At 42.7% G+C, this 69,872-nt stretch overlaps 5 protein-coding genes across 13 annotated transcripts in view; 4 read left to right on the top strand and 1 right to left on the bottom strand.

The window, feature by feature from the left end:
- bace2 (beta-secretase 2) overlaps positions 1 to 7,004 on the top strand; it is a 12,644-nt gene extending 5,640 nt beyond the window's left edge. Inside the window, exons 5-10 of one of the 3 annotated variants that reach the window (XR_003743187.1) lie at positions 558 to 692; positions 1,563 to 1,664; positions 2,092 to 2,241; positions 2,974 to 3,142; positions 4,103 to 5,407; positions 6,753 to 7,004. Coding sequence is in view for 1 of the 3 variants with exons in the window: in XM_028961774.1 (XP_028817607.1) it covers positions 558 to 692; positions 1,563 to 1,664; positions 2,092 to 2,241; positions 2,974 to 3,142; positions 4,103 to 4,350 (804 nt within the window). In the remaining 2 variants the exon portion in view is untranslated. Of the gene's footprint in view, positions 1 to 557; positions 693 to 1,562; positions 1,665 to 2,091; positions 2,242 to 2,973; positions 3,143 to 4,102; positions 6,196 to 6,357; positions 6,509 to 6,752 lie in introns of those variants that run through there. The other 2 variants (XR_003743188.1, XM_028961774.1) reach the window with 2 other exon arrangements.
- A 1,813-nt stretch (positions 7,005 to 8,817) lies between these two features.
- On the top strand, positions 8,818 to 26,560 carry LOC114769300 (beta-galactosidase-1-like protein 2). 3 transcript variants are annotated; one of them, XM_028962189.1, is made up of 22 exons: positions 8,818 to 9,984; positions 10,077 to 10,127; positions 10,216 to 10,269; positions 10,893 to 10,974; positions 16,995 to 17,171; positions 18,336 to 18,404; positions 18,560 to 18,655; positions 18,778 to 18,886; positions 19,006 to 19,098; positions 19,540 to 19,621; positions 20,589 to 20,653; positions 20,745 to 20,829; positions 23,686 to 23,823; positions 23,998 to 24,078; positions 24,170 to 24,276; positions 24,363 to 24,509; positions 24,997 to 25,068; positions 25,406 to 25,484; positions 25,576 to 25,663; positions 25,750 to 25,861; positions 26,164 to 26,283; positions 26,423 to 26,560. In XM_028962189.1, exons 5-22 carry the CDS (start codon positions 17,008 to 17,010, stop codon positions 26,531 to 26,533), a joined length of 1,818 nt encoding a protein of 605 aa, XP_028818022.1. In that variant the 5' UTR covers positions 8,818 to 9,984; positions 10,077 to 10,127; positions 10,216 to 10,269; positions 10,893 to 10,974; positions 16,995 to 17,007; the 3' UTR covers positions 26,534 to 26,560. The 3 variants fall into 3 exon arrangements, with proteins under 3 accessions (XP_028818022.1, XP_028818021.1, XP_028818023.1); XM_028962188.1 differs by adding an exon at positions 15,964 to 16,064 and having other exon boundaries at positions 8,818 to 10,127; XM_028962190.1 differs by having other exon boundaries at positions 8,818 to 10,127; positions 26,167 to 26,283.
- Positions 26,561 to 29,710: 3,150 nt separating this feature from the next.
- On the top strand, positions 29,711 to 45,961 carry clip3 (CAP-GLY domain containing linker protein 3). Of its 2 annotated transcripts, XM_028962775.1 has the most exons (15): positions 29,711 to 29,892; positions 33,599 to 33,748; positions 34,548 to 34,687; positions 36,413 to 36,506; positions 36,792 to 36,953; positions 38,585 to 38,703; positions 38,947 to 39,183; positions 39,597 to 39,650; positions 40,555 to 40,690; positions 42,228 to 42,386; positions 42,474 to 42,608; positions 43,032 to 43,155; positions 43,276 to 43,340; positions 43,633 to 43,705; positions 44,099 to 45,961. In XM_028962775.1, exons 1-15 carry the CDS (start codon positions 29,742 to 29,744, stop codon positions 44,151 to 44,153), a joined length of 1,854 nt encoding a protein of 617 aa, XP_028818608.1. In that variant the 5' UTR covers positions 29,711 to 29,741; the 3' UTR covers positions 44,154 to 45,961. The 2 variants fall into 2 exon arrangements, with proteins under 2 accessions (XP_028818608.1, XP_028818609.1); XM_028962776.1 differs by lacking the exon at positions 39,597 to 39,650.
- A 118-nt stretch (positions 45,962 to 46,079) lies between these two features.
- On the bottom strand, positions 46,080 to 46,916 carry dharma. Its single transcript, XM_028962791.1, has 3 exons — positions 46,688 to 46,916; positions 46,393 to 46,571; positions 46,080 to 46,304 (listed from the first exon to the last, which is right to left on the bottom strand). The coding sequence occupies exons 1-3, from the start codon at positions 46,914 to 46,916 to the stop codon at positions 46,158 to 46,160; spliced, it is 555 nt and encodes a 184-aa protein (XP_028818624.1). The 3' UTR covers positions 46,080 to 46,157.
- Positions 46,917 to 50,554: 3,638 nt separating this feature from the next.
- On the top strand, positions 50,555 to 67,544 carry LOC114768811 (nesprin-2). 4 transcript variants are annotated; one of them, XM_028961106.1, is made up of 13 exons: positions 50,555 to 50,655; positions 56,412 to 56,566; positions 57,159 to 57,309; positions 59,694 to 59,876; positions 60,034 to 60,171; positions 60,828 to 60,983; positions 61,609 to 61,837; positions 62,149 to 62,240; positions 63,242 to 63,305; positions 63,596 to 63,756; positions 65,257 to 65,427; positions 65,670 to 65,731; positions 66,556 to 67,544. In XM_028961106.1, exons 2-13 carry the CDS (start codon positions 56,424 to 56,426, stop codon positions 66,782 to 66,784), a joined length of 1,779 nt encoding a protein of 592 aa, XP_028816939.1. In that variant the 5' UTR covers positions 50,555 to 50,655; positions 56,412 to 56,423; the 3' UTR covers positions 66,785 to 67,544. The 4 variants fall into 4 exon arrangements, with proteins under 4 accessions (XP_028816939.1, XP_028816938.1, XP_028816937.1 ...); XM_028961105.1 differs by having other exon boundaries at positions 60,828 to 61,022; positions 65,260 to 65,427; XM_028961104.1 differs by having other exon boundaries at positions 60,828 to 61,022.
- Positions 67,545 to 69,872: the final 2,328 nt, after the last annotated feature.

Below are 69,872 nucleotides of genomic sequence, written 5' to 3'. Positions count from 1 at the left end.
GAAAGCAGGGATGCTTTACTAAAATGTATTTTAGTTGTTGTATTATTGGCTTGCCTTTACATATCTTTCAAGGATATCCTGGAACGTAGCAAGCCTAGATTAGCCAAAAACATACCGTAATTTTCATCTGCAAATCATTGAAATCGCTGGCCTCATTTTGATTTTGAATCTATAGCAAATGACTGTTATAGATTGGACTGCTGGGTTTTAGTCCTGAACTGGGTACAGGGAAGACCTTAATCACAAAGGAACAGTTTCACATTCATGGATTTAGTGTAGTCCTTCACTAAAACAGAACTTCACTGTAGTTTTCTGTTTTACAACACTTAAAGAATAGAACTTGTCTTAATCCAGGAATGGGAATATTTAAACTGTGCATCTCTGGGTGGGTGTGTTAATCCTCCAACATATCAACTTCATGTGAAACACTTTATTGGCAACTCACTACAAAACATTTACCCTTGGGCTACAGACATCATCACTATTTCTGATTTTTTTTTTTTTTTTTTTTTTTTTTTTTTTAAAACTGTATATTGAAACAGTGTTTTGTGTTTCAGATAATGGGAGGGGTTGAACCAACCCTGTACCGGGGCTCCATGTGGTACACTCCTATAATACAAGAGTGGTATTACCAAGTGGAGATCCTCAAACTGGAGGTCGGTGATAGAAACCTAAACCTGGACTGTAAAGAGGTAGGACTTTTTTTTTTTTTTTTTAATTCAAGATTAATCTGAAGATTTCCCCATTTTTTTTAAAAGGTTCCCTATTATGAAAATATATATATATATATATATATATATATATATATATATATATATATATATATATATATATATATATATATATATATATATATATATATATATATAAATTTTTTTTTTTTTTTTTTTTTTTTTTTTTTTTTCAGTTTTAAGTGGTCCCCTAATACTGTATCTGAGGTCTCTTTCCGAAGTTCAGCCATGGTGCAGAATTACAGCCACTTTTATCCAGTTCCACAATGACATTTCCCCAGGATGCGCCATTTTGGTGTCTGCAGTTTTAAATGCTGATGAGGAGGAGAGCGGCCAATGCCTCAATGTTTGGTGCAGACAGGAAGTCGTGTCAGCATTTTTACCGAAAAAAATTTATGAACCCACTGGTTCTTCAGACTCTCGCATGACTGAACTAAAAAAAAAAACACACATTTGTGCTAATTTTTACGTCCAATCACCAAGCAACTGCAATGCTTTGCACGTTTGGAAGCCATGACGGTCGGGGGAGGGGTGGGAAATTCTCTGGGCGGAAAAAGCATGAGAAACGGGAGGTGACCTTTACCCTTATGACAAGATAAGGGGATAAATTCCAGATCCGACCGTCTGAGCTGCCGCTCTGAACGGTGAAGCAGAAAGACCAAAGCACTTTTTACACCCATCACCATTTCTAGCCACTGCAGGACCATAAGGGACCTATGATATATTCTGAAATATTGAGTGGTGTTGTCATTGGAAACACACATGTAAATAGTTAACCTGCATCCAGGCAAGCGTGTTAATTAGCTGTTTCCCTTGTGTCTTCATCATCAGTACAACACAGATAAGGCCATTGTGGACAGCGGGACCACCCTCCTGAGGCTGCCAGTGAATGTGTTCAACGCCGTGGTGGAGACCATTGCACAGACCTCTCTGGTACGGCCTTGTCTGTCTTGTCTGCGGCATGGTTAAAGGACCTTGGCCCAGGTCCTTTACAGCAGAGTTTTTGTTGTTGTTGTCGTCATGGAGATGAAAAAGAAGTCATAAGTCATATGACTTATGACTGTAATTAATAAGTAAATAAAGCAGAGGACTAATGTAGGAATTATTTAAGTCCATGCTGCCACTGTTATTCACTCACAAGTAGCTGGTAGTCCTCCTGTGGCTGTGAAACCACTCACAGATCTTTATTATACTGCTTTACCTCAGTGATGTCCAAAATGCCAAAAACCTGAAGTTCTGAACATTTAAAAATAAATCACAAAAGACAAGAAAAGAAAATGAGATATGGAGTATGCATGTGCTATGTCTTTTGCAGGGCCGATTCTAAATTCATCTCTCTTGTTTTGCCGTCGTTCCTAAGATTAAAGATTTCACGTCAGGCTTCTGGATGGGTACCAAGCTGGCCTGCTGGACCAAAGGCCAGGCACCATGGACATTCTTTCCCAAACTCTCGATCTACCTCCGAGCAACAAACACTAGCCAGTCGTTCCGAATCACGATCTTGCCCCAGGTCAGTACTTTCTTTCATGTACAAAAGTGCACGTGTACACATACCTGAGACGTCACTAGTTTTTTTTTTTTTTTTTTTGACATAATAGTGCCTTTCATTCCAGCCTGCTATTCTGATTTCTTTCACAATGTGAGACAATATGCATCCAAGCAAAAGGCCTGTGGTTACTACCACCCCAGTGGATGGTGCTCTTGTATCTGTATTTGTATTTTTACAATGTCAGCATTTCTGTGCTGATATTATGCCACTATGGCTGCGTGGCTTACTTGACCAGAATCTAGGTTCAAACCCCACTTACTACCATTGTGTCCCAGAGCAAGACACTTAACCCTGAGTGTCACCAGGGGGACTGTCCCTGTAACTACTGATTGTCTCTGAAGTCACTCTGGATAAGGGTGTCTGGTAAAAACTATATATACAAAAGTCTAAATGTCTGTTTCTAATGCTAGTGTCCTCCCTCAGTGGGCAGTGGTGGCCTAGCGGTTAAGGAAGTGGCCCCATAATCAGAAGGTTGCCGAATCCCGATCCGCCAAGGTGCCACTGAGGTGCCACTGAGCATAGCACCGTCCCCACAAAGTGCTCCCCGGGCGCCTGTCATGGCTGCCCACCAAGGGTGATGGTTAAATGCAGAGGACACATTTCATTGTCACCGTGTGCTGTGCTGCAGTGTTTCACAATGACAATCACTTCACTTTCACTTTTTTCACTTTCATCCTCTCATTCCAACTGCAGATGTACATTCAGCCGGTCACAGAAGTGGATGTCAACCTGGACTGCTACCGCTTTGGCATCTCCTCCTCAACCAACGGCCTTGTGATTGGTGCTACGGTCATGGAAGGCTTCTACGTTGTATTTGACCGTGCCCAGAAGAGGGTGGGCTTTGCAGTCAGCACATGTGCAGGTGAACACAAAGGGAAACTAGGCACTAATGGAAATGGAATGTTTGCTGTTTTGAGTGTCAACTAAATAGTATTCCAGATACCAGGAATCATTTTAATATGATCACTGAGGGGAGTAAACTCAGAGTAATGAGAAATGAGTTCATTTATCTCTTCATATTTCCTGTTTTAGTTCCCTGCAGATCTTTTTACTTCATCCCATCTGTAACTTTATATGTATATCGATTTTAAAACTTTCACAACATTATCAGAGTTCCTACGGTCATTTAAAAAAAAAAAGTGAATTTTTGAAAAGATAATTTTCCAGGCCTTAAAGTTTTGGAATACAAAATAAAAACACAGTTCTGGAAAAGTCATTGAAATCTGATTGACACATGAAGGTTTTTTCTACATTTACAACTGCAACGTTTAAAACTAGCACAGGTCTATAGTATCTTTGCTGGCTTTACGTAGTGAACAACGTCAGGTGGTACTGCGTGCGTCGCTTCCATATTCCAGCTTCTTTTAAATTACAGCTGATGATCTATGCCAGAATCTGATGGAGACTATTTTACTCACGCTCATGTGAACTTGGAGGAAGGACACACTGTCTATTGTCCTGCAGTGGTTAGAAATGGTGATATGTATAAAGAGTACTTTGGTCATTCTGCTTCACCGTTTAGAGAGCGGCAGCTCAGATGGTCGGATCTGGAATTTGTCCCCTTATGTTGTCACAAGGGGAAAGGTTACCTCCCGTTTCTCATGCTCCCCTAAAAAAGTAACTCCACCGACCGTCATGGCTTCCAAACGTCCGAAGCATCGCAGTTCCTGTCTGAAAAATTATGGAAAAGTAATGGAAACTATTTTGTAAAAATGTGTGAGAACCATGCATTATGTCCCTGAGCATGTCACTCATGATAAGAGGGTCAGCTGAATGTAATGTAATGCAGTATCTCCTTCTCTCTCCTGCTCCCTACAAACAGAACGAGGCAACCTGTTCCTGTCCGAGGTGTCTGGACCCTTCCTGGCAGGGGGCGTGACATCAGACTGCATGGGTGACCCGCTGCTCAAGGAACCGCTGATGTGGGTCATCGCCTACGCCATGATGGGATTGTGTGTGCTGGTGCTGCTGCTACTGCTCATTCTGCTGGTGTTGCCGTGCCGACACAGACGTGGCAGAGACAGCGTGATCACGGACCAGTCCTCACTTGTGCACCACCGCATCAAGTGACCGTGCCAGGCTGACTGGACTCCCTTGTTAAATTGAAGGGAAGGTCTGTAGACTGCACTGCTCCACATTCCATTTTCAAAAGGCCCATAAGGACACCCTGAAGCTGTCGTTTCTCCACACACACACACACACACACACAAGAGCCTGAAGGTGAAAACCAGGATGGAAAATTACTGGCTAGTAGCAATTTATTTTGACAAAGTGACACTGTTCTCCTTGCCATCCATTTTCTGAATGGATATTAGATTTTGATCAAGTGGTAATTTTTTATTTTTTTTTTAACCACAATGACCACTCCCTCCTCCGCACACGTCTACACTCCTGTTTACCAATGCAGAGCCAGGGAGACATTCCAGAAGGTTCTCCATGTTCCTTATCAGGATTTGCCATGATATGGAACCACGGGTTGGATATGGCACCTTATAAACTGGTAGGGAGGTGTGTAGGTGCGGCAGCCCTTGTTTGGACAGAATGCAGCCGGTTTGTGGTGGTGTGCTGTTGCCCGTGCCCGGCGCTGCACTCTGAAGCGTGTGCGCTGCTGCAGATCAGAGAGATTTTAGGTGTTGTACTGGACCCAACCAACATTGATTTCCACGAAAATCTCATTCGCTCCGCGGGACATCCGACCACTGGGTTTCTCTTAATGCATTTCATTTAATTTAATAATGCCTTAAAATGCTGATGTTTCCACTGATTGTCTCAGGCCCATTCAGGAAACCCTGTTTGTATCTGTGGGTTTTTTTTTTTTTCTCCTCGCCCATGCTTTTCTGCAGCTTTCATTAAAGATGTCTGGCTGCTTGGTAAACGATGAGCAATTTAATTACACGCTCACTGAGCAGTTCACAAACATCATTTGTGCAAAGAATTGGCTGCAAAGAGCTCCAGACTGTGGCTGGTGAGCGAGGGAGGCAGGGAGGTGGTTATGATGGGTGGAACAGACGGCACCAGTTGTTTCTCTGTAAATCAGCGGTGCCCATACTGGGACAATGGCGCACGGAGCAAACGTCTCCACAGATCCGGTCCGTCCTGCTGGGGTACGTCCGAGCGAAGGCAGGCGGTGAGTTTTATTCGCCTCTTCTTTCATGCGCTGCAGAGACTGTGTTTTTTTTTTTTTTTTTTTTTTTTTTTTTTTTTTGAGGCCTTCCTCTCCCACTTCAAACACAGTCTCATCTCTGTTTGGTCTGGGTGCAGGGGGAGTGTGGATGGCTCTTCATGCCAGTGCGGCTTTGAAACAGCCAGCTCCTCTTTGAAAGTGCCGTTCCTCCTTCATATGGAAGCGAGATAAAACCGTGCTTTTTATAGAATTTTTATCTTGCTTCTCTGAAACCTCTTTGTTTAAGGAAGATGAATGTATTCTAGTTTGGGTGTTGATTGCACTGTGGTATCTACGTGGACCGATGACAGATCAGTCAAATGAATACGCACACCTAGCAGCCAGGCTTTTATTGGCCATTTCCTTTCTGCTGATTGTCTTAGATTTGCTGGCCACTGTAGCTCTTGAAATCAAGCCTGAAATCATTCAGTTTGTGGCTAATAAACCTATGCTTAAATCAATGCACTGTTGCTAAAATTGCATTACAGATATTTGATCATATGTACATATATTTGTATGTAATTTTTGTAGACTTATTTTTACGTATATCATTGCCAAAAATGATTTATGACAAACTTAAAAGACCTCCTGATTAATGTAGCTCTTTTGCAATTTGAATTTACATAAATGAAGGAATTCTATTTATTAAGAACTGTAATCATGTTTTCCCATTTATAGGTTCCATGTACAATAACAGTTTGCCTATCAATATCTGTAAATATGAAACCAAATAAACGAACCGCTGAAATGATCGTATGGGGTTTTGCATTCATTATGGTGATTTTTATGTGTTAGGATGACCTCTAGTGGTTAAAGACTGGCACCAACAAAATGAAGACAATATTTTGAACAGTATTGCCGCACTATACCTTGGTTGTGTAAGACCATATTCCTGGTCTCTACGTTCTCTTTAGTGGATCCGTTGTCGAGGGCAGAAGGGCCTTCAAATGTTTCATGACCAGCCTCTCAAAGGGAAGACAATACTGGGGTAATGTGCTCTTGTATTTTCTTGTACAAGAACCCTGGCTGCTGGAGCCTGTTCAGCAAGAGCAATAAGCCAGTCTAGAGGCTATAAAAGCATGCAGAAATTTCCTAACCATAGTATTTATTACGTGTAAGTAAGCCATCCTAGATGTATTCTGAATATAGCAATCAAATAACCGCTTAACATCAAAATTCTTTTCTTTTCAGGAAAGACTGAGAAAACACACAATCCAATCTACTTTCTGTTAGTCCATGTCTTATCCAATTTATGCATATGGAAGTTGCAGGTCATCCAGCCTCTGATATCTTTAACACATTTTCCCAGTTTAGAGAGGTGGTGAACTGCATAAGGCTTTACGGATCATCTCAGAGATGATTTAAGGCGCCCGGAGGGCAGTGTGTGGGGACTCTGCCAGTGCTTTAAAGTCAAGTAAGAGGAAGCATCGTCTATATCATGTTTTATATTGTTGAGAATATAAAATGTGAAATATTTCTGTGCATATTGGAGTTTAAGGACTTTACTGGGGAGACCAAGCAGAAGTGATGAAAGTGTGACATGCTTCAGCAGCAAAGGCAGACAACAGCAGCTGGACATGTTCTTAAGGTGGAAGACTGACTGTTTTGTGATAGGGGGGTGGCCAACAAAGGGGTTATGTAGTAGTCTAGCAAGAATTTAAAACCGCTTTTACCCCTGCATTAGTCTGACCAATAGTAGTAATAATACAAATAAATAATAATAATCTTCTTTTACTTTCCAAACTAATGAATCCTGTCCATCCCGGTCACTGCCAATGCTAACCTCAGCATCTATAACTCCAGTTCTGCCTTCTGTCTTTTCATCAGTCACTGTCTCCGACCTACATGTCCTCTCCGGTCTCACTACTGTCTTGTAAAACTTCACTTTTCACTTTCGCCCTTCAGAAATGAGTCCTGCCTCTCTTCTCCTCCCATTCCACCCTGTCTTCACATCTCTTTAACACGTCCCATTGCTCTGGACAGCTAAGTTTTTGGCTGGAATGCATTGTGCCTTTTGCGGATGTATTAAAAGAAAGAAACTGATTTATTCAGCCACAGCAAACATAACACTGTCCGTCCCGCTGTCCTCACTCTCATTCACACACATGTATTCTGTCTAGAGCAGAGCTCCACCTCTTCCACCTGCAACCTACTCACACGACGGACCACAGGGTCATGTTCAAACATGCTAGTCCACAGGGACTCCTGCCTGATCTCATCTGTCAACCGGTCCATCTCCGTATAGGGACGGAACAGGATACAGTCATGACTGAGATTAAGACGAAGAGACAAATAAGAATATGGCGCCAGTGGTGGCCACTCGCCGCTGCCGCTGAGCCCCTCTCTTCGTTTTTTCCTTGCTCCAATCTCATGCTGGACGACATGAGGTGAGAACATGCATTCCTCCAAGATGGAAAGCACACTGCCCATAAGGATGCAGGTGAATTATCAACACAACATATATGAGTGTATGATAAACACAAACATATGAGAACTAAATGGGGAGTTTTATGTGGATATGAGCACAGTAAGGATAGTCACATAAAATGCTTATTTATACTGGGAATGCAATTACAGAGTCCGGATCAGCACAACAGTGAGACGGTAAGGATGAAGTGCAGAGTGTAGTTACAGAGACAGAGACCATATCTGCACCTGACTCAGGGCCCGAATAGCCTGAGGGCAGAAGCTGTTCTTCAAATCTTCTGAAATCTTCACAGTAGTTGTGATGCATGTGTGTGTCTGAGTGGTTGTGCGCCCTCCAGTGGACATGACTAAGAATGACAGACCTTTTAATGAAATTTATTAGCAAGTTCACAAAGGTGCAAGACATAAAAATACAAAACCAGTGTACATGTATAGTGTAATAACAGTACAGGAGATGTTGTGGGGAAGGTGTGTATATACAAGGTAATTGAAAATATAATAAAATGAATTGTATAGATACAATTGTGCACCCCAGACAAGTTTTAATAAATTTGCCAAAACCTTTTTTTTTTTTTTTTACATACATTGCAATTGCTCAAACTGAACAAGAGCTGTATTGGATTTATGACTAGTACATTTTTACATCAAGTAATTGAAAGTAACTAATTTAATCAAAGTAAATTTTAAATTGGATGGGTACTTTTACCAAGTAGCATAACAGACAATGAAAACAGCGGCAAAAGAAAGAGCACAATTTCAACTTGGGCTCAACATTTAATCGCTATATCAATGGATGCATATCAACTCATCTTTTCTTTTCTTCCCTCAGATCTACATGCTTCCTCCAATCTCTGCATGTCTAAATTACATTTTCATCCCATCATCTAAAACTCCCACCAAATCAAACTAATATTCATTCCAGCAGATTCATCACCATATCAGGATCTTGCTATCTACCTGAACATCTCTCAGATCTCTCCTTCTACAACTGCATGTAACCTTGGCATAACTTTAGACCACCAACTCTCCTTCTCAACCCGTGTCACCAATCTCTCATGTAGAAGTCTCATGGAGAAGCACCATCCTACCTCAGAGCCCTTATTATACCTCACACTGCGCCTTGTATTCTCCAACTCTACAGTACTGCTCGCCTGATCCCTCCACTGCTGAACGTACAAGGAAGACTCTTCTCTGTCTTGGCCCCTGGGTTAAATTAACTTCCCACCAACTTAAGACCTTCATTTTTAAAGAACTCTTAGACTAACTTGTAACTTTCTTATCTGACTAATTAAAAACTACATCTGAGCATAGTTGGGGTCCTAGTGAACCAGAACTGCTGGTTTTATGGTGACATGAAAGCAAGTCGCTCTGGATAAGGGCGTCTGCCAAATGCCATAAATGTAAAACTCTTCATCCAAATAAGCAAACATAAAATATAACTCTCCTTAGAACTCACAATTAGACAACGACAAGCAGTGCATGAGAATTAATCAAAATTTTAGAACCACAGCACAGAGTGTGTACACCAATTTATAGCTATTTATAAGATGCCATCTCTCTAGAACCATCATTACATCATTAAAACTGCACTTTCTTTTCCTTATAACACCGGTGAAAACTCTATTCAGCAATGTCTGTTAATATTCTCAGTCATCCAGGTGAAGTTGTCTGAAAGCTGGGACATGGCATAAGTTGTGTAGAGTTAGTGCCACTAAGTTAAGGTGACCAGATCTCCTACTTTCTCTCATGTAGAAACCTACATGAAATTTCACAACCAATGCACTAGCCTACTTTTTTGAGACATGGCATAAAAGTGAAAATATTATATGCAGCGTTATCTTCATCTTACATTTGTGGCTTCTAAAGTTCATAAGGCTTCCAACTTTCTATATTACTACTGGTCTGCCAATATGAAAGCAATCTTATTTTAGATGAGTGATTATATTGATATCCCTAGCTGGGTAAAAAAAGGAAGGGCATCTATCCACTCCACCCCAATTGCAGTATTATGTGCCAAACTACTGCTTTCTCCGTCCATATCTAATGTTACATCCAGTCTTGTTCCCCCTTCAATGATGGATGAAGCTTTTAATGTATGGTCTAAAGTTCATAAGGTAACGCACACATTTTAACTCTCATTTTCTCATGTATGAATTTATTAACACTTTTTCCTAACAACTATTTCAACTGACTTAACTGCATGTAGATCATGGAGATCTACAATGCTGCTGAGAACATGGAATACTCCGAGGATGATGTAAGGGAGCACATTGATCAGCATGTTCTTTTGACCTTCTGACACTGTTGTGTTTTACTCCAAACTCTCTCTTTTTTTTTAATCATAGGAACTGGATGATCCATATGCACCCGGCACTTCCACGTCACATCAACTGCGTCAGGTAGAAAGTAAACTGCTTTGATTCCTGGTATGCTTTCCTGTCTTCCTCTTTTAAAAGCTATTCACTATGACCATGAGGCTGTCTGCATTCTTTTAGGAGCAAGTCCGACCAATCCTATCTTAATACAGGAGCTGTTTTTGAGCATATACCTGGTTTAGCTTTTCTTTGCAGGATGAAAATTATGTTCACACCTCACCTGACCATTTCTATTGTCATAAAAACTTTACCAGCCATCTGGTTGTGCTTACTTTAATGATTTTTTCATGACTTTTTTTTGTCTCTTATACATAGTTTATAATACGTGGCTGTGAGTATAAGCTTCAATAAAAGTAATAACTGCCAATCAAAGCAGAGTAGTTGTGGTTGTTTGATAAGTCAGCACATTTAGGAGACTAACAATGGTGACTGGATTTTTAGTAATGTAGTGTATTTCTCAAAATAGCCAAAGAGAAGTTCTGGACATAGTAAAAATGTGGTGAGGTATTATATCTTTTATAATTGTATATGACATGATTTAACCACTTTCACACTCTCTCACACACAAACACCTATGCACACCGCAAACAAAACCAACAGTTGAATTGTCTTTGCCACAATAGTCTCCCTTGTGTTGTTTGTAATAGGCTTTTCTAGATCATGCCTCACAGATGTGACTGCAGTTCTGCCATGGAACCCCATCTTCTCATCTGACCAGTTGTAACGGAGGTAAGGTGATTGGGTTTTGCTTTATTTGCTTTATTTACATGGTGAAAATACTGGCAAATTATAGAGGATTTACTGAAAGCATCATCACTCTTTTCACTTTAATATCTTTTAATGAAATACTTTTCTAAATCTCTAAAAAAAAGATCTCTAAAGATAAATTTCCAATGATCTACTCTCTTAGTATATGACCATAAATATTTTGTCTAGTTATTTTAATATATAAAGTATGTTAATATTATTGCAAAGTATGTTGTTTTCATTTATTAATATATTTCAGAATCAGAATTGTGTTTATTGGCCAGGGAGCGAACACATATGATGTCTTTCAAGCACAACAATATAAAACAGTTATATACAATATAGACAAATATCTCATGTTCAGAAACATACAGAGATTACAGAAGTAATACCACAAGTATACATCAATTGCAGCTGAAATGTGTGTGACAGTTCAGCTGAAGAAACTGTTCCTCTGTCGGCTGGTCCTAGTCTGAAGGCTTCTAGATCATCTGGGTATCCCAGGGTATGCGGGACCTGTAATGATCTTCCCTGCCCTTTTCCTGGTTCTTGAGAGGAACGGGTCCTGGGTGAAGGACAGGGGGACACAATCTTTTCTGCCGTCCATATAGAATGTTCATACAGTCTGTTGCAGTCTGTTCCTGTGCTGCTGAGTGGCTGCTCCGTACCAGAATGTGATGGAGGAGCACAGAACAGACTCAATGACTGCAGTGTAGAACTGGATCAGCAAATCCTGTGGAAGAGATGTTTTTCTCAGTTTCTGGGAAATGGTGGTATGCAGGAACTTGAAATTCTCCACAGAGGACACTGGGCTGTCTGATATGGTGAGAGGGAACATTGTTGATGGATGTCTCTTGAAGTCCACGGTTATCTCTATAGTCTTTAGCTTGTTTAGCTCCAGGTTGTTCTGACTGCACCAGAGTACCGGCCACTCAGATTCATCATCCTGAATGAGTCCAATGGCAGTGGTGTCATCTGCACAGGATATAATGCAGGCTTCTGCATCATCCACAGACCTGGTAGGCAAACTGCAGGGGGTCCAGCTGGTGTTCTGTAATGTCCTTCAGATGGGATAAAACCAGGCGTTCAAAGGATTTCATGACCACAGACCTCAAGGTGACGGGTCTGCAGCTATTTGGTCCTGTTATGGTGGGTTTCTTTGGGGCCGGGATTATGCTGAAATGTTTAAAGCAGGAGGGAACTTCACACAGCTCCAGGGATCTATTGAAGATGCGGATGAAGATGGAATCAATCTGATCAGCAAAAGGAATGCAGACTAAAGCAGACTAGGGCTAGATTAGACTTTACATTACATTACTCAGATCAACATTAGAGGAAAAAGGTGTTGCTGTAAAGTGCCATTACTCAAATTCATGTAACTTTTCAGTTAAATTGTCCATACGTCTCTCACTTAATATCTCCCATATAGTTACAAAGACAAATTTTATTAAACCTCGTCAAGGGAAACAAATAGGAAAGAGATGGCTATGTAATGATCAATTGCATTGAACTGAAGAAAATGTTCACTGACACTTCTAGCAAATTCATCATACTGGCATTAGTAAAAAAAATTGCTGGTTCACTGATGTATGGAGCCTAAAGTACCATGAGCTACACACAGGTTATTTAAAATTATTTACTCTAAATTCATTTACGTCTCTTAAATGTTTTTTTTCATTTTGGAAGGTCATAGAGTTAAATGATTGCTGCTCTTGCACTTAGACACGAGATTCTATTCAGTCAGACTCATTTTCTGTGCTTACTGAAAGCCAATGGAAGGACCACACAGACTTAGGTTGTGTTATTGATTATCCAGCAACAATTACAAGAACAGGGGAAAATGTATGGTTATAGATGGATGTTCACAAAGTGCAGAAAAAAATTGAGAGATATTAGCTGTGTAAGATGGGACATCGCAGGGCCATGACGTTTCTGCACCTTTGTTTTGCGTAGAGGTTCAAAACCTCCATTTCCATATCTTTGTCAAAAGGCAAAACCATTTTTCTCCTGGATTAGGCGATGCCTCTGAAGCTTGGTTCAGGCTTTTCTGTCTTTATCTTTTCCTCCTGTCTTTCATTTTTGTTTTCTCTGTAACATTGGTACCTTTTTTATATACAATATTTACATGTAACTGCAATAATAATTTATCTGTGTTAATAAATTAGAAACTTTTCTTTCTTTTAACCTCTATTGTGCCATGCCTCTTTCAGCGTGGTAAGTTGTAGTGGTTTTAATACAGTGCTTTTGTGTGTAGAGAGAGAGAGAGTTTTTTTATACTATTCTCCACAGTTTTATAGCCGAGTTGGATTCTGAGGGGTCAGCATTAGAAATATTAAATAACTGTCCTAAACTTGCACTCACAGACCCTGGTACAGAAAATTGTTAAATCCCAAACGGCCAAGATGCCACTGAGGTGCAATCTGAAGAGCAAAGAACCAACCCCACACACTGCTCTTCGGGCACCTTTCATGGCTGCCCACTGCTCACTAAGGGTGATTGTTAAAAGCAGAGGACACATTTCTTTGTGTCACTATGTGCTGCAGTGTTTCACAATGACAATCACTTCCCTTTCACTAACTTGTGCGCACAGGATCGTTTTTTTTTTCCATTTCATGGTACTGTACTATTTGCATACACAACATTCTTTGTCAGATTTAGTTTTTCCTTATAGTTTTACAACAAGAAACATGGAGCTAGGCAACAATCTTGTAATAAGTTACCTTACATGGTGCTTTGGAGAGAAAGTTGTCCCAGTTGTCCCAGCTGCCTACGTCAAAGCAGTTCCACAAAATAGTCATACAGCCAGCCGCTAATGGCCAATAGAAAAAGGCACACATGCAAAAATACGTTATTTTTCAAATGCCCATGATGCCAGCCTGGGCCACGGCCCGTGTCAAAAAAAGACTTTGCGGCCATTTCCGGACATTTCTTTGCCAACTTGTGTTTGATGTGTGTGCAGTGTGAAACGCTGGCAGTGTCCATTGAGAAAATGTATACAATGGAACGTTTTTAAAATAGAGGCATCTGACTGGTTGCATTTGAATTTAGACGAGTAATAAATACTGATCAGTAAAAATACAGTATAAATACTATATATATATATATATATATGTTTGTTTGTTTTTTTCTTTTTTTCTTTTTTTACCTCATCCCATTAAGACCGCTATTGTCCGAGACCAATACAAGACAGAGACCAACTCCACACAGGGTTGTTGGCTGAGAACTATTTTTCAACTATTTTTGCTTCTTTTAGCCACTTTGATCTCCCTGGTTTTTTGTTGTATGTGCAGATGATCTTGGTTGGCACACACAGATCTTCACAAAAACGATAAATGATGTCACAGTGTCTGTCAGTTTATCCAGATTATGAGAAGCTGCTTCAAAAACATCCTGCAGGTTTTGACTTCTGTTTTGACTTCAGGCTTGAAGTTGTGATCAGGATCCCTGAAAACCTTTTTGAGATGTCTGCCTAATGTCTAGCAATTGATATCTGGAAAAAAATGTGTGGTCTGAGTGACTAAACGTGCACAAAAAAGTACCAGAGACCGCATTGCAAAGCCTGCCATCCATGGCCTTCATATTCATTCATGGGAGGTTGCTAAAAGCCTTGACCTACTGACAGTCCTTAATGTAGTGGATGCACATTGAATTTATTAAGCTTTTTGAATTTATTATTATCTGTAAGTCCAACCCATTGACTCTCAGGCGAGTCTGAACTGAAATGAAACAGAATACTACATAGGCACATGCACCACAGGCCAGTGAGTGACCAGGAATGGAGATTATTAATTGCTTTATATACAGTAGGTACAAATGAAGAGTCTAATTGGGAGACTAATAACTAAGACAGGGAGACAAACAAGGTTATGGCATCACATGGTTGATCATTTTTTCCATACATACAGTACCAGTCAAACGTTCAGACATGTCTTCTCGTTTAACGGTTTCTTTATTTTTTTCACTTTGAATATTTTAAACGAATACTGACAAACTCCAATTATTAAGGAACACAGGAAAAATGTGATGTTTTTGTCAAGCATCCATTTGGGCAGGGGAAATTTTACACAATTGCTTGACTCAATGACAATGTCAAAGTTCACTATGAAATAGTAAAATTCCCAAAGACCAAACAAGGACAATGCACAACAAGGATACATTTATACTTATAATAACAGATGAAAACAATCAAGGTAATCAAGCAACACAAGACAAGGCAAACATGAAATCCCGGCCAGAAGTACCGGGCAGTATCCTGACTACGACAGTTTTACATTTTAGATGCATTTAGATACATTAGATACAAGTAGCAGACACATCTCAGTTGACACGTTGCAGCAACATAATGAGATGAGAGCAAATGTCAGAGGAGAAGTATAACCCAATTGCAAGATGACGCGGTGGGTGAGTCTCCACCGTTCGATCTACGAGTGCATCTCAGCTTTCGCTGGGTGCTTTGATGGTGACAGTGTTGCCGATTTATTTAAATCCATGGCACACTTAACCAGCAAGACCTTCCCTCCTGGTTTAGTGGGACCATCATTTGTTTTCATCAGAACAAACACCCCTATATGTATGCTATCTGACCAAGAGAGAGAGTGGTGGAGTTCTGCATCATATGACCTGGCCTCCACAATCACCTGACCTAAACTCAATTGCAATGGTTTGGGATGAGTTGGGCCACAGAGTGAAGGCAAAGCATCCAACAAGTACTGTATTGTACATGACCTCATGAGGCTGATTTAAGAGAATACCAAGAGTGTGCAAAGCTGTCATCAAAGCAAACTTTGAAGAATCTAATATATAAAGCATACTCTGATATGTTTTCTACATAATTCCAAATGTGTTCTTTCATAGTTTGAATGTCTTTTATAATCTACAATGTAGAAAAAAGACCATTGAATGTGAAGGCGTGTCACAACATTTGACTGGTACTGAATGCAATGAAATAATTTTTGTTTTGTATTGTTAAAGAACAGCAAATAGAGACATCCATATACAACCAGAGTGGGGAAGAAAGAAAAGCAAAAAAAATACACAGGAAAAAACACAAACCGTCATGACGGCTGGACACGGTGAGGAAGAAGACGACGATACATGCGCACGATGTCATGAGACGGGTTTAATACGTAATGAACAAGACAATGGAAACGTAGCGTAACAATGACCCGACGGCAAACAGACACAAACAGGGCAGCTTTATACAGGCAGACACAGGTGAGAACAATCAGGAAACATAATAACACAGGACAAACACAAAACTCCAGTCCGAACTCCAGATCCGGAGAAGCCCATTCTGACAAAAACACTTTCAGTTTCATATTTCAGCAATGTCAGGACTCAGGATTAACATGCAACTTAAACCGGCAGCTATGTAATGTTGAGATGGAAGAAGCCAAGGCAAAAGGACCTAAGTGCACATTCGCAATGAGTTTATTTTTTATTTCAAAGAGCCCATCAATACATTGTTCATCAATACATTTCTAGAATTAGGGAAGGGATTGCTTTGTCATTGCGATACACAGCATATGGTGCAGTACCTTCAGGATTTTAACCCGCTTCCTTAGCCACTTTAGGCTACCCTTATTATTAATTAGTACAATCTGCTATGTCTCACATACCCCATACCAAAATCACTGATATACTTCCTGCCAAACTCAGACAAATCCAAATTATCTTTACATAGTAGTGCTGTAGCAACATGACAAATCGGTTACTGTGATTTGCTGTAAATCTTTAAAAGTTATAACACTCAAACCTTAACTGGTTTTAACTGGTCATTGCTGCCCGCAGTACGCTCTCCAAAATGTTAATCATTATGCTTTGTCTCTGGAGGGATCTAGACCATATAACCAATTTTAAGGTTATATGATTCCCAAGTATGGAGATTAATCTGTATTGGTTTATGCATTTCTCTCCTGTAGTGCTGTACAGTCCCCTAAAAACATATACATAACTCATTTTAAAATTCAAATTAAAAGTAATTGCTCTCCCCTTCCTCATAGGCAAAAGACGACAATGAGTGAGAGGGAGGGTCTGAAAGCCAATTCTGGACAGTTCACCTTACAGGACGTTCCATTTCGAATCCTTGGTGGCTCCATCCATTACTTCCGAGTACCTAGAGCATACTGGAGGGATCGTCTGCTTAAGATGAGAGCCTGTGGCATCAACACTGTGAGCACGTAAGCACATTTCAAAGTGAACTTAATCAGAAAAATACATTCTGCATCATATCTGTTTGAACCACAGATAACATTGTATCTTTGCTATATTTCTACTATATACAGAAGAGTCAGGAGATGCATGATAGAACAGTTTTTTGACCTTGTGTCACAGAACGATGTAAACTTTGTCGCCCAGTGCTGTTGTAAACCTTTTTAATCATCTGACTAACAAAATGAACCCTTTTCTGTATCCTCAATTCTCCCTTTCGTATTGCCCTCTCCTGTACCATCTCTTGTGTTTCCCGTTGCCGACTCGCCTGAACACTCCACTTGTGCCTCTTCTGACTGATTCAACCTACCCAACGTCCAAACCTGATGATGACATATACAGCATTTTTCAGACGCCCTTATCCAGAGTTACAGTCAGTAGTTACAGGGACAGTAGTCCCCCCCTGGAGCAGCTTATGGTTAAGTGTCTTGCTCAGGGACACAATGGTAGTAAGTGGGATTTGAACCCGGGTCTACTGGTTCATAGGCAACTACCAGCCTCATGAGCTTGAGCGATGAGCTTGACCACTCATCTGATTTTCCACATCACTGGCAGAAACAAAAAAAACTTCTGATTTACCATCTTAACCTGACCACCTTCTATTACTCCACCACCCCGGTAAAGGCATCTTCTCCCACATCTCCGTGTGTGTCACACGCTCCCAAACTACGTGCTGCTGCAGCTTCTTTATCCCCCATTTCCCCTTCCACCACTCATTCTGTTTCTCAATCCATTCTCCCCCACAAACGGCTTTCCCCCCCCCCCCCCCCCTTGTGACTGCAGCTATGTCCGCTAATGCACCTCCTGACACTTCTTGTGACATTGTGCTTGCTTTAAAATGATTGCTAAATGAAATCTTGCATTTTCTATAGACAGATGTTGAATTCATGGTTAGTACACATCCATTACTTTTTTAAGAGGGTTTCCAGAATAACACAGATTCTGGATCTGCTGCAATAACAATATCCAATTCCAAAACATCTACATTGGTCCATGAAACTGCCAAATAATTTTTTCTTTCCAGCCTTTACATCTACACACTGGTTCACAACAGTACACATCGTTCCTTTTTTATGGAAAGATTGCATGATAATTTCAGCACTAACCCTTGGGTATTATCTTGTTGTCCTCAGATACGTCCCTTGGAATCTGCATGAGCCTGAAAGAGGCTTGTTCCTGTTTAAAGGGCAGCTCGACATAGAGTGAGAAAGTTTTCCAATTATTGAATGCCTTTAAAGGCATGTTGCATTAACAATCTAACACATCTTAACATAAAACAATCGCATTTCATATCCCCAGAAGCTCCTGTTCTTGTTTAAGTCATCTTTATCAGTACCCCTATTCTGTTGATCTGCAGATCTTATATTAACCTGGCCTCAGAGCTGGGTTTGTGGGTAATTCTCCGCCCAGGACCCTATATCTGTGCTGAATGGGACCTGGGAGGTCTACCAAGGTCAGTATCTACTGAGATCTAGGATATTCAGGTGACCAAATCATGTCTGACCATGCTATACCCATATCCCAGCAGGCACTTTTCTCAGCGATTACTCTTAATTCTTTAATACTGCTCTTCAGTTGGCTTCTACGGGACAAAGACATGAGACTGAGAACAACCTACAGTGGCTTCACCAATGCTGTTGAGACCTACTTTGACAAGCTCATACCCAAAGTTGCACAGCTGCAGGTGACTGTTTGACCAAAGGAGGTTCAGTTTTGAAACGGTGTCTCAAAGCTCTTCCATGTCTTTATAATTATATTGTAGACAATGCTATAAGAAATATGTTTTTTTTTCTGTGTGTTTAGTTTAGCAGAGGAGGACCAATCATTGCTTTCCAAGTGGAAAATGAGTATGGCTCATATTCAAAGGACAAACACTACATGACCTTTATTAAAGAGGTACGTTCGAATTTCAGAAAGGATGGTACCATTGGCAGAAAAAAAAGATGCAATAACACTATAAAATATATTATCCTCTTAGCTGCAGGTAAGGGATTCATCCAGGCCAGGAAATCAATTTCAGGAAAGCAATTTTCTTTTCTGAAGAATAAAGTTTTCTGAATCTGAACTCAGTCAACAGTAGTATAATAGCATGTTAAATTTTTAATCCCACTCACATTATTGAGTGTTTAGGAAACCATGTGTCTCATTAGGCATTGTTCCTGCTGGCTGATAAAGCCTCAAGATGTTCTATTGCTTATGAAAAAGGAGAACATGCCAGTACATAAATCCATTGAAATTGCATTTATTTTTCCCTGTCAGTTTGATTATATTCAGCATAACATAATGCTCAGCACTTAAAGGAACCTTAAAAACCACCATTCCTTCTTACTGTTTCAGGCTCTGCTGTCCAGGGGAATATCAGAGCTTTTGCTGACATCAGACAACCGTGAAGGCCTAAAATGTGGGGGTGTGGAGGGAGGTAATTTTCTTTGAAAGAACATGCATCATGATACAACAAGCCATCGCATCTGGCATAATATGAAAGTGATCTACATTGTCCAGACTTCTGTCCATAATGGACAATGTTCTCCTTTCAGCCACAGCTACCATGTTGTCCAGTTCCTCAACTGGCTTTTCTGATCAGTTTGTCAAGACCCTTCCTGTCTGACCCTTTCATGCTGCCACCTCAGCACAGCATAGTATATAAGCATAGCACTGGCCACAACAGACTCATAGAACATCCGCAACATGGTGTTTCAGACTTTAGAAGTTGTCAATGTGCACACCCAGGTAATTGTAGTCCTAAAAATTCTCCACATCCACTCCATTATCCACACTAATCTTGGCCTTCTAGATGAACTGGAGGGAATCTTGTGCCACCTAACCAGGGGGTGGAGTGTGTCTCTCTTCATGCTATGTGAAGTGAATACTACTGGCCTGTAGTCCGATGGGGCACTGTGTTACACCTTCTTTGGTACAGGAACCTCAGCCTGGGAACTTTCATGATACTGAGGCTCAATTTGAAGCACTCCACATAGCTGAGAGGTGCACAGCTTTATGGAAGTTGAAAGTGAAGTGATTGTCATTGTGTCATTGAAGTGATTGTCAATGAAATGTAACCCATCATCAAATGTAACCCTTAGTGAGCAGTGGGCAGCCATGACAGGCGCCCGGGGAGCAGTGTGTGGGGATGGTGCTTTGCTCAGGGGCACCTCAGTGGCACCTTGGCGGATCGGGATTCGAACTGGCAACCTTCTGATTACAGGGCCGCTTCCTTAACTGCTAGGCCACCACTTCCCTATTATATAGTCCTATCTAACATAATTTATCTTTACATAATCTCTCATGATCTTCCAGGGTCCTTAAGATAACCTTTTAGTTATCTTAACTTTTACTAATTTTACAACAATTGTGTAACAGAATTCTTTATTTATGCTTTACCATAGCCCTCAGGACAATAAACCTACAGAAGCTTTCATATGGGACCATGCAGTACCTGGCCAACATGCAGGTAATAACAACTGTCTCTTTATTTTGTATTAATTAAGTTGTGGAAAGAATGAAGGGTTAAAGCTGTTATGTATTCTTTTCTGTTTATACAGCCCGAACAGCCCTTGCTTGTGATGGAGTATTGGTCAGGATGGTTTGATGTGTGGGGGGAACCACACCATGTATTTCAAGCTAAGGGTATGTAGAAAAAGTGTAATGATGTACAGTGCATCTGGAAAGTATTCACAGATGTTACAGTTGAACCCAAAAGTTTACATACACTGAATATAACTTATAACTTTTTTTTTTACTGTCTGATATTAAATCATACAAAACCCTTTCAGTTTTTGTCCCGTTCGGATTCACAAAATAATTTCTATTTGCTAAATATCAAAATAATGTGTGAGAGAATTTTTCAAGATTTTTTATTACTTTCTTCATAGTCAAAAGATTACATACACTAAGGTTACTATGCCTTTAAACTATTTGGGAATGCTCAGATGATGTCATGGCTTTGGAAGTGTCTGATAGGTGAACTGACACCACTTGAGTTGATTGGAGGCACATCTGTGGATGTATTTTAAGGCACACCTCAACACACTGCTTCCTCTTGTGACACCATGGGAAAGTCTAAAGAAATCAGTCAAGACAACAGGAAGAGAATTGTGGACCTCCACAAGACTGGTTCATCCTTAGGAGCAATTTCCAGATGGCTGAAGTTGCCACGTTCATCTGTTCAAACAATTATACGCAATTATATGCAACATGGGAATGTCCACCCATCATACCGCTCAGGAAGGAGACGGCTCCTGTGTCCCAGAGATGAATGTGTTCTGGTGTGGAATGTGCATTTCAATCCCAGAACAAAAGCAAAAGACCTTGTGTTCACATGTGTTCATTCATAGTTTTGATGCCTTCAGTGAGAATCTACCAATGTAAATGGTCATGAAAATAAAGAAAACACATTGAATGAGAAGGTGTGTCCAAACCTTTGGCCTGTACCGTAAGTAATCACAGCTTTTGCTAAATTCTTTTGGCAGCAATTACAGCCTCAATTTTTTTTGATTATGATGCCACCCCTTCAGTTTCACTCATTCCTCTATGCAGCACCTCTCAAGCTCCATCAGGTTGGATGGGAAACATTGGTACACAGCCATCTATCCTGGAAAGATGACTCCAGAAATGTACAGACACATCCTGGATGAAAACCTGCCCCAGAGCGCTCTTGAACTGGGGTGGCGGTTCATCTTTCAGCAGGATAACAACCGTAAGCACACAGCCAAGCTATCAAAGGAGTGGCTTCAGGACATCGGTGCACAGCCATTTTAAGATCTCTCCAGAGATGTTCAATTGGATTCAAGTCTGGGCCCTGGCTGGGCCACTCAAGGACATTCACAGAGTTGTCCTGAAACCACTCCTTTGATAGCTTGGCTGTGTGCATACGGTTGTTATCCTGCTGAAAGATGAACCGCCACCCCAGTTCAAGAGCGCTCTGGGGCAGGTTTTCATCCAGGATGTGTCTGTACATTTCTGGAGTCATCTTTCCATCTATCCTGACTAGTCTCCCAATTCCTGCAGCTGAAAAACATCAACACAGCATGATGCTGCCACCACCATGCTTCACTGTAGGGATGCAGGTATTGGCCTAGTGATGAGTGGTGCCTGGTTTCTTCCAAACATGACGCCTGGCACCGAAGAGTGGTGCCAGGCGTCAGTATTGTTTCATCAGACCAGGGAATTTTGTTTCTCATGTTCTGAGAGTCCTTCAGGTGTCTTTTGCCAAACTCCAGGTGGGCTACCATGTGCCTTTTACTAAGGAGTGGCTTCCATCTGGCCACTCTACAGGCCACTCTGCTGCCGAGATGGTTGTCCTTCAAGAAGATTCTCCCACCCCTCTCCATGGGGTTCTTGGTCACCTCCGTGACTAAGGCCTTTCTCACCTGATCACTCAGTTTAGGTGGCCGGCTAGCTCTATGAAGAGTCCTGGTGGCTTTGATCTCCTTTCACATAACGGATGATGGCCACTGTGCTCATTGAAATTTTTCTGTCACCTTCACCAGATTTGTGCCTTGAGACAATCCTGTCTCAAAGGTCTACGGACAATTCCTTTGCTTGGATTGTGCTCTGACATAAACTGTCAACTGTGGGACCTTATATAGACAGGTGTGTGCCTTTTCAAACTGTGTCCAATCAACTTTTTCTCGACTGGTGGACTAAGATCTAAGAAACATCTCAGGGGAAGGATGATCAGGGGAAACAGCATCAAAGGCTGTGAATATTTATGTACATGTGCTTTCTCAATGTATTTATTTTTTTATAAATTTGCCAAAACCTCAAGTACACTTTTGTTGTTGTCATTATTTGAGATTAATCCATTTCGCAAGGCGCACACAGCTGGTGCATATGACCCTAATGAAAGAAACCTCATAAGGACTCATCATAAGGCAGGCTGGACCAGTAGAGAGAAGAGCGGTTCTCCAACATGTAGCCAGAGATGTTTCCCCATTTCCTGTGCATTAACTAAACTGGACTGTGCCGTGAGTGTGTGCCTGTGGGCTGTGCCAAACAATATCGAGTGCAGCTCAAGAGTATTCCCCAGAGGATTGTCTGCCCATGAACTGGGAGATTTGCATTGATCCAAGCAAGGCGAAGGTCACAAGGGGGCAGCGGTGACCTGAAGTCTTGTTGGACACATATCAGAACCACTGACAGGGAGGCTTATCCATTTTATTTCTGTTCAAATAAACTCTGCTCTTCCTTTATCTCAAACCCTCAGTGTCTATGGTCAATCCAATTTTTGAAAATGTTATGTGCTGTGATTACTTTCCAGATGCACTGTATAACAATACAAATATAAAGAACAAAAAAATAAACTGCAGTGATTGATAAATAAACAGAAGGGTTGTTTGAATCACTAGGAATGTATTAAACTTTAAACAGTAGAATATATCACAAACATTTACAAAACGATTGCCTTTTATAAATTGATTGGATTTTCTAAATACTTTTTATTAAACGTTACACAATATGGTTGTCCCATCCTCTGATTTGCAGAAATGGTCAACGTGGTGAGAGAGCTCCTAGAACATGGTGCATCCATCAATTTGTACATGTTCCATGGTGGCACCAGCTTTGGTTTCATGAGTGGAGCTGTGGATTTTGGAACATATAAACCTCAAATAAGTAGCTACGGTGCGTTTGAACGGCAATTTTACCATCAATGTCTTCTAATAAAGCATGGAAATATCATGAAAACAATTAAAAACATCAGATTTTAAAGTCCTTTTAAGTACACAAGAGGATTGCCATTTCCATGTTCACCTGCTGTCTAATTTCACTTACATCAGAATGTCTTCTTTGCTCCAGATTACGATGCTCCATTATCAGAATGTGGTGATTACACTGCAAAATACCATCTCCTGAGGAACCTGCTCAAAATTTACCAAAGTTTGTCTGCCTGTGTTATGTTTAGTGAGTATACTGTAATGATGACCACAGACATCATCTGTTATGGCATATTGTATCTTTCTTTTCACAGAGGAGAAATTACCTGAGCCTCCCTTACCCCAATCCAGGAAGGCGTATGAAACAGTTCCTGTGTCTCACCACATCCCCCTGTGGGAGAGTCTGCAGTTTACTGAGACGGTGAGGACAATTTAGCTTCAATATGCTCCTTTAAGAAGTAAAGTGGTTAGAAAATGATCATGAGGAATCATATGATTGTTCTTCAGCCCTTCAAATCACTGGACCCTATAAACATGGAGAGTCTTCCTGTCCATAAGGGAAATGGTCAATCCTATGGCTACACCCTGTATGAGACCACCATCACTACAGGAGGCACTCTGAACTCCAGAAACAACATTCGGGACCGAGCCCTGGTACCACACCTGTTTCACACTTCAATACGCACATTATCGTGACTACTGTGTAATTATTGATCTAGTTGTTAGGTCTAAGAATTATTAAATGAACTTTCCAAATATATTTAGGGTTAGACGTCCCTTGTACCTCAGAGGGAACAACATGCAATTTAAGGTTTCTTACCTTGGGACATAAATTAAATTGGGGGAAGTGTTGGCCTAGCGGGTAAGGAAGAGTTGCGGGTTCAAATCCTGAACCGCCAAGCTGACACTGATGTGCCACTGATTTAAAGTACTGTCACTACACACTGCTCCCCGGGCGCCTGTCATGGCTGCCCACTGCTCACTAAGGGTGATGGTTAAATGCAGAGGACACATTTCATGTGTGCACTGTGTGCTACGACAAAACAATGACAAAAACAATCACTTTCGCATTTTAAAATGGATTTTATGATGTCAGTGATTAAGTATTAATACTTTACATTAATACTTTTGTCCTCTTAAGGTGTTTGTGAACATGCAGTTTGTTGGTGTTCTGGATTACAGATCCCAGGAGCTGACACTGCCTGAGAGGAAGGTATGATGCTGGTAAAGATATAAGAAATTATAAAAACACAGGAAAGACATGGAGCAGAATATAAATTAAATATAAATGCAGTTTTTTTCTGTGACAGTTGTGACCAGTCAGTAATCCAGTTTGAGGACAATAATTTATAGCAGAAGAATGTTACTGAAGCAAACCATACTGTGTTATTAAACTAATGGGGTAAATGGGTCCTCAGTTTCTATGTTTCTCCCGCAAAATGTCATGACTGGAGTGATGCATGTCAGATAATTTCAGATCATTTATGGTCTGAAATCAGTTCACAGTATCAAAAGATACCAATAGCTTGTTGATGATGTGCTTACTACAGGTTGAGCAAACATTAAGTTTGCTTGTTGAAAACCTTGGGAGAGTAAACTATGGTGACGCCCTTGATTATCAGAGGAAAGGTAAGAAGGAGATTATTAGAATACTGCCATGTGATGTTTGTTGTCTGGTGTGCTGGTTGGTGGTGGTGAAATCACTCCTGTCTTCCTCCAGGACTTGTTGGAGACATTGCACTGAACCACATCCCTGTGAAGGGATTCACTGTGTACTCACTGGATATGACACCAAGCTTTTTAGACAGGTTGGACCATCTCAGAACTGTTTCACAAGCAGTAGGTAACAAATCATTTCTGATTGATTGTACTAACTATAAAATGTTGGACTTAGATTGAAGACAGGGAAATGGAAAACTGTGAGTGAGATTCCCACATGTCCTGGGTTCTTCCAGGGAAATCTAACCGTGCATGGCCATGCCAGAGATACGTTTGTGAAGCTGCTGGTAAGTGACTGAGCTGGAACTGCCGTAGAATTGTGTCATCACACGTCCAAATTTGGGGGCTAGAATCTGGGTCCCGGCCTTATGCGCGTGGAGCCTGTATGCCCTTCCCATGTTGGCATGGTTCTCTGTTGTGGTCCCAGCCTCCTCCCACCATGATGTTGATGTTTGTGCCTGGCAGTGGCCTGGTGCTCTGCCCAGGAAGTAGAAAATTAGTGTAAATGTAATTAGTGTAAAGTAAATCAATCAGGAATAAGCACACACTCATGAATTCTAAGATGTTTCCTGAGCACATGTCTCATCAGCAGGGATGGAACAAAGGAGTGGTATTTGTGAATGGGCATCTTCTAGGTCGCTACTGGTTCATTGGGCCTCAGCATGTCCTCTACCTGCCTGCACCCTTCCTGAAAAGTGGAAATAATCAGGTTTGCATTCAACAGGATGCCAAGAAAATGATATTTCACAATTTGAACATTTGTCATTGAAGTGCTATTTTTCAACTTGTACAACTTGTCAGACAGTAATTACAGAATCTAATTAAAGGAAACCTTTCTCTTTGTGAAGGTCACGGTGTTTGAGGAACAGATAGCAGGTGGCCAAATCCAGTTTACAACAAGTCCTGAATATGGAAGAACACTCAATGTATCCAGTCACCCCTTTTGTAATCTCATTTAAAATGAAAACTGTTTGAAAAATAAAATATTTAACCCCAAATAGATATCAAATTGGCATCTTTTTACACTTGTTCTGTAAAAAGCTGTTAGGAATAAGTATGTTTCTGTGTTTCTTTAATCCTTTTTTGATCCCAGCTAATACATGCAAGATGTCTAGTTACAGATAATTAAGAAGTTAAATGTTTAATGTGTAAAAATTACAGACTTTGCAGCATTGTCTAACTTTCAAAATATTTAATTTTCTAGCAAACACATTTGAATGAATTGAGAACTGTTCTATTCACAGCTACAGACATTGCCGTTCACTGCTGTTGACAACCCCTTGTAAAGATTTACAAAAGGCATAGCAATTATGTGAAGTAATCAATAAGATAATCTAACAATAATATTTTTAGAGGTGGGCATAGATTAATTTTCTTAATCTAGATTAATCTCACTGTAATCTTGGATTAATCTCACTGTAATCTAGAGTAATCTAAATTAATCTATATTAATCTAGATTAAAATGGCTCATTTTAATTCTGCCGAAAGCATTCAGAATATGTGTGCTACCCAAATAATGACTAAAAGTAAGTCTTTGAGAACGGGTTTCTCAAGCCAGGTGGCTCATCTCCTGTTTCCAAAATGCATCACAAACTGCTTGAGAAAGCTGTTCTACTATGATAATTGGTGATGAAAATAAATTATGTTCAATAAGATTGTCTTGTGTTTACCAACTGTTTATTCAGTTAAATAGCTGCATCCATGTTACCACGTCACGTTTGACTCGTTCTCGCCCCCTACAGTGCAATTCGGCTAGATATACATCCACGCTAAAATATCAAGGTGAAAGTCATCATAGTGTAGCGGTTCTTCTTCTGCGTTGTGTAACTTTTTGATTTTGTTTCTTGAACCACAAATGATGAGCTGACACCCAAGAGATTTTCTGTGCAAAGTGTATTCTGTACAAAAAGCAAGGTCGCGTCAGAATATCGCGTCAGAATATCGCGTCACACATCGCGTTTTTCTGCACCTCTCTCTACAATATACAGTATTAAAAGAACATAAAAAAATATTCACAAAATAACACACATGCAAAATAGTCCTAATATGTACACAAATTAAAATGAAAGAAATAACTTTTTGCACACAAACCCCACGCACCTCTCACAACTCACACCATGTGTCCAAGAGACCTGAACCGGGTCTCAAAAACAAAATAAAAGTCTCTAGAAAATAAGAAAATAAAAGACACAAGAAAGAAGAAATATACTTATAAGAGCTGGCTGTACCTGCTGCAGAGGCTCAGGTATTTTGGGGTGAAGGGTCCACTCTTGAAGACCTTTTATGACTATGTGGTGGCCTCAGCCATCTTTTCTGGTGTAGTCTGCTGTGGAGGTAGCATCTCTGCTGGGGACAGGAAAAGACTGAACAGGCTGATCTGGAGGGGCAGCTCTGTTCTAGGATGCCCTCTGGACCCAGTGGAGGTGGTGAGGGACAGGAGAATGGTGGACAACATCTCCCACCCCATGCAGGAGAACTTTCAGTGGCAGTCTGTAGCACCCACGATGTGGGATGAAAGATTCAGTAGGTCGTTCCTGCCAAACGCTGTCAAGCTCTACAACAGCTGACCAACACAAACATACACATCCAGTACACCATTTCCATTTTTCTTAAGTGCAATATGTGTATATCTACCCACTCTGTACATATGTAAAATATTACAAATATATATTTTTATGTATATTTACATTTACATTTACAGCATTTATCAGACGCCCTTATCCAGAGCGACTTACAATCAGTAGTTACAGGGACAGTCTCCCTGGAGCAATTTAGGGTTAAGTGTCTTGCTCAGGGACACAATGGTAGTAAGTGGGATTCGAACCCAGGTCTTCTGGTTCATAGGCGAGTGTGTTACCCACTAGGCTACTACCACCCATACTGACATCTTTTCAACTTACATTCACTGTTTTATTTTGCTATTCTACTTATTTGCTTATTTGTACAGTGAAGTTTTATTTTATATATAACATAGGGTATTATATTATATTTATATCATATATAACATCGACATAGTGCTATTGTCTTTTGCTGCTCTTATTTTGTACTGTCCAATTCCTGCCATGACAATGTGACAATTTCTTACTTGTGAGACTAATAAAGGATCATCTTATCTTATCTATTAATATTCACAGTCTATGATAATATGTGTCATTCAAGTAGATTCAATCATTTTATTTCATTTTAAGCTGCTGGTATGATACTTTGTTCCCAATGAGTGTGTTTGCTTTTCTCAAAACCTCACCTGCTCAAAAAATGTGGTAGACTCTAGACTCTAGACTCTAGAACGAGGTCAGTGTCAACATATGTCTTACACTAACTTACCAAACATACTGGGCAAGTGTACATTTTAAGATATTTGGCTTGAAAATTAAGAATTTAAGGACTGGCTCACCCAAAGTGATAAAATAAAACATGCATTTAGAGGATGTCAGAGATGGAGCTGCAGTTCTGGTATGTTCTTTTCAACACGCCAAGCTCCCTACAGTGGGAAGAGAAAGTATTAAGACCCCCTTAAAATTTTTCACTCTTTGTTATAGTTTAGCCATTAGCTAAAATCAAGTAAATTTCTTCCTCATTTTTTTATTTATTAACAGAGAAAAACTGAAATATCATTTGTATCTTAAATTGAGCAGTTTTTTAAGATAACTACTCAATTTAGATGGTAGAAAATTTATTTTGAAGAGGATGTGTAAAGGTAGTAAAAATAATTGCCTTGTTGAATCTAGTTGCTTTATCATTTCTGATTTTGAGAAGTATTCCCTAACATGACGAACATCTCTTGAGCACTAGATAAGATCAGATAAATATATATTGTAACAATCCCTTTTTTTACATAAATACTAAGCATTACTACAATTTAAGGTGCAGTCGACTCAGTGTGAAGCATATAGTTATGACACGAAATAAAAGTACACATCAAATAGTAGTAAACATAATATACACAAATTACACTGGAAAAAATATAAGTAAAAAATACAAATTGCACTGGATTTTTACAGCCTATTTACTATTGCACGTTATTACTTCACATATTGAGGTGGTATTGCACATTTTATGGAGATATAGCAGTTTGTTTTGAGCATTTATCCCGTTTGTGCTCCGCTTTTGTCGAGCACGGCCTGTCGTACTCGGCTTTTGTCTGGTCTGGCGCCTCTTATCCGGTGATGGTGAGTCAGGCCGGTGACGCAGGCAGGCGAAGAGAAGGGCACCAGACGCAGCATCCGTCCATCCTCCATCGTTTCTCCACCAGGCCGAGGCGCCAGACACGCACCTGCCCAAGAACAAAACACGCATCGTTTCTGGCCTTGTTCCGAGGTAGGGACGCGGTTAAGTCGCGGATATGTCAGGAGGTCCGTGTCGTGTTGAGCCCGTGTGGCGCCGTCGGGGTTCTGAGAGAATTGTCCAGAGTCCATGTTGTCTTGTTGTCGTGTGGGGATTTCTACGGATTAAATTAAACGATTTACATTCAATTTCGCTTGAAACTGTCTCGTTGTGGTTTCTAACATAAATTTGTACATCCTACATATCCACATATCTGTCAGCCTTTTGTTCGCGTCGGGCGTTTTATTCCGCGTTCGCGCTCGTACAGAAATAAATACATTAATACACAATAATGCATTACATAATTGCTAGCGTTAGTTCTTTTTCGTTTGTACGCGCGTTGATGAAAATGCATTTGAAATGGTTCACGGTAATGGTGAAATGGTTCAAGTATTCGTTTCATGCGTTTTACTTCATGTTCTTGGATTTGATGAGATGTCTTCCTACAGAGACATGCCACATATTATCTTGCTGTAATGTCCAGGTGCACAAATGTGTAAAATTCCTTCTTTTTTTATTTGGGCTTTAATCGCTTGCACTGGCAGTACCTGCAGTGTTAATTTCATCAAGATGTAGATCTGTTGATGTGGGGGTTCAGTATAGGAAGGCCACTGCACCCCAGTTCCTGTCTGCCACGCTTGGTCCAAAATTCGTGTAGTTCAAGACTTGCGTGGTTTAGACGAGGGACGTACGTATTCAGACACTTTACAGACGTAATCTTAACGTTATTACTGATTTAAAGTAAAGCAAGTGGGCAGTGGTGCCCTAGCGGTTACAGAAGCGGCCCCGTAATCAGAAGGTTGCCGGTTCGAATCTCAGTCCGCCAAGGTGCCACTGAGGTGCCTCTGAGCAAAGCACCGTCCCCACACACTGCTCCCCGGGCACCTGTCATGGCTGCACACCAAGGGTGGTGGGTTAAATGCAGAGGACACATTTCGTTTGCGCCACCGTGTGCTGTGCTGCAGTGTTTCGCAATGACGATCACTTGACTTTCATATACGTCATTTTCTTGATGATGTTGGGGTTGTGTGGGAGAGTGTTTCACTGCAGTGTAATGTATAAATTATGTTAAATATCCCCCTCCGGAAATTCAGTATCTCGGCGTGAGGATGCGCGCAGTAACAAACACTCGGGCCTGCGCGAAGACAGGGCCGTCCGAGACATGGTTACGGACCCAGCGCTTTGTTAGCTGTGTCCTAAATCGCAGAGGCCGCATGAAGCGAGGAATTGATGGTCCTGCCAGAGCGGGACAGGGTGCAGTCCATACCCCGAGTCCCAATGACCCACATAAAACACAATAACATGATACACACGTCGTCTGTTACGTTCATTTCGGGCCCCCCGCCTGCTAGCCGAGTGAGAACTCGTACAGCACTAAAGCCATTAGGGCTGCCAAAGAGAGAGGACGGCCGTGAGCATTCGCGTCCAGCGAGATGGCGAGCTCAACGCGTGACTCACTTTCCTTTTCTCAACACGCCGCGGGACGTATTTTTACCCTGGCGCCGAGAGGGACACCCACAGGGCCGCAGGTTCTGTCAGGGCTCCAGGCGTCATGGGAACATTTGAGTCGCCGGCACATGCAGACATGACCAAGGAAGCACTGGCATTCCACGCACGTGTGCTTTGATCTTGTGTTGCTTGTGTGTAGTGGTGTGTGCGAGTACAGACCCACATTTTGTTATTCTACAGACTTTTTCTAAAATCAATTAAATTCATTTTGGAATAGATTTGGAAAGGCACACACCTGTATATATAAGGTCCCACGGTTGACCGTTCATGACGGAGCCCCAACCAAGCACGAAGTCCAGGCACAAATCACTGGTCTAAAGTTTAAAGGTTCACTATTTGTCAAAAGTCTGATAGGAAATCCAGTTTCCAAAATTTTCCAGAAGCACCAGTTCCATGTGTCTTTAATCGAATTCCAACCCGTAAATGGTTCATCTCTGCTACTGGTGTGTATGAAAGGTTCTCCTGTGGATGGGGTTTAGTAGGGCCTGGGAACAGGACTTGAGTCATTATTTGAAAACACATGGGATTTAATACTCAAGTTCATTAATTCGGCATCTTTCTGTGCCCGCCACTGTCTACTACAGTTTACGGTTGTGCATAGGTTCCTAAATTATCCCGTATTCGACCCCCCCCTGTGATAAATGTGGCAGTGAGGAGGCTTCCCTTATTCATATGTACTCGTCATGTACTAACCTTAAAAAAATATTAGAGCTATATATATATATATATCATATAGAACCTAATCCACTAGTTTTTGGCACCACTGGTGAGGCTGATGCACGCCTGACCCCATTATCTTCCGCGATCTTACTAAACTGGAAGGGTGCTGCCCTGCCCACCCATGATCAATGGCTGAGGGACCTTATGTGCTGCCTATGTCTAGAATAGGTTTGTTACTCGATTAGTAGCAAGTTTTGCAAGCCTTCGGGTTCCAGCATTACCCAGTTTTCAGCAAAGTGAGATGGCCTATGTCATACTCGGTTCTTAGTAAAGGACTTCTCAAACTATTCTGAATTGATAATATGTTTGTTTAATAACTAAAAGTTTTCTATTCTTTTGTCACTTTCATAAATAAAATCTTAATTCTGAACAGTTTTACAAGGTATATGTTAAAATATTTATTTTAGATTTTTAAATTTGTTGCTCTATAGCATGACGCTGCTTCAGATAGTAAAAAATATTCGTGGTATTAATAGGGTGACTATATGTGACAGTATGACACACTTTGCAACATACCTTGCAGCCTTTCTTTACACTTTTGGCTTTGTAGGGACGCATCCGTATTTTGAATCGGATGCAGGGAGCCATTGCAAGGTGCAAAATAAGTCATGCAACTGCAGGTTGAATGGATGTCTGAAGGTCAGGAGTGAGTTGCAGTAGGCTAGGTTTGACATGACAAGGGACTGAACAAGTGATTGGTTTGCTTATTTGGTAGAGGAGAAATTGGCACAGTCTGAAAGGATAAAAAATGTGCCAGGAAAAGGATGGATGGTGGTCCGTGAGGTTGCATTAAGAGTTTTCCTTAGATCCTGATGTGGGATGGAATCAGATGGTATATGTGGTATGTTGGTATAAGATGGATTATTAGTAATACTTTAATTGTTTATTTATAGTTTCCTTTTACTATTTTGTACCTTTTATACTTTTTTTCTCTTTATTCTCAGATGGGCTATAGCAGGAGGTACACCCCTTTTTCCTTTTTTTTAAATAAAATAAAACTAAGGACAAATAGGATAACCTGTTATATGTTTCTTTTTTTTTCATGTACATCATGAATGTTTCACAGAAAGGTTGATTAAATGGGCTAAAAAACTTTTTTTGGGAGGAATAACAGCCAATTGCTTGCTCATTTTAAGAGGATTTTCATGTTTCATAACACACTATTGATAGAGTTGTTTTAAAAATGCAAACGTATGATTATATTCGATTAATCAATAAAAAAAAAATACTTTATTCCAAAAATATTCGATAGTTGCAGCCCTCAGCACCTATCTAAAAATATAAAATAACAACACACCAAACCTGAAATTTACAAAATAAGTTATTGAAACCTACATATTAGTATAATAATTTTTAATATCATGCTATCCTGCCTTGGATCAGCAGGAATACCAGATGGATATGCAAAACAATAAAATGCTTTATTAATAACACATGAATTTGCTTGTTGAGCTGACTGTGTTTCCTGCAGCAGGCCGACTCCAGAGCAGCATGACTAAAGAGGAGAAAGCGGAGGTGGAGGAGGCGCCACCAGCCTCAGAGTTCAGCAGCCCCGCCCACGAGCCGCGGAAGAGGCCTATGGTGCACCCGTCCGCTCAGGCTCCCCTCCCCAAAGACTACGGTGCGTTTCCCTGCCTGGGTCACCACAGAAACTGATGCCTTTTAAAGTAATATAGAGAGAGCAGAATTAAACAGGGCACCAGCAGTCCAATTGGAATGTACAGCATGGAATAATCATAATAAATGCGTTATAAGTAGAGGTGTGAATCTTCACCAGTCTCACGATTATGCGATTCGTTTCAACACCCCTTGTTATAAGAGGAGCTCATTCTCTGGAAACACACCACATTCCACGTTGCCCTGTACAGCACCATGGAAATATGTACAGGGTGGGCCATTTATATGGATACACCTTAATAAAATGGGAGTGGTTGGTGATATTAACGTCCTGTTTGTGGCACATTGGAATATGTGAGGGGGCAAACTTTTCAAGATGGGTGGTGACCATAGTGGCCATTTTGAAGTCGGCCATTGGATCCAACTTTTGTTTTTTCAATAGGAAGAGGGTCATGTGACACATCAAATTTATTGGTAATTTCACAAGAAAAACAATGGTGTGCTTGGTTTTAACGTAAGTATTCTTTCATGAGTTATTTACAAGTTTCTGACCACTTAAAAAATTCCCATTTTATAACCAACCATTCCCATTTAATTATCCATATCCACCCTGTACAAATCAATTTTAAACTCAAATAATTATAATGTTGCAGAAGCGTTTTAGTTTTGAATCAAAAACAGCATTCAAATGCATCATCTTTGGAATGTGGACCTTGCCACATCCAAACTTTAAAAAGTCCTTCCACCGCAGCTGATTAACTGAGTCATGAGAAATGAAATAAAATGCTGTTCTCTCCCTGCAGCATTCACGTTCTTTGACCCAAATGACCCAGCCTGCCTGGAAATCCTGATGGACCCGTCCACCACTATTCCAGAGCTGTTCGCCATCGTCCGCCAGTGGGTGCCACAGGTTCAGCACAAGATTGACATCATCGGCAACGAGGTGAATAGAATAGAAGCAGGACACAGGCTGCACAGACACATCAGCTTTATGTCCACATCAGCAGATCATCTCAGCACCTCATTCATGAAACGTTTCACAAATCTGTTGCAGTTTCCCCATGAAAATGTCATTTGTTAATGCTGAAGTGCAACAGTGTTGCATTGCCACCATAAGAGGGCACAAAAAGGGTGCATGTCTGCACAAATAACAGATCAGATTCTTTTAATCTATTAGCGGCATACAATATTCTTTAACGTCCCCTATCATGAAAATGTCACTTTGTGAGATTATTTTTCATTGATATTAGTTTCCCTGGCCTGTCCATGGTCCTGCAGTGGCTAGAAATGATGACTCAGAGAGCGGCGGCTCAGATGGACCTGGAATTTGTCCCCTTATGTCCTCATAAGGGCTAAAGTTACACAACTTTCTGTCTGCGCCAAACAGACAGCTCACTTCTATAGGCCGCTCTCCTTCTCGTCCCGCCCCTCTTCTCCTCATTAGTATTTTAAGATACAGACACCAAAATGGCGCGTCCACATTGGGGGACTGGCTCACTGGGGCTGTTATTCTGCACCAAGGCTGAATTTTGGAATACAGTACAGTATTAGGGGATACTAAGATCGATTTGAAAGCAAAAATTTAAGGGAACCTTTTACAATCAGAATAACATTTACTATTTAAACAAATTATAGCACTTCATAAACGTATGAATAATTGTTTATTGTTCTTGAATATTGTTTGCAACAAATGAATTTAGACTAATATTCCATGTTAAAAGAAGCTCGTACAATACTCGTAACAGCCTACATACTGTATATATAGTAATGTTTAAATTTGAGTGCATTTTCTTCCTCAGTTATTCTAGATAGATTGATTGATTGACCGGGCAGTCGCGGGTCAGACTTCATCTCTTAACTCAGTGGAGTGGAAAATCAATTGATCTGGGGTAGGCAGAGGAGCTGGCTTTGCCGTGACCCCCTCGTGGGTTGTGGCCAATTGAGGCTCTGTAGTTGATGTCATTATGCTGCTGTGTGGTGTGTGAGTGCTGGAGGAATTTTTTCTCCTGATGAGGAAGACAGAAAAGGACAGAAAGTCACCACAGAATCAAGGCCTGAAATTAACAAACAGTATACACAACCATTATCTCTCCGAGGCATTAAGAAAAGTCTGAGCTAAAGGTCATTACAAGCTGTTGTCATCTATGTATTAAGCATAAGCAAAGCATACCTTGACCAATGAGGACATTCAGGACATATGACGCTTATTGCTACCATTTAATCTCCTTGGTAACCTTCTTGCTCCATTTTAGTTATAATGGCCATCTTAATTTGTATTTTATGTTAATTTATCCTGAAATGAAACAAGTAGATGTCAGCAGAATCAGAGCCTTTAGTTTTGAAGTCTGACATCTCTTCTTTCTACATGTCACAAAAACACCATCAGAAGCACAACATAAGGGGACAAATTCCAGATCAGACCCGATCGTCTCAGCTGCCACTCTCTGAGCAGTGAAGCAGAATGGCCAATGCACTCTTTGCACCTATCGCCATTTCTAGCCACTGCAGGACCATAGACAGGCTAGAGGAACTCGTATTAATGTTAAACACTCTCACAAAGTGCCATTGATTGGGGACCTGAAAAATATTATGGCTGATCTGTACTCCTTGCTTGATTTTTGTTTTAATTTTTTCTCTATGTTGACTAATATGATACTTTATGTTTCAGATTTTGAAACGTGGTTGCCACGTCAATGACCGTGATGGACTTACAGACATGACCCTCCTTCACTATAGCTGTAAAGCCGGGGCCCATGGAGTTGGTGAGTTTCTAATTATAGAGTATATAATAAAAGATATTAATAGAATTGCCAATTTAAAGACACTATGTCATATATTTTTCAAGATATGGGTAAAAATAATTGTCTCTCACCCAGTATTTTTCACTTCCTGTGGACTGTTGGTCTGTGTTGTTCCAGAAAAAATGCATTGTTACATTGTGAGTTGAAATTTGAGTGAAATGTAAGGTAGAGTATGTTTGTTCCCATTAAAAAGGATGTGGTTTGTTAGCACTTTGACAATCACTGGTTCATATGAATGATTTCCAGGTGACCCGGCAGCCTCTCTCAGGCTGACTTCTCAGCTCATCGCTCTGGGTGCTGACGTCAGCCTACGCAGCCGCTGGACCAACATGAACGCGCTGCACTATGCTGCATACTTTGACGTGCCAGAGCTCATCCGTGTCCTGCTCAAGGCCTCCAAACCACGAGGTGACTCGATCTCCGTCCTTCCGCTACTCTTATTATATGTTTCACCCAATCATTTATCTCCTGATTACCACAGTTAGGTGTCACTTGCAATCCTAACTAATAAGTATTTCTGCTTGGCTGTAGATGGTGGTGATTTCGTTCTCGGCTTCCATCCCTTCAGGCCAAAGCGAATTAATTTTGCACTTAGATGGGTGTCACGTGCCTCTTAATTGTTGCAGCCAGATTATGTCATGGCCTCTGATTTTACAGTCAGTAGGCCAGTGGCCACTGAGGTTTTGCCTGGCTGCATTATACCGAACTGTGATCCTCAGCAGAGAGGTGCTGTTAGATCCCTTCAGAGAAGATATACAGGCGGCCCACACACACAAATATGGACCCGTGTATCTCGAGAGCATGCCACCAACACAATATAGTTGTGCACACTAAAAATAGCAAGAGAATAGTTTGAGGTGGCTAAGTTTTTTTTTTTTTTTTTGTCAGCTATGATGATGGGAAATATGTTTATTTTTATTACAAGCTTCATTCACAATTCTATTGTTAGGCAAGGCAGACTCACATAATATAATGGAGTAAGTCGAGATTTACTTGCTAAATAGTCCGGCAGTCAGCAAGGAGGCATAGAAATGCAGAAGGCAGAAAGCTGCGGGCTTCCTTTTCTTTGTTTGTGTATGTGATCTGCTCAGTGAAGAATGGAGACTGATTCAGTACAAGACATGACCAGGTTTCTCTATACCTCTAATGGCAATAAAATTTAGGGCTCTAGATTGTGACCAGTTTGGTTGCACATTGTGACTGAATTTCTGAATGATGCGACTAAAGTGCAACCAGCAGCTCGTGGGGTTGGGGGGGGAGTCTCGACCCGATCCGACACGACAAGTAAATCTTTGAACTATCCAGCTTTCTTTGCACGTGCTACGAAGACGCGACAAAGAGCAAAAAGAAATGTGACCCCGGTTTCATAGCAAGTGCCAGAGGCGGGCATACGTTTCACCACCTCAGCATTTTCGCATCTCTCGCAATATTTAAAAACGTATCACCTGACGACAGTGGGCAAGAATTCCAAATCAGATTAACATTTTATTAAAAAAAACTTACATTGAATAAAACAACACAAGCCGACCCAAGATTTACAGCTCTTGTCTGTACTCGTCAGATAGACAGAGTGGATGTAGTCACGGATTACACCGACACTGAGGTGCCACTGAGCAAAGCACCGTCCCCACACACTGCTCCCCAGGCACCTGTCATGGCTGCCCACTGCTCACCAAGCGTGATGGTTAAAAACACAGGACACATTTCGTTGTGACACCGTGTGCTGTGCTGCAGTGTTTCACAATGACAATCACTTCACTTTCATTCAGTCATCTGTAAGTTAAATTGATAATCCACCAATGGCATCCATAATGATAATGTGAACAATGTTTACAGGATGAATTTCAACAGTTATATTTGGCCTTTGGATCTTTGGTAAATTCCATATTGAGCCAAATGTTCCTCAAAATAGTGTTGTAGTGTTACAGAGTACCAGTAGATGGTGCCAAATACAATATTTTGTAATAAACATTTCAGTTAGACTTTTTTGGAGAAATTTAGTAAAAACTCATATTTCATTTTCAACGTGTTTTCTTTAGTGCTGAACTCCACCTGCAGTGACTTCCACCATGGCACAGCACTCCACATTGCTGCCTCCAATCTGTGTCTGGGAGCTGTCAAGTGTCTGTTGGAACACGGGGCCAACCCCACTGTTAGGGTATGGACATACCATTTTTTTTTCCAGAATCTTCATCCATTTACATTTAAAGCCAGTAGTTCAGGTTCAGTTTCAGAAATAGCAGGTTCATATATCACTTTGGAAGTTTGATGATTGACAACTGCAACCCTAATTTCCCAGTATTGAACTGCTTTTTAGTGAAATTTACTCATTTGTATAATGGCTGCTTTTTTTTTCTCTCTCTCTTCTTTTCTTGTTGACGTTTTCTCCTCCCGTTGGCAGAATGAGAAGGGCCAAGGCCCTGCTGACGTGGTGCCCGACCCCATGGACATGAGTCTGGACAAGGCAGAGGCCGCCATGGTGGCCAAAGAGCTGAAGCAGCTGCTGCTGGACGCTGTGCCGCTGAGCTGCAACCTGCCACGGGTCACCCTTCCCAACTACGACAACATCCCTGGGAACCTAATGCTGTCCTCTCTGGGCCTAAAGCTTGGTGACCGTGTCATGCTAGACGACATGAAGGTAACCATAGAAACAGAGCCTGGGATGATGATAGTTAACTGATTTTCGGATGGCTCAGAGGATCACAGATTTGGGATCTGTAGCTTAAATACCAAAATCCCACAAAAAGAGTGGTAACAGTTTGCTTCAGATAATCCAGACAAGAAGCTTCTGTCCCTGTCTATGCTGGAAGCGCATGTAATAGAGATCCACTTTCAGGCCTGTTTGGCTCCATTTATTGCCCCCCCGTGCACAGAGGGTGTGTGTTTTTAAGGGTGGCCTTTGGCAATGGGCCCAGAACGCAAATGCTAGTGTAATCTCACGTATTAAGGGATATCTGCTTCTGACCACTTGTACATCATGGGCAGAGGCTGCTGCTTGTGTTTGATGGCTGATCCCTGTCAAACATGTGTTCCCACTTTTCACATGTGTAGCTCCTCCACAAAAACAGCAGTGACGTCACCGAGCCACTGCAACAGCCCAAACAGGTGGGTGGCTGGAGACGTGTTTGTGTTTCTTTATAGACATTACTAACACAAGTCAGCTGTGCTGTCACATGACTAAACTGTGTCAAACATCACACAAAGCCTTGCTAAAGCTTTAATTGATGCAAACAAAAAAAAAGGGGTTCTGAGAAATCCAAACTCTTTCTACAGTTCTGGACTTCATTCAGTCAAATTTACAAGTTGGCCCATAAGATTTGTGATTTACTCTCTAGTCTCACTGCTACTATTGCAGTGGATTGCAGTGGAAAGTCCTCAGGAGTCCATTTGTAGTATAATGTGTATCTGTTTTTATGATGCCTTTTTCCAGGACTTGCATACATTGCCTTAGCGAGGCATTAAGATCTATAATATATGATCTCTGGCCATAAACAGTACAGCCTGGTTGTGTCGTTGTGTTGCTTAATGACCCCTCGAGCACTAATTTATTTACATTTTTAATGTTTCTTTCTTTTATTTGGATTGTGGAGAGGTTATTCTGAATGCCATTTTTAAATATGTAACAGTTTTTCTTAACCATAATTGGTAAAAGATTAGAGGAGATTCCTTGGAGCATTATTTATAATTTTAACCAGTTGGGTTTTTTTAGTTAAATGTTGTCTTTGAAGAGACCCTCAGTGAGATTTTTAATGATTAACAAGTTCTTAGCAAATTCTGCCTGGTTTTTTGATAAATCATAACAGAAAATATATCTCTAAAAATCTAAATTGCAGAGTGTATTTAATTGGCCTCGTAGTGTTCTCTGTAGCTTTAGCTTGGCTACATTTCATTGCTTTTGATTTAGCCAAAGATACAACTTACAATTGGGACAGCAGTCAAGTTTAAGGGTTCCAGGAGGGTCCTGAGAGGTAATGTTGATTCTAACTTTGGCCATCTTGTTCCTGGGCAGACTGGCACCCTCCGTTTTTGTGGCACCACTGAATTTGCCAGCGGCCAGTGGGTGGGCATTGAACTGGATGAGCCGGAGGGTAAAAACGATGGCAGCGTTGGAGGGGTGCGCTACTTCATCTGCCCACCAAAACTGGGTAATGCCTGCTCATATACACAGAAACCCACTAAATCATGCCATACCACTCTATCTCCCACAGAAACATTTTCAGTGTTTTATGGATTTTTGATGTCATGTATGGGTCTGCTTTCAATGGTGAAGGGGTGTCGTGTATTTCTTTAAGCACATTTTTCATTTCTGTGCTAGTAGTAATGTGGAAATATTGTAGATGATCATTTATCAGAAGACAAATACCAAATACTCGAAAGAGAAACAGAAGGGGTGGCATGCTACAAAGCAAAGCAAAAAAATGAGCAAAGCTAAAATCACTGGCCAACACTCTGGCGGTCGCCGAACATAATGTGTTCGGGGACGTCACAGTATCCGATTAAACTAGGATGGTATGGAAACCGATAGCATACAGTAACTCATCATCAGGGCCTGAATGGTTCTGTCACACTCTCCAGTTTTACAGCCAAATGTGAACATTTACATTTACATTAACAGCATTTATCAGACGCCCTTATCCAGAGCGACTTACAATCAGTAGTTACAGGGACAGCCCCCCCCCCCCTGGAGCAACTTAGGGTTAAGTGTCTTGCTCAGGGACACAATGGTAGTAAGTGGGATTTGAACCTGGGTCATCTGGTTCATAGGCGAGTGTGTTACCCACTAGGCTACTACCACCACCATCTATATGAACATGCTGCATTAATCCTTGCTGTACCAAGGAGCCAGAATTCCTGTGGTCTCCTGCAGGCTTGCAGTGGTGACTACTCTCAATAACAGTCAGCGTCACACCTTGTGCGATGTCGTTGTCATATATGCACCCAATCAGCATCTTCCAGCTACTAATGAAGCCACACCCCCACATCATTACTCCCACCGGTGCAGGACTGCCCATATCTGTGTCCATTGTCTGATCTGGTACTGCTGGCTCTGTACTGTCTCTGCCGCTGTTCCGCCAACATGTGTTTGCTCTAGTCAAATTCTAGTTGTGTGTCTGTTTGATCGCTGTGTCTGTTTATGTGTCCCAGTTTGCTACCGCCTGTTAGGTCTGCGTACCTTTGTTTGTTCGTCCTGTTTACCCTGCCCTGCCCTACGGTGTCCGCTACGCCCGTGCACCTTTCCTGTCTCTGTTTCCTTTGTCAGCTGTGTGTGTGTGTGTGTGTGTGTTTGTACCTATTCCCCGTCTCCTCTATACCCTTCTCCCAAACTTACCCTTCATGTTGTACATCCACCCGTTTGATTTATCCACTTCCTGTTCCCTGGTCGTCCCCACATTTACACCTGGATTCCCTTTTCTGTCTGTGTCATGACAATATATTTAATATTTCATTTCTATTCTCACCTGTTTGCTGTGCCTTTTGAAAACTTGGAGACTCCTGTCCAGCTTTTTTAGAATGTGTTCGGTATCTTCCAGCATTGCACGGAACTCCGGGGAAAATGCCAACATTAAACCAGATATGCATTTCTCTCTACAATACTGCAAATGTGCATTCATCCTATTTTTCACCACACAAGTGATGTGAAGTGAGTTCATACCAATGTTTCTCATAATCATTCCCTTTCAGGAATCTTTGCTCCTGTTTCCAAAATCACTAAAGTGGCTGACCAGACCCCTTCCTCTGTCACCTCAACCCCCAAGACTCCCCGCATGGACTTGTCCCGCGTCACAGGAAAGATAAAGAAAGACAAGAAGGAAAAGGAAAAAGAAAAAGACAGAGAGAAAGGTACAGGGGGAACATGCATTGCTAAATGCAGCAAAAAATAATGTCTGGCAGAAGACTTCTCTGTGTTAATATATTGTCTTTTCAAAGCCTTGAGGAAGAAGTCCCTGTCAGTGGCCAGTCTAGATCCTGATGGGGTGAAGGTGGAGCTGGGAGACCAAGTTCTCGTTGCAGGGCAGAAGCAAGGGATTGTTCGCTTTTACGGCAAAACAGACTTTGCCCCAGGTAATAAAAAGCAAATCTGCTGAATGTTAGAGGATTAAAGGTAAATATTATTAATCTGAGTCTGAGCATATGGATCTGGCATATTTTTTGCCACTGTAGACTTCAATTGACTAATAAATTAGCAATTTATTAAATGAATCTATATAAATGTAATATACAAAACAGGCTAGATATCTTATAAGATTATTGCAATATCATACCACAATTCATATGCTTTATTTGACATGTAGCTTCATATAAAGGTATAGGTATAAATAGGTAATTAAAAAATCCCATTTTTCAGTTAAGACAAATCAACAGTGTAGTGACAGAATTATTTGTTTGTTTGTTTGTTTGTTTGTTTATTTATTGAATAATTAAGGTATTTCATGAGTTTTAATACAAATACATTTTGATTGAATGTGGTTTTGTGGCTGATTTCAGGCTACTGGTTTGGAGTGGAACTGGACCAGCCCACTGGGAAGCACGATGGCTCTGTGTTTGGTGTGCGCTACTTCACCTGCCTGCCCAAATATGGGGTTTTTGCTCCTCCCTCACGTGTTCAGCGGTAAGTAGATACACTCATACTTGTATTATGATTAGAAAGAGTTTAATGCTGACTGAATAACAAACAATCAGAAAAATTTTGACTTTGTTGTAAACATTTTTATGTTCTATAATTGTGTAGAATTGGGGGACCTAAAGACTCTCAGAATGATGGGGCAGTGTTGAAGAAAGTTCATCAAGTTACCAGTAAGTATGGACATTAGTTAAATTAAACTTTTGTTTTTCAGGCTATACATTAAATCGGTATTATTCTAGTATGTAACAAAAGTTGAGAATTTAAGCACAATTAGAAAATGATTTGAGACATTCACCAACATCTGCAACACAGACCCCTTGAGGCTTCAGGGTTCAGCACCACAGACAGCTCCTTGTTATTATTCAATATCTGCATGGATCCCACACAACTGTTGAGGGGTTACACCTTCACTCCTATAAACCTCTTTTAGCTGTTTAAATGTGCGTTTTATGTTCAACGCAGTGGCCCAGCCAAAACGGAACTTCAATGTGATGAGGTCTCCCAAGGAAATCACCTCTGAGAGCTCAATTTCCAGGTAAGATCACACCTGTCTACATTATTTCAAGCAAATTCAAAGAGTAAAATACATCAAAATTGGTACCAACCCATCCCAGATTATAAGGACGAGTGTGTATCGTTGTTTATTTAGTTAGTAGGTTAGTTAAGTGTACATTATCCAGCCTATTGGTCAGACCAGAACCATTTCAAAGCCAAGCGTCAATTCTGATCTTAAGAACAAGTGACTACTGCATTTCTACCACTGCACTACTGTAGTTTAGGTCTTGCCACTGCCGTGTTATCTGCTGCTACAAATTGGCCATTGAGCTGCAGTAGGAACTCTGTGGTCTGAAATGTGATGGCTGCAGACATCAGCAATACAGGGTGGAGAAGGTACCGGTTGTAAATGTTCTTCTTCTTTTGTCCACAGGTTGCTTTTCTGTTGCTGGTTTCCCTGGATGTTACGCGCAGAGATGCAGTCCTAAAACATCACGCTCCATTCATCCACCTCTCAATCACCTTCTTTCACCTTTCCATGTTGGTGTGCCGCCATCTTTCATTTGAGCTTTCCTCTGAGAACCAGCCAAACTATTGTCAATATTACACTTTACCTCCTTCCCCTCCTGTTCCCCTCGATTGCGATTCAATAGCAAAAAACTAGTGCCTTTTATAATAAATGACATTCTGCATTCCGTTAATTGACAAAAAAAAAATACTTATTAACTTCCCTGAAAAAGATCTTGTAACTGCTAATTCTTCTGCTGCCTTTTTATTTCAATTGCATAATGCGACCCCTGTAAAGTTATTACCAAAACCACAGAATTAGGCTTCTGTATGAGACCATCTTCACCCCCCTGCATTATGTTCTTCATACTGTAGTAAAATGTCTGCTTACTTTCTGAAGCTGCTGTTTACTTTGCAGTATTCTGCCAAGAGCTTAAACGAGCTTTACTGTTAATTGTCAACATTTCTTGCATTGGCAGTAGGCGCTCTGAACTGTAGATTATTCCGATGTACTTTGTGTGTTCCTCCGGTGATCTTGGCACTGTCAGATGTGGTCTAGACAATAATAGCATGTCGTTGCATATACTGCCAGGGTACAAATGCTACAAGTGGCCGTAACACAGGGTCTGTATATATTTCTCACCACCGTCTATATTCTAATGGCCGTTCTAACATGCATGGGGCGCCAGATTAGGAGTGCTGTGAACACCGAGGTTTAGTTTCCATTTCCTTTGCATGGGAATGTGACGGCATGGGCATAGCGACGTGACTGGAGCCGTGCAGAGAAAGTCTGGGGAGAAACCATTACAACCAACCGTGGAACGTCGGCAGCAGTGTATCTTGCTGTTGTGGTCTTGTGAGAATACTGGGAATACCTGCTAGTACAATACGGTTCATGTTATTTAGTCTTAATATTCTGTTTCCCCCCATCCATCCACTCACTCCAGCTGTTTCTCTCTCTATCTGTTAAACTTGGTAAGGTTTTGTGGACATGTGCTTCTTCAAAGAAAAAAATAATAATTACATTACTCTGCTCGGTGTGTTAAAAATGGGGGCAAAAAACAGCAATATTTAATCAATGACACTTTGCTATGTGACTGTTTAGTGGTGTTGTTTTTTTTAACTGTACTTGAGGTACCATTAAGTAAGCACACCAGAAACTGAAGAACGAAGGTCTGTGCTGCTGGTGCACATTCTGAACACCCTCCTCTACCATGATCACCACGTGAACAGCACTCATGAAGTGTAGTATTGGAAACGTCTATATATAATGATTCATAGCTACGGTTATTAGATCGTTCTCTTTAGCTGTTACCAGCTTCAGTTTCCTTTCTTTTCTAACGGAGGTCTGTCTGGTTATTCTTCATTTTTAGTACCTAGAATTTTAGGTGGACATCTAAAGTACTTTTAATCACATATATACATACGTCATGTCAAAATATCAGTACCGGTGGTGATCCAGAACGAAGACTTTATTTTCATGCCATCTTCATGTCATATTACATCACTAAGATGTAAGAGCGTCATGAACATCCATATATTCATCATACGTTGCGTAAAACATTCTTAAATCGTTTTTTAATAACAATGTGTTGTGTCTCCATGGTTGGACTCATAATGGAAAATCTGTGGGGAGTGCGACGCTGGATTTAGTAACCTGCATGCTCTCTGTCTCTCTTTCTCTCTGTGTGCCAGGACTCCTTTTTTAATGGTGTATCAGCATGAAAAATGCTTATAATTACGTCTACATAGACTACAGATTCTAATAAAGATTTGATGTTTTTATAAACGCTCTTTGGTAAGTTCATTTATTTGAGGGTGGTCAGGGAAATTTTTACAAACAATAAATACAAAGGCTTGAAACGCAAAGGGGTGTAAAATGGACATTTCTTTTAAATAAAGGGGTGTACAAGCGTAGAGTCTTGGAAAAATAATAAAAATGAAATAAATTAAAGGTATTTTCATTCAAACAGTTGTCCATGTGACTACAAAACATGCGACATCTTCCTAATCCCAGGGAATTCCTCCTGGCTGCAGGGTGACCCTGGTGACCTTTCCTCCATGGCAGATCTGGGGCTTTTGCTCTTGGTGCTCTGCCTCTTCCTTCGGGCGCGGCGGTTCTTGAACCATACCTACAAAAAAACGAAGAAGATTTTATATTCGAAACAGCTTTCAACAGAAACAAACGGCAACTTTCTTAATCTGGAAATGGTTAATCACCCGGACGGTTTCCTCGGAAAGGCCCGCGTTCCTGGCCAGCTCGGCCCGGGCCTCCACGCTGGGGTAGTCGGTGCGGACGAAGAGCTGGTCCAGCTGCTGGATCTGGCTCTCGGTGAACACCGTCCTCATCCTGCTGTGCTGACGGGGGTGGGCCGGGTTCGAGCAGCAGCTCGGTTCCGCTGTGGACGCAGGGAAAGAGAAAAGATCCTTTTAGAACAGGGAGGTATACCCTTCACCTATGAACCAGGAGACTGAGTGTCTCCAGGGAAACTGTCCCCGCGAAAACGGTCCTTACCTCCGTGGCGGGGCGGCTCGGCGCGGCCCGCGGGGAACGGGCTGTGTCCGGCCGGGCAGCCGTAGCAGCAGAAGGGCCAGGCCGGGCCCAGCAGGTCCAGGGCCGGGTAGGCGCGGTACTCCGCCGGCGGCCGGTACAGGTGCGCCGGGTTCTCGGGCAGGAGCTGCGGGGCCTGGCGCGTCTCGCCCAGGATGTGGTCGATGGTGAAGTTGGAGAACTTGGCGTCCATGTCGCTCGGTGTCCTGCTGCGGGTTTGGAGTCGGGGACATTCTCGGGATATTTGTACACGGGACGGCCAAGGCCGGACAAAAGATCAAATGCGCCATTAAATGCTTAATTTGCATTTCTTTGTATAAAAAGGAAACGTATATTGATAATCACCGAATCAAAGGACGAGGCGCTTTGAAGAAACATCTGATGTCGTGATGTCGCCTTGATTCTGAAAATGCGGAATTATTTTAAATCTCCCTCAGATGTGTTAAAATGAAGATATCAATAGATATAAGACGACATCTTGATGATTTGAATATGTATTAATTACAGTTATATTGTTATTATTATTATTATAATGATGTAGTTGAATGTCTTCATTTTAGATCATTAACTGAACTTTGATTTAATAGCTATGCTGTTTACAATAAAAACTACGTGAATTCGTATTGCATCGCGCAATGAATGTTATGATGATTACATCTGAATGTTTTTTAAATCTTGTTTAAATCCTATTTATTCTGCGCGTTAAACACACTGGCACGGATCGCCTTGTTTGTCGATTCATCGGCGATAATAAACCGCGGGAACGAGGGCCTTTTGAAGTCGGCGAGAGTCGCTGAAACCGAGCGCGTATTTGCACATCACAGTCGCGCATCTTCTGGTCCGCTCACATCAAACCGGCACCTGCAGCAGTCCGGGCGAAAGCGATCAGCCGCCGATTATCAGCGACGAACGCGAGATCAAGGCGTCCGGGTTCAGATCTCCTTCTAATACCAATTACCACCAAGCGTTACGGAAACGTTAGAACCGAAGGAGTCGCCATTAGAACAATCAGACTGAAAGCCACATGTGCGACTTAAAAAGCACACAATCCAGATGTTTCTGTTTCGAGACTTTTTTTTTTTTTTTTTGTCGTTACAATACTTGTGATAATAAAGGAGGGAAATGGCGCCACCCCGCGGCCGGACGACAGAGGACGCGTTTTTACATTTTTGCTGCGTGCTTTTACGGCCAGGATCAACGCAATTTTTATTTCAATTGCATAATGCGACCCCTGTAAAGTTATTACCAAGACCACAGAATTATGAGACCATCTTTACCCCCCTGCATTATGCTCGTCATACTGCAGTAAAATGTCTGCTTACTTTCTGAAGCTGCTGTTTACTTTGCAGTATTCTGCCAAGATCTTAAACGAGCTTTACTGTTAATTGTCGACATTTCTTGCATTGGCAGTAGGCGCTCTGAAGTTCCCTTCTCCCCCCAAAAATAAAACGCCCCCCACCCTCCATTCTATTCACCATTCGTGATGGAATTGAAATAGATGCTTTCTTAATCACATTAGTGTCATTCACCATGTGAAGTTTTTTTAAAGGGTTCCACAGAGGCAAGTCAAACCCCATTCTGCCATGTTTCGTATTTGACATGGGAGCAGTTCTGGGGGCAAAGGTCACCCCACGCGGCGCCTGCGTGCGCAGGGTAAGCGTCTCCTTCAACCGGGCAAATCGACACACAACGTTTAATGCAACATCAGATCATATGATCGGCTGCCTAATCCATGGATCTACTCGCATAATCTGGATTACGGGATGACTGTCCGCTCCGCATTTCTCATGTCCAGAATTGCCATCGTGTCTGGTTATTCGTGGTGGCACGAATGTCACGGGTTGTCGCGCGTCTCGTCATTGCGGATCGGTGTCGGATGAGACGCAGATTTGGCTCGACAGCAGTCCCCACGGTCGGGTGGTTGGAGCCACCGCGCCGTATGACGTCACGTCGCGTCGGTCCTCTGAGCGCCGTCCGAGTTCCAAATGGAAGCTGACGTTCGCGCTCTGTTTCGCTATAATGATGAACCCCTTTTTCCTCTTCGAGCAAATGCGTCACGTAGTCGAGATAAAGAGCAATAAAGAAAGACGAACGTGGACGTGCGGAGCTGCACGCAATCAGCGCGCAGTGCGTGCGATGCCCGATGTGGCCGCCAGGCGGAGACACCCACCGTCAAATTTTTACACAGATTCCTGCGTGCGTTTTATGCCAGTGCACGAGACCATTTTTCCAGTTGGAGTAAATGACATGGATCTGTATGGGTTGGCGTGGTGATCTGTATGGGTTGGCGTGGTGATCTGTATGGGTTGGCGTGGTGATCTGTATGGGTTGGCGTGGTGATCTGTATGGGTTGACGTGGTGATCTGTAAGGGTTGGCGTGGTGATCTGTATGGGTTGACGTGGTGATCTGTATGGGTTGGCGTGGTGATCTGTATCGGTTGGCATGGTGTTGCCCGCCTTCCCCATCGCAGCCTGAAGGTCAAACACACACAGACCATGCAGAGATGAGACAGACATGCTCATGCTTTCCAACACCAACGCATCTTAGATTACTTTGCCGAGGGCGACCGTCCGTCTAGACGGTGGAGCAGGTGGAATATAGCGAGCAGTCCGTGTTCTGCCGGCAAGCAGTGCCACGGCATCTGCCGGAATTGAGGCTGGCTGACAGATTTTGTCATCTTCAAGCTGTAATTTTAACCTGCACCTTTGTGGCTCGCGGTAATGAAGCCGCTCGGCTCTTTCACTTTTCGGCCTGGCCAGCCATATGCCTCCATTTTTTCAGGTTGGGCCAGTTTGAGAGCCCCTCTTTGCTGCATAATTAAAGTGCAGCGACAGAAAATAAATCCACTCCGATGCATAATTACAGTGTGTTTTGTTCGTAATTAGCAGAGTGCGTAATCCATTCAGACGTGCTCAGTGAGTTATCTCAGAAAAGGACCCTCCCCCCCAGAGTGCACGGGGCCGTTTCAGAAGGAAAAGAGGAGATGTCTCCTACCCTCCTTCCCTCCCATATCAAATGGTCTTCTCAGAATGGACCACAGCATCGCCCCTCCTGTTCCAGAAGAAACTGCCATGCACAGACTATATATATATATGTGTGTGTGTTTTCTTCTAAGGAGGTTATTCCTCCTCCAGGGGTTCTTCCTTTGTTTCACTGTAATCAACAAAGAGGCTCTACAGGGAAGGATGCCTATTAATATGGCACGTGCTGATCCACCATGGCTTTCCAGCTATGGAAAGCAGCATTCCTCCTTATCTCTCGCTGCCTTATTAAAAATGCACGCTAGAGATAGCTGGGTCCACTGGATGACCCATATTTCCTTTTTGGAAGCTCTGATGCTAGCATGTCCCACGTGTTTGGTACGTTTTCGGTGGAGGTGCACAATTCTCGGCGATCTCGTTTGAAGCGCTCTCCTTACGTAACCGGCCTAAAATGTCTTCATTTAAATATGCATGGCAGGGTTCAGAGCCCATCACACTGATAGCAAGTGCATGACACAAGAATGCACTGGCATGTCCTAGATGGGTTTTTAGCAGGTGTTGAAATATGTAAAAGGAAAGAAAGTAGTAATAATGTCTGTACTTTGGTACAACAAAAATGCTCAAAAGTCCACCAGAGATCACAATGATTTATCACAGGAATATAATTATTAGCAGTTATTAACACCGTGCATGTAATGAGTAGGAGGTGTGAAATCCTCAAATGAACATAATTCATTCCGTGTCCAATGCAGGACGTGTCGGGGGGGGGTGGTTTTGTAGGAGGAGCGTGCTGATTGGTCCTCCTGCTGCAGGTGGCTGGAGGTTGGGGGCGTGGCCTAAATCACACCTGGCGCAGGTATGGCTGCCGATCCGCTGCGCTTCTCCGCGGCCCGGCGAGTTTGTGAAGTTGGGCTCGGCGGAAGCAGGAACTCGGCCGCTACACGCACCGCGTAAGTCTTCGCCGACGAGTTTTAGCCGCGGAGCTTCGGGAGGTTCGGGTTCGGAGCGTCTCGGAGGCGTGAAATGACTCCCGAATCAGCGTCGTGTCGGTCTCGAACCCGCAGCTGCTGTGTAGCTAGGAAATATATGCGCACGTGTGTTAAGATGAGTTTCTCTCTCCCAGCCGTCCCATGACCAATATTTGCAGAGTTTCATCACCTCTTCTCCAGCCGAGATGATCGACTCAAGCCAATCTGAACGAACAAGGGAGTTCTGTGGACTCTGCAACTTCTGCTAATCGGTTTAAATGACAACTGGAATTTTGATGCATGTGTGTTCTGTATTTTATTGAGCGTCTTCGATGGTGATATATATTTTTTGCATCCATTAGGAATCGTGTTTAATGACGCCGTTTTAATCAAATTGAAACTGGTTTCCATTCCTGACGTCCAGCGTAGGCTTCGGTCGAACCCTGAACCCGGGCACCAGAGAAACGACACTTGACCCGCGGCCCCCAGGCGAGGGAAATGCGACTCTCGTTTACCTGTGACCGAGCCCGTTTCCCAGCCACATGAGTCCGGTTACGGGATCCGCTGGCTTTGTTTCCAGGATAAAAGATGGGTAGAGTACAGTAGGTCACTAGTGATACTGGCTCGTGTTGCTAAATCACGTTTTACTCACCCGGTTCAGGAGTGTTTAAAGAAAGTAAAAAAAAAAAAAGTCCCGTAGTTATTCCACGTGGCTGGATCAGGCTGAAGATGATCATCTTTATCTGTATCCGAAACGGCGACATGGGAGAATCTTGTTTCAAAGTCACTGGATCGGTACGCCATTCTCAGCCGAATAAACCATTTTAAAAAGATATATATATATATATGGTAAATAAATGAAAAGCAAGAAAGATACAGTCATACACAACATAAGTAGAACATTGGACTTGCACAAAGTCTGAAACGTTGTTACTTAACGTGCTGTAAATAGTTTTTTTCTGGTGTTGTGCTGCAGTAAAGAGGAAGTGCATCGTAAAGTGCATTTAATTTCTCTGCTGCTTAGTGGCGTGGGTTATGGCTGAGTTCTGCCGTTGTGGCGTTTTTATGAGGCCTGCGGATGACAAGGTCCCGTTCGGTGACGTTTCTCTCCGAGGGCTCTGCCTCTGCGTCCTGGGGACAACGGGAAATATTTTTCTCTCTCTTCTCTTGTGCAGCACTGAGTAGGCTGCTATGAATACTTTATTGTCTGTGCTCTATTATTCATCTGGCTTTTGACGCGCCGCTTTGTTTAAGATTTACCAGTTCCTGCCGATAAGACTTTTTTTTTTTTTCCGTAATGTGGTCTGTGGTAGCTGTGCAGACCGCGAAGACCAGCATTTTATTAAAACACTATTTACCGATTCGATGCTGTCATCATCTGCCGTACAGATCCCCACATCCCACAATGTCCCTTCTTTGGGTGCTCATTTGCATAAAAATGGTGTCTGGCATGGCCTGGGAGAATGCGCTCATCCAAAATCCATCTGCACAAGGCTGGACTGGAACGGAGAACATTGGAGAGAAAGGGTGTTGGGACCCTTCCATTCAGATGCCCGTCTCCCTCCCTCCTGAAATAGGAGGCCTGTGTCGGGTAAAAGTAAAGCACATTACTTTGCTCCCGTGTCTGCGGCAGTTTACTGTTCCGGACAGGATGTGCTAGAAGAAAACAAGTCTGTTCCATGGATCTGCTACTGCTGCTCAGTACCAGGTAGCACGGGGTACCTTCAGAGGTTGAGTGCAGTCCAAGCCTCGATGGGTCAGGGCTGGTTTGGTGACAGCAGGGGACGTGTGATAGGGCGGTAGTAGCGTAGTGAACCAGAAGACCCAGGTTCAAGTCCACTTACTACCATTGTTGTCCCTGAGCAAGACACTTAACCCTAAGTTGCTCCAGGGGGGGACTGTCCCTGTAACTACTGGTTGTAAGTCGCTCTGGGTAAGGGCGTCTGGTAAATGCTGCAAAATGCAAATCTTCACTCGAGGGAACCTCGGTGGCATCTGAACCCGCTTCCTCAGCCCCTGATGCCACTACTAGTCCACAACGCCACCTTTTTTTGTGCCGATACCTTCGCCGCATGTTCCCCTGCTCCAGAATTGTCAGAACACAACAGCTAATACGGCACCTGATAAACGAATTCGATTGGATCTGTTGTCTTAACGAGGCTCCATCAAATGGAAAGAACGTGATGAAGGGATTGAATTTTGGAAATCGATCTTTTTGCCCTTCACTCTGTGTGGTGTCCTAGCTGTCTGAAGAACAAGATGCAGCCCAGGCCCAGGTTCACATCAACTCGGTGGCACTCCCATTGTAAAATGGCTCAGAGGGTCACTTGTCCTCCCATGCTCTGCCTTGGACGGCTCAAGCAATGACTTCACACGCTCGAGTGGCCCGAACCCGGAGACCCCCGATGAGGACGCACGCGGCAATTAGCTATTATGGAGAGCAGCAGAGCGCTGGATGGCCGCGCTAGTGTTGATGCGCGCTGTGCCCTGCTGGGCTCCACTGAGCCGCGCTCACTCGCCAGTTCTGGCCCTTTTGTGAAAGACCGACACTGTAAATCCACAGGGGCGGGGCATCGCTGGGCGAGCCACTGTGTCATCATGACACCGGGGTAATTGCGTGCGGGGGAAATGAATGTGGGGATTGTTAATAGTCGCGGGCTGGTCTCCGGCTCCGCCTCTTGCCGCTTTTGGTCAGTCTGTCCGTCCCACTGTCAGGCGCAAGTGAAGGTGAATCACAAAACATTGTTGCCCGTTGGGTGTGGAATGAATCCGGTTTAGTAATCGGAATTGAAAGTGTAATTGGAAAATCGAGAACCTAATGCTCTCGCCCGTTATACTTTTACACTCTTTTGAGAACCAGCTCCACTGAACCAACCGCGGTTAGTACCCATGTGTACTCTTTCATTATCATTCTCACAGATTAAACCTGGCGAGGGAATGATGGGGTTCATTGGTTTGGGGCTATTAAGATGAGAACTTCTGTATGGAGATCACACCGTTCAGGTGTTCCAGAACCCCCGTCGTGAAGCGAGGTGGCCCGTCCCCGGCTTTGAGTCTGCGTGGTGGCTGTGAAGACGCCTGTCCCGCTCTCTGCATCCACGGGGAGAGTCGGGAAGGGGGAGGGGGGCCGTCAGATGTCCCGGTGCTCTCTTCCGCTCTCCATCCGAGGACAGAAAGGAGCGTTTGTTCGCTTTTCCAGCCCTTTTTCACAGCAGGAACAATGAGCGCTGTGAGCTTCTTCAGGGCAGCGAGGGGAGGAGGGCGGAGAAATGGAGGGGTACCGGAGCGTCTCTCGCTCTCTCTGTTTTACCGCCCTGTCGCCGGAAACACGGCGTCCCCATCAGGCGCTTCCAATCCCCTAATGGAGTGACGCCACAGGCAGGAGAGTGTGGTTCTGCGTAAACGCACTCGACACACCCTCAAAAAGAGGCCTTAACCGCCAGGACGTGTCAGGCGCACTCGTATGTGGAGGATAGAGCAGTACGCCCAAGTATTCCAAACTACTTCTGCTTTTAAAGACCGGGGATTATGGAACGCTCCATATCAACGAGTTGCGCTTTAGTGTTTTTCTTTGAGAAGGTTGTTTAGTGGTTGTGTAGATTCTTGGTCCTCTAACCCCACTTGCTAATTGTAAATTGTAGATATAACTAATAAAGTACAACCTACCTTTTCCTTGTAGATTTAAAATTTATTTTTTTTTTTTTTCTTCAGAGGAGGACTGAAGTCTGTCATCAGGCATGTTCACACTCGGACGTTAACTCCAGTTCCCGGACACGGAGTAATTTTTTTTATTTTAATTTTGAGTTATACCACATGACCATAAAGGCCCTAAATTCATTCATTTACCTTTTTTTACAAATAGTTTTTTTTTCTTCCATATCTCCTGACCCATTCTGTTGTCTGCCAACTTTTCCATGAAGGTCCCGCCCCCTCCACTCCCCCACAGCAGCGGCGGACTCATCATACACTGGTAGCCATTCTGGATCAAGCCAGTTGACTTCACGTGGAATTTCCTACCGTTTTTGCATAGTGGTGCACAACAAAACTTTAAATAGCCTTTGTCAAAAAAAAAAATCATCGCCACAGGGCGTTACGATATGAGGCGATGGGTGTGAACCGAGAGGTTTGCATTTCAGGTTCCTTGAGGGCGAAGGCATTGCTTTCTGCGGGGGGGAGGGGAGGAGTTGATAAGGTGTGTGTGTGTTTTTTTTTGGTTTTTCTCACATCTGTGAAGTTTATGAATGGCGCTCATGCAACGCGTGACACCAGAGAGCGCCATTTATTCCCCCGCCCCCCAGGTCTGACCCTGAGCTCACAGAGCCGACAGGCCCGACGCCGCTTTCCATTTTCAACTCCGCTGCCTCTCGAGACTCAGTCCAGCCACCTTAAACGCTCCCTGGAATGATGGAACTGTGGTGGTGAGCGGTGCAGCGTTCAGCCTGCCTTCCTTCCCTTCCCTCTCACTCTCCTGACGCAGACCTGCGCTTGAGGGAACCCTAATCCAAGGAGAGGGAGGTGTGGCAGGACAGGCGAGGATGCAGGGGGCAAGGTTGCAGGTAATTGTGGCTCTCCGCCACTGAGTTAATCGCCCCGGTGTCCGAGGAGATTTTTCCTCCTGTCGGATCGGGGAGGGCGACTGTGCTCATAAATCTCAATCACTGCTACTCTGTTATTCTCTGGGTGGGCTTGTCTCAGGGCAAAGGCCAGAGAAATGCTCTCTCTCTCTCTCTCTCGCTGTGTAAGAACAGAATTAGCAACATCACTTTTGACGGACAGAGGTCATGGCTGCTGCGCCTTTGACCTTCTCGCCGTCACACTTTTCCTTCACCAGATACGTCACCGGTGTATAATAACCCCATCCACCCTTTCCATCTCCCCGCTGAAGCTGGATCATTACTCCTTCAGGCCCGGCGTATAAAGCTGATTAACAGTATGGTGCGTGGCTTCTGAGTATCTGACGTGTAAAGCCAGGCTGAAGCTGCCATGGCAGGTATCGACGTGCTGGAAATTTATTGCGTTGAAACCACATCCAAGCCTCGGAGTGAGAGAAAATCGAGCGGCACTTTTCCAGGCAGCCGGCTTGAACATGAAATCCGTGCGATAATACGGTCCTGGCTCCCTTTATGACCCTCTGTTGCAATGGCGGTGTGTGTGCAGCAGGACCTGTACCCTGGTTCATGAGGCACTTCAGTGTTTATTTCTGAATATTTATCTCATGGCTTTGCAGTGGCCAACCGTGTATAGAGTTTAAAGGAAATTCGAAACAAAAAGTTTCTTGGAAAATAAATCTTGTGCTTTTAAAAAAAAGAAATAAAGCATGACTTGGTGGGCGTGGCAGAGTCGTGGGTGACTCTCACCGAGTTCAGCCGCACCTTCCAGAAGTCTCTAGGCAGACTGCGACTGAGACATCACTGTCATGCTGCGCTGATGTGCTGTTATCAGTGTTTATTTATCATTCATTCACATGCTGCATGTTTAATGCATGCACAGAATATTACCAGTATGAAATATAGAAAAAGTTTATACATTTGAATTCAGTTTTAATTATTTATATTGTATATTGTATAAGTAATTACAGGTCCTGCAGCAACATTTTTTTTAATCATGGAGTTTACATCAATTTGCATAGTTTACTATCATAGATTTCATAGATTTTTATATTTAATCATTTGGTTTTCGTTTGTATGATGTTTGCCTCACCTCGAACCTGACTTGGTTTCACCCTCTTCCCCTATCAGGTAAATACCAGCATGCCTGGGGAGACGGTCGAAAATGGCGTTCACATGCACTGTGCTGCAGGGTTTGGTGAAGAAGATGATGAGAGGAAGACTCGCTCTGTTCCCCTGACCCCTTTCTACCCTCGTGAAACATCAGCACTGGAAGGACCCATGCAGTGAGCGGCTCTTCACTAGAATGGAAATTACAAACACATTTAGCAAACAGCGAAGTGACAACTGTCACTGTCTGCTGACACCAAGCGCTGTAGCCATCACAGATGTCATGGCTGGGAATTCCGAATTTAATTACATGCCCCATGACTGCATTATGGATGTCTTCACTGTTCACTTCCAGTTCCGAATTGGCTGAGGTCGGCGTGGTTGCCAGACTCCTTTTGGTGCTTTTGATTAGCACTGTGGCAACGTGTGAGTAGATGTGCTTACAGTATTGCATCCCTGGTGACATGCTGTGCAAATCAAAAGCAGCAGAGGAGTTTTTGGCAGTGAGTGCAAGAGTAGGTTTTAAAAATGGTTCCTTTTAATTCCTGTACTCTACTTTTAAATTGGGTTTGAAAAAGAGCCATTTTCACAAACTGAATAATTCTGCTTTCTCAACTCAGTTTTGACACTTTACTCTAGACAATGTTCCTAAGTGCGTGTTTAATTATTAAACACGTTATTAGTTAGATTACCTTGGCAACAAGTAACATGGCCATGAGCCATTTTATTAAGTTAACTCTCTCTCATCACCGTCGCTCTATCCTGTAGGCTGGAGAGGCGCTGGATGCTGTGGCATGAGTTCATGAAGGATTATTCCTGTTTGGATGACTGGCTACGGCTGGCGGAAAATTGTGCTGCTTCCCCAAACACCAGTCATGTGCTTTACGTAGCCGCCAGCGAGGAGCTCAAGAAGTTCGAGGTAAACGTAAAATGCCACATGAGGTTTGAGTTTATTGCACTTTGATTTATTTGGTTGCTCCTATCCAAACCCATTGTTGGGAACCCCGAGGCAGTCGCTATGCTTGTTCTGTTTAGTGCTTAACATACTCAGGTGGGTGTTCCACAAAGTACATCTCAGTTCACTGGGTTCACTTAAGCAGAGGTGGAAAAAGTACTGAAAAAAATGTAATTAAGTAAAATATATTTGCAAAAATTCTCTAAGAAACCAAATAAAGTGTCCTGCCCAGCATTACACTGTAAAGCTCTTGTTTAGTTTGAGCAATATAATGCATGGGATAAATGGGTAAAAAGCATATACAGTGCATCCAGAAAGTATTTACAGCCCATCACTTTCTCCACATCTTGTTGCAGCCTTATTCCAAAAATGGATTTAATTTAGTTTTTCTCTCACACAACACCCCCTAATGACAAAGTGAAAAAGTTGACTTGAGGTTTTGGCTAATTTATTGAAAATCAAATAAAAACTGAGAAATCACATTTACATAAGTATTCACAACCTTTGCCATGAAACTCATAATTGACATTGGGTACCTCCTGTTTCCCCTGATCATCCTTGAGATGTTTCTGCAGCTTAATTGGGGTCCATCTGTGGGGAAAAGTTCATTGGACCTGATTTGGAAAGACACACCTGTATATATAAGGTCCCACAGTAGACAGCATGTCAGAGCACAAACCAAGCATGAAGTCAAAGGAATTATCTGTAGACCTCAGAGACAGGATTGTCTCCATGCACACATCTGGGGAAGATTACAAAAAATTACAGGTCCCAAGGACCACAGTGGCCTCCATTTTCCATAAGTGGAAGTTCAAAACCACCAGGACTCTTTGTAGAGTCTAAACTGAGTGATCAGAAGAGAAGGGCCTTATTCATGGACCAAGTACTTGATTGTCACTCTGTCAGAGCTCCAGAGGTCCTCTGTGGACATAGAACCATCTCTGCAGCAATCCACTAATCAGACCTGTATGGTAGAGTGGCCAGACAGAAGCCACTCCTTAGTAAAGGCACATGGCAGCCTGTCTGGAGAACCTGAAGAACTTAAATTCTCTGGTCTGATGAGACAACGATTGATCTCTTTGTTGTGAATGCCAGGCATCACGTTTGGAGGAATCCAGGCACAATCACCAGGCCAATACGATCCCAGCAGTGAAGCATGGTTGGTGGCAGCATCATGCTGTGGGATGTTTTTCAGCCGTAGGAACTGGGAGACTTGTCAGGATAGATGGAAGATGACTGCAGCAATGTACATAGACATCCTGGATGAAAACCTCCAGAGCGCTCTTGAACTTAGACTGGGGTGACTGTTCATCTTTTAGCAGGACAACGACCCTAAATTCAAATTTTGTCACATACACAAACACTGTATGATATGCAGTTAAATGCTAAGCACACAGCCAAGATATCAAAGGAGTTGCTTCAGGACAACTTTGTCCTTAAGTGGCCCAGTCAGAGCCCAGACTTGAATTCAGTTGAACGTCACTGGAGAGATGTTGAAATGGCTGAACCGACACTTTCCATCCAACCTGATGGAGCTTGAGAGGTGCTACAAAGAGAAATGGGGGGAAATGGCCAAGGGTAGGTGTCTTAAGCTTGTGGCATCATATTCTGGGACCTCATATTCTGAGCAAAGCACCGTCCCCACACACTGCTCCCCGGACGCCTGTCATGGCTGCCCACTGCTCACCAAGGGTGATTGTTAGAAGCAGAGGACACGTTTTGTTGCGTCACCATGTGCTGTGCTGCAGTCTTTCACAATGACAATCACTTCACTTTCAAAGACTTGAGGCTGTAATTGCGGACAAGTGTATTGACAAAATATTGAGCAAAGGCTGTGAATACTTACATACATGGGATCTTAGTTTTCTCTTTTTATATATATATATATATATATAAAGTCATTATTTTTTTGGCTTGTAATTGACTAACTGTATTTGACCCAGCACTTGTTTCATAGTGATTCACTTCTATCCCGAGTAAATGTAATTTGTTTCTTTCCACCTCTGTTCCTAACCTATAAGAATTTTACCTCTCAATGAACCCAACCCAGTGTTCCACAGCTGTGAACTAGAAACAAGATAGACAAATGTGTACATGAAGGCTAGCTGATCACTTTAGTTTAGGTAGTTACACTACCTCATATGTTTTCTGTGGCTTGTTTTGCATATTTTGGGGTTCGTGTCAACGGCACCATCTCATGAATATTGCCAGGGCTTCATTTGGCACTGAAGTTGATGTTCAAAACTGCAAAATACTTGAGTAGTTCAGGTCCTCCACATTGGATCCAACCCCCCTTCTGATCACAGGATGGGTCGTTCCCTCCGTCCCCTTTCCTGTTTGTTTCCCAGACCCTGCAGACCGATGCAAGGGGACATCTGTCCCAGCTCGACTCTCTGGTCAGAAGGAACAGGTCTCTGGTCCCCCTCTTTACAGGGGCTATGAGATCACGGCTAGTTGCCATGACCCGGAACTGCAGCCAGCGCTGGGACTGTTTGATGGCCACCATAGAGAGCGTGTGCCGTCGGCTTAAGGTATAAAATAGGTTTTTAATCCTTGTGGTGTTCACAAGTTCACAATCATGCGCTTTTATCCACACGTCCTTCACCCCCCCAAAAAAACCCCAACCATTCTCCTCCTGTTCTTCTCTCTTTTCCTCGCTTCTCTCCTCCTCTGCGGTGTGCCGCCCAGCACTTTGTGTCCCAGTGGGAGGACTTTGACAGGCGGAGGGAGGAGATGTCCGTCTGGCTGGCTGACATGGACCTCAGGCTTACCGAGGTGGAGCATTTTTCTGGCAGCGACACGGGGGCTAAGATGCGTCAGCTGCAGGTACCAGACACCAGGTTCTGTGCCAGCCTCTCTGTTCATCTGTCTTCAGGCATATGGGTTCTTATCAGTCACCATGGGTCATTCTGGGTCCAGTGTCCATTAAGAACACTTTGTTGATGGACATTAAATGATGGACATTAAAAAGTTATTAATCTATGTTTACATCATTATCTACAGTATGTTTTATAGCTTCATATAGACCTCCAGCAAAAAATACAGCTGTAAGTTTCTGACTATTTTATTACAGTCATAAACCAGCCCTATTTCATAAGAGTGCAGCTTTTAAATAATGAATAATCAGGCAAAAGGCTCTTTCTTTTTGGGGTCTTGTATGTGAGTCAACCTACAGGTTAATGCATCTAGAACGTCTGACTCAAGTACTTCTACACTTATTTCCTGAATACATTAATCATACTTGAATCACTTGTTAGCATAGAATTACAAATAGCATTCGGTTTTACAAAAAAGCTCAGCATGGGTTTCCAGGATCTTGTTTCTGCATGTCAGAGCCCAATAATAAATGCATCTTTCTAATGTGAAAGACCTACAAACCAATATTACTTTATTCTTATTTCTTTGCGTGTGGTCTTTAAGCCTGATTTTTCCATAGATGTCTGTGCTTGAATGTTTTGTGTTCCCCTCTGTTCGTGTGTAAGAGCTTCCAGAAGGCTGTGTGTGACAGCGCGGGCCGACTGAACGCGCTGCTGGAGCAGGGAGAGGCGCTGATCCAGCGCAGCGAGCCGGCCGATGCCCAGAAGGTCGAGACGCAACTGCAGGAGCTGCTTCTGTGCTGTGCACACGTGTTTGAGGGGGTGGGACGTCTGCACACACGCCTGCTGAGCATGAGATTGGTACAGTATATACACGTAGTGTCTAAGGCGTTTGTCAGACCCCCTTATCATGGGCAACTTACCATCAGTAGTTACAGGGACAGTCCCCCTGGAGTCACTCAGGGCTAAGCGTCTTGTTCGACACAATGGTACTAAGTGGGGCTTGAACATGTGACTTTGTGGTCTTGTGGTTCGTAGGTAAGTGTTACCCACTAGGCTACTGCCAGACTAAACGTTCTCCCGATGCCACGTCTGACCATCTCTGTTAACATCTCCAAATTGCCTGGGCTCCTCGAGCCGTTCCCTGGGGAGTTCGAGGAAGATTGAAGGCTGAAAGGGAAGGGGTTACGTAGGGACCTGTTGCTCTCATCTGCCTAGCTTTTCTCCAACAGGAGCCATGATAAAGTGAAATAGTCGTGTTGGAGTACAAATTTCAGACCACATTTGGGCACAGTGCCAAAATGTCACACTGTTAATACAAATGTGTTTTTACAAGAGAAATAAAGCAATTTTTAATGAAATGTAATTTATTTAGCTCATGTATTTTAACAGACATTTTTGACATTGACTTGAGTATGTTGAATGTCTCGTCCTTGTCTCATGACAGGTCTTTGAGGAGGACTGGATCTTGCCAACCTTCCCTGACTCTGGCTGTCCGTCGGAGACCCCCCTCCCAGAGGACGAGGGGGTTTTTGATGGGACCTGCACACATGATGAGCAGAGCCTCCTCAGTACATCTGCTGCCGACCACCAGCTGCTGGAATGGGACCCCTCCGTAGACATAGGTGGCTCGACTCGTGACGACGCGGACTCTTCTTACTACAGCGCGGCTGCAGGTCATACTGATCCACGCAAATTTAGCCAAAAACCGATTTTATATATCTAAAAATAAAGCTGGTGGGGAACATGCACAGGATCAGGGTTTTTTTTTTTGTGTGTGTGTTTGGGGGGGGGCGGCTTGCTGAACTGTGCACATGACCAGACCCAGCGTTTAGTGCTAATGAGGCATGGCCAGTGTGTTTCTGTGGCCCATGCTGAATGAGTAAATAAACCCGGAAGATTGTCCCATAGGGCCGGAGCGGCTGGGTGCGGGGTAATTACCATGCCTCTCTAGTGTCAGGTGACGCTTGTTTGTGTCATTCCACAGGTGCGTGTCAGCCAGAGGAGCCAGCGAGGAAAAAAAGTCACCTGACCCCAGCTGAGTCGCGAGTGCAAAACACAAGCAGCCCTGCGGAGACGGTGCGAAACCACTTCAAATTCATTGCAACATTTTAGTCACTGTGAACTTTTGTGCTTGCGTTTTTTTCGGCATTGTATTACATTACACCCAATTAATAAACATAGATGCCACTCTTTTAATCACCATGCTTAATTACACTTTCTGAAGTCCCTGTTTCAAAGGTGCAAGGCGGTAAAGCTACAGAAGGTAAAATTTATTCCTGGTTAAAGGTGATCATAAAGGTGATTTTGCCACAGAACTAAATGGGGAAAAAAAAAAAAAAAAAAAATGAGTAAAAGCTAGTCTTCTGTTGTAGAATCAGGTGAGTTGTACAAAATTCTGATAAGGCTACTTAGCGCCACTCTTAACAAGCTGAGGAGACTCATCCCCATCTGATCACTACAACTCCCAACAGGCAACAATGGGCTGAAAACTCCAGCAGCTCCGTCAAGAGGCCGTTCTATTGTGCACACTGAAGGCTATTGTGGTGCAAGTCAAAGACATTTGAATAATGTAGTGGTAATGTACGTTGACATAAAATATGTGCATATATTTCTGGCAAGCAACAAATGGCCAATTGAAATGCTAAATGGCTGTAGCGTGCCGGGAATTCTGATTATCGCAGCAGAGCTTATATAGCGCTATGTACCGTATCAGTACCTCAGATAAACATACATTCATGTGTGGTCATGTTTGTAGTTCAGGGTTCCACGTCCTCAGGTATCAGGCTTGGATGAAGGCGATCTGAATGTCACACAAAAAAAAAATCTATATCCACACAGTGTGATTTTATTTATTTTATTCTGTATCACAGTACAGGTTTATACGATGTCTCTTCCTCACCTGCATTCAGACCCCCAGACATTAATGCCCTGGGAGCTGTACTGGAGCTGTTGTGATTAGCATTAAAGTGAAGGCAGATGCCTCCGGGGACTTGTCTTTTGCTGCTGCTGTTGTGTGTGTGTATGCTGGGTTGAGAGGGAGAGAATGAAGGCTCTGTTGTGTTGCTCTCATTCTGCAGGGCAGCAGGAGCAGATGTGAACTTTGGGCTTCAGATGCACTTTCCTCTCACCCTCCAGCGTCAGGTGAGCGTCACTTTCTGGTCCTGTGACCTATGGATGATTCAGCTTTTTCCCATAATGCCTTTCAGTTTACACCAATGTTAAAACAGCAGTCTTCCATAAAATATATTGGCAAACAAAATGAATTCTCCCGTTCACTGTTCCTTTACTACTGAGAGGGCCAGTCTCACCTCCATATTATTGTCAGTCTTTGAAAAGACCTTCAGCAACCCTCCACTCTAGATTAAAATAGTTACCATGGATGTGGATTGAAAAAGTAATGAACAAGCCATGATCATGAGATGTGTTTCCAGGAACTGAACCCTGCCGCAGTGAACATCTTGCTCCGTGGAAGAGTTCCACTCCCAAGGAGCGTTGCCCTGAACCTGTGACCTTTGACCCAGAACGCATCAGTGCCTGGCTGGGCCAGACACATCAGCATGCTTCAGCATCACGGTCCACAGCAGTACCTCAGGTATGCCTTTACTAGTCTAGTAGTATTTTCACAGCCAGAAGATTTCAGTCATTTTATAACCAAAGTTAAAGCAAAGAGTATCGATGTTGATAGACAAATCTGGTGCATCAGCAAACATCACAAATGCAATATCTTCTAGACATCCCAGGAGCATAGCCACTACCAAACCAAACAGGCAGATAGGGTATTAGCACTTTATTCAGTAATTCTGATTGTTGAATCTAAGAAAACTATTAAAGAGAAGAGTTGTAGAGGCTAAACTAGTCTCTGCGACCATTAGTGAATGCTCCTCATGCACAGTCTTATAGTCTTATATAACATCAGGAAAATACCCCCAACATGCAAAGGTAGAAATGTATAATGCAAGTTCATAACCACAAGGTTTATAGCTGTGGCTACAGAGTATATGCGGAGGGGATCTCGATGTCCGATGAAGCCTGTGACTGTAAAACCATGAGAATAAAGAGGGGAAGATTGAAGGAAGAAGGATGTGAGGAAGGAGAATCTGTCTTTTGTGGGAAGTAAACTCTTTCATTTATTTATTTGCATTTGTGGTGCTGCGGCCCAGCGTGGTTAAAATGTTCTTGTCAAAAGATTTTGGTAAAGGCCACCACAATGCCACAGATTTATACTGTTTGCTTCAGTTGTCTTCTGCCTGAAAAGTGGGCAATCGTGAGATGCCCAATCCAGTATGTGCACATTATACCAAAGACTCCGAACAAGGTTGTTCATGTGCTTCAGGGCAGAATGCTGACTTTGTGCACAGGGGAGATATGTGTGGTAAATTGGGCCCAATTGCATTAGGGAGAAGCACAGGACCTCAGAGTCATGTGAGCAGCCCCCCATCCCCCGTTTACAACCACCACGCCGAATGTAGAACGAAGATAATGTCGTGCCTCACTTGGCCAGTAAACAAATCGAGGATGCGCCGTAAAAACTGCATTTTGTGTCCGTAAACAGGAATGTTATGTTCTTGTATTACGTGGTGAATCTGTGCGAGGTGAAGAGTAGTGTACAGGGTTGATATGGCCATGCTGAAGAACCAAAGCCTAGAAAACCTTGCTGAGGAGAGGGAAAAGATTTCCATTTTAAAAAGGCTCTTGTAATTTCTCATCGCTTCATGGCTAATTGGCAGCTTTACATGCAGTGGGGAAGTGTGTGTGTGTGTGTGGTGGGGGGAGTGGAATGGGTGCTAACTGGCTCTTTAGTGCCTGCTGCAACTGTGGTCTGATTCGTAAAGCAATAGAGCGATTGGGTGGGCAGACAATCACAGACAAGCAAGACTGATCACTCGCTCTCTGGGGTGACTGTGTGTGTGTGTGTGTGTGTGTGTGTGTGTGTGTGAGGGACAGGGAGAGAGAGAACTGGAGCAGTCCCAGACCTTATTAGTTAATGGATTTCTCTTGATTCACAATTACCCTTTGCTACATGAAGATGCTGTCACATGCAGTAAAAGCTGCTCTGTGTGTGTGTGTGTGTGTGTGTGTGTGCTCACCGCAGCAGTACAGCCCCTCTGGTGAGAGGGACAAGTGGCCATCTGATGTCTGCTCTCAAAGACACGCTTGTCACCCACACAGGGGGGAGATATGTGCCACCCCCCACCCTACCTGGTCACGTGGTGCCCAACTCCGATCCAGTTGGACGCATCATGCGCGCCACTCTGGAGAGAAGGTATTCATGACCACAGCTCCTCCTTCCCCTTTCAGATGTATGCGAACACACAGTATCTAGTCAGCAGATTTTGATTAACCATGTAATGGTTAATTTAACTGTAATTTTTATACATGCCAGCCTACGAACACCACTGTGCACAAAGAAACAAAATGAAATGGAAATCCAGTTAGAAAAGGATGGTGAAATTTTATTAGGTTTCCTGTTGATTTTGTCCAACCCTTAAGTTCCTCTGTTTTCAGTGCCTGGGTGAAGGTCATGGGAACACCGATAAAGGCGAGGCCAGCATCTGCATTAACCCCTGGTGAGAAATGGCCGAGGCCAGCCGACCTTATTAAACGTTAGATCAATACGTGATGTTTGTTCTTACCTGCTATCATAGGTACACAGCTCTTTCACCTTTTACTAAATTACCTTTTCCTATTTGGAGCCCTGAAAAGGTGTGGATTGATTTTACCCCCTCCCCTTCTGGTTTTATGGCCTTAGATTACATTAGGTCATGCAGTTAGGAAAATGGCTACTTTTTCTCCAGAAATTAATCCAGAAGTAAGGAATTGGTAATTAATGACTGTGAAATATTCCTTAAAATCAGATCAGCTACAAAACATAACTCGGTAGGTCAGTTAAATACTTCCTGTGTGAAAGTGAAGGAAGTCCTCTGGATGAGCAGTTGGTACAAGGGGACCTCAGTGGCACCTTGGTGGTTCGGGATTTGAACCAGCAACCTTCAGATTCTCCCCCACACCATCACTGCACCACTCTATGTATTTTTGGGCTTCAGTCATCTGCTAAATCATCTCTTGGTGATTTACTACGCAGTATGTCAATATATGATTCACTGCTTTTTGAAGGCTTATATAATAGAGGTTTTGAAATTAGTCTGCAGTTTGTTTTAACCTTCGTCTGGATATTCAGCGGTGGGCCTCCTAATTCCATTTGTTAATTAATGTAAATGTATCTGCACTTTGTCAGTGTTTTGTACGTCCACAAATTGGAAAAATTTAATGCATTTTACCAAACGTGGTTGAGATTTAACACACGCACACTTTAAAATGTCACATAAAGAGTTTTTGTTGAGCATTACTGTGTTAACCGGTCAGCTCTTTTGTGTTCCGGTTTATTCTACAGCTCCCCCTGTTGGCCGGAGGACCCTCCAACGAGGAGATCTCCATGGCCTGTGAGGATGAGGGAGTTCCTTAGAGCTTCAGTCCTGTTGTCCATCTTGCTAGCTCTCCTGATGGCGCTGCTGGCCTGGCCGCCCGCAGGGAACCCTGAGGTGCAGTGTCACCGTGCTAATGCTTTAGCCCGCTCCTTCCACCTGGTGCTGCACTACGTCAATGGTCCACCACCCACGTAAGGCTGTCTGCACTTGGCACTGCCAAATATAGTGCCGTGTGTGGAACGCACATAGGTTATTCAATCCATGGATGTCAAGGGTCCTCATGATATGGAAATATTATTTAGATGTTGAATTGTAGTGCACTGTCAGCTATAAAGCATCTCTGAGCTGTTCAGATCTTGTAAAAGAAAATTATTGGCTCAATGTTTGTAGGTTTACGTTACCTCATTTTTAAAATTAATTAAAGACATGAACTTGAAAATTGGCAGAATATTTTGTCTTGTCAGGTCATGCATACCCTTTTGAGATCTGTATGTATTTATGCATGGTTGAATGTTATTTATTTCTTTTGTTGTAATCTGGATTGTCATTTCATATAATGAATGTGTCTTGCGAATGTACATGTGCAAGTGAGCAGTTTTCTGTCAATTTTTTCCCATACAAGCCACTGTAGACCTGATTTTGACAACCCTGCTATTGACAAATGTGATCATGCATTGTTGTGTATTTTAAAGACTGAAAAAGTATTGATTTGTAATAAATATTCAATTAATTTGCTGCAGTGCCAAAGCAGCTTAAAGGGGCAAAAAGTTTGAATGATATCTGGGAGCTAACATTAATTTATAGCCAATATCAAATGTTTTATAGTAAAATGCTCCAGGAACTGGTGTCCTTTGTATTCATAAATGGAGGTTGTTAGAAATTAAGTGTAAGAGTGTGTGTGTGTGTATATATATATATATTACTTGCATATGTCTTAAATAAAAGCAATAATGTGCATATTTTTGTGATTTGTCTATGTACACTGAAAAGGAACACACACTAAAAAATGTCCATAGTGGGCTTTTCTGGTCCTCAGAAGCTTTTTTTACAATGATAATTAAACTTATAGAGACTATGTTTACATTCTGGTTACCAATGTATACTGTGAGTTGAGCTTTGTCCTATTATAACAAGTTACAATTTTAAAATACATTTTAACCTCTATCTATACAATGCTGTGTGTGTAAGAGAGAGAGAATATAGTAACAAGTAGAATGCGAGTGGAGCATGTGACTGATCGACACCCCATCCACGTCCCTTGCTGCCATGCCTATCTGGGTTAGTGGGCACAGTCAAAGAGGGTTTTGTGTTCGCCTCTTGGGAAAAATGTGGAAAATTTTGTTCAAGAATGTTTCAAATTCAATTCTCAGTGATGTCAGCCTGAGGAATTTCTCAGTGGCCCTTTCAACCCATCCAGTAAAAGTGAAGCCAACAACTCCAGAATGTAAGCCGCTTGGGGTTTTGACACTGACTTCAACCCTGTTTCATACAATCCCAGCTGTAGCTCATGACCACATGGTCATGACAGTTTTAGACAAGTGAAGGATTCTCTGCTGTAGCGGTGGTCCGCTGGACTTCTTGGAGAAAAAGAACCAACCACATTTTTGAAGAAAAAGCCCACGGCTGGGTTCTGTGAGAACAGTGGTTCTTACAAACTTCTTTTTTTGCTGGTGTGTCAAACATTGCGTTGTGGGAAACCCCTAGCAGGTGCCCAGACATTATTCTGGCCATGATGGCAACAGAGGCAATGGTTTTTTGCAACAAGGTCAAACCCCAGGTCTCCTTCTCCTCTAAGAAAAACGGCAAGCGTCGATATTTGCCAGAGGTCTGAGCTCTTGGAACTCTTCCGCTTTAAGCATGGAAGCTTTCCATCTCTTAGGTTCTAATCTGTGGTTGTGTCTGTTGGCCTTCAAACCAAATGTGACTGGATATGGTAATCTGACAGCATATTGACTGCTGCTGAAGCCAGGCGGGTCTTTAATTAGTCTGGGAGAAGCTTGTTTATGGAATTGGATACTACAGATGCCACTGAGACTAATCTGCCCACTGGCTGTATTGATCCCAAATGCAAATTTGCCCCCCCCGTGGAAGTTAAAAGAAGACTGACTCAATGCTTCAGTATGGGACTTTTGGAAGTGGACTTATTGACCTGTTCGTGTTCGGTAGGCACAAAAAGACCACTGGTTCTCTTTTCTTGTTTTTTGAAGCATATTTCTCCAGTCAGTGCCTGTGAAGGTTCATGGGTAAAATCTTCAGTGACCTTTGCTATGTAGACCACTGAGATTTCTGATATTTTAGGCACTTTGCTTTTCAATTTGACATTTACATTTTACATTTATGGCATTTATCAGAGGCCCTTATCCAGAGCGACTTACAATCAGTAGTTACAGGGACAGTCCCCCTGGAGACACTCAGGGTTAAGTGTCTTTGCTCAGGGACACAATGGTAGTAAGCGGGTTTTGAACCTAGGCTTGTGTTTTACCCACTAGGCTACCCAGACATAAACGTACAATTCAGTGAACTCTAGATCACTAGATAATTTGCCATGCAAAAACTGTTTGATGGCCTTATTCCTCTTTTCTCTGTGTTTTTGGACCTGGCGGTATCTTCAAGATGACACTGTGCACTGCAAACATTTATTTTTAAATGTATACGACAATAGTCATGCCAGCTTCATAATGGATTTCGTCATTGTTGCTGAACAATGGTGCAATATTCTAATTTTCCTGCTTCCCTATTTTAATATTTATTACTTTTTATACAGTGAAAAAGACCAAGTTATTTGAAGGTACCTGTGCAATGCGTGGATTATTATGGACGAGAATGCCTTTGTCTGTCTTCCCTGTGGCTTCGTCCCGAAGGAACACGTTTTTCCTGTGGTTGCCCCGGACGGACCATTTGCATGACGAATCCTTCTTTGCATGGCTGAGTCATGTGTTTGTTTATGCGTATGGCTGACCTTCCATGTCCCCATCTGCACGGAGTGGAGTTGTCAGTGTTGGAGGCTACATGTTGGGTTAGAAGTCCTCTTGGCTGGGTATCAGGCGGCCCTCTCATCCAGCTTTACGGCCGGAAACTGCGCGGCTAATGAAAATGCCATGAGCGGGAGCCAAAGTCATTTGTTTACCTGGAAGCATCATTCATTGCTGTTGTTTTGTTTACTGACTGCCCGCCTTAGCAAGGCGGATTCTCAGCCTGCTCCGGGCGAAGCCACTCGGCCTCACCGTCCCGGTCACCTACTTATTAATTCCCCTGATCTCACTACTAATGGGCGAGTGAAGGC

The sequence above is a fragment of the Denticeps clupeoides genome, chromosome 19, assembly GCF_900700375.1.
Source record: "Denticeps clupeoides chromosome 19, fDenClu1.1, whole genome shotgun sequence".
NCBI lineage: Eukaryota > Metazoa > Chordata > Actinopteri > Clupeiformes > Denticipitidae > Denticeps > Denticeps clupeoides.
Note: the sequence above shows the minus strand (reverse complement) of the source record. Positions and strands in the feature narration are given on the sequence as shown.

Bases quoted from the DNA above. Each gene is read 5' to 3' on its own strand.
- LOC114769300 (XM_028962189.1), top strand. From the start codon at position 17,008: ATGAGTGAGAGGGAGGGTCTGAAAGCCAATTCTGGACAGTTCACCTTA. The intron at 20,830-23,685 runs GTATGTAGAAAA...TCTGATTTGCAG, and splicing joins CCATGTATTTCAAGCTAAGG to AAATGGTCAACGTGGTGAGA. The intron at 24,079-24,169 runs GTTTGTCTGCCT...TTCTTTTCACAG, and splicing joins CCTGCTCAAAATTTACCAAA to AGGAGAAATTACCTGAGCCT.
- clip3 (XM_028962775.1), top strand. From the start codon at position 29,742: ATGGTGAGTCAGGCCGGTGACGCAGGCAGGCGAAGAGAAGGGCACCAG. The intron at 36,507-36,791 runs GTGAGTTTCTAA...AATGATTTCCAG, and splicing joins AGCCGGGGCCCATGGAGTTG to GTGACCCGGCAGCCTCTCTC. The intron at 43,341-43,632 runs GTAAGTATGGAC...TGTTCAACGCAG, and splicing joins GAAAGTTCATCAAGTTACCA to TGGCCCAGCCAAAACGGAAC.
- dharma (XM_028962791.1), bottom strand. From the start codon at position 46,916: ATGGACGCCAAGTTCTCCAACTTCACCATCGACCACATCCTGGGCGAG. The intron at 46,572-46,687 runs GTAAGGACCGTT...CTGCGTCCACAG, and splicing joins CGAGCCGCCCCGCCACGGAG to CGGAACCGAGCTGCTGCTCG. The intron at 46,305-46,392 runs GTGATTAACCAT...GTTTTTTTGTAG, and splicing joins TTTCCGAGGAAACCGTCCGG to GTATGGTTCAAGAACCGCCG.
- LOC114768811 (XM_028961104.1), top strand. From the start codon at position 56,424: ATGCCTGGGGAGACGGTCGAAAATGGCGTTCACATGCACTGTGCTGCA. The intron at 61,838-62,148 runs GTCATACTGATC...GTCATTCCACAG, and splicing joins TTACTACAGCGCGGCTGCAG to GTGCGTGTCAGCCAGAGGAG. The intron at 63,306-63,595 runs GTGAGCGTCACT...ATGTGTTTCCAG, and splicing joins CTCTCACCCTCCAGCGTCAG to GAACTGAACCCTGCCGCAGT.